General features: G+C 37.1%; 1 protein-coding gene across 5 annotated transcripts; it reads right to left on the bottom strand.

The window, feature by feature from the left end:
* Positions 1–34,248: 34,248 nt before the first annotated feature.
* LOC131036199 (chaperone protein dnaJ 72) lies at positions 34,249–69,035 on the bottom strand. 5 transcript variants are annotated; one of them, XM_057968034.2, is made up of 5 exons: positions 68,779–69,031; positions 68,219–68,619; positions 43,235–43,304; positions 34,830–34,968; positions 34,249–34,608 (listed from the first exon to the last, which is right to left on the bottom strand). In XM_057968034.2, exons 2-4 carry the CDS (start codon positions 68,530–68,532, stop codon positions 34,876–34,878), a joined length of 477 nt encoding a protein of 158 aa, XP_057824017.2. In that variant the 5' UTR covers positions 68,533–68,619; positions 68,779–69,031; the 3' UTR covers positions 34,249–34,608; positions 34,830–34,875. The 5 variants fall into 5 exon arrangements, 4 of the variants coding, with proteins under 4 accessions (XP_057824017.2, XP_057824016.2, XP_057824015.2 ...); XM_057968033.2 differs by having other exon boundaries at positions 68,219–69,012; XR_009359071.1 differs by lacking the exons at positions 34,249–34,608; positions 68,219–68,619; positions 68,779–69,031 and adding exons at positions 44,972–45,083; positions 45,170–50,691 and having other exon boundaries at positions 34,904–34,968.
* Positions 69,036–72,089: the final 3,054 nt, after the last annotated feature.

Below are 72,089 nucleotides of genomic sequence, written 5' to 3'. Positions count from 1 at the left end.
TTCAACACTATTTGCAATGAGATTAAATCTTGATTCATATTTTAAAGACCCTTATAACATTGCAAGTTAAGAAATTGCTCTTTGTTTGCAGTTGTGTATTTTATTTTGGTGAGTTTATCTCCCATCAAATTGCACCAACATTTTTGGCACCATTATCAATAATAACATCACTCACAAGATCATTTTGAAAACCCTAATGATATCGTTAAAGAAGGTTTCCAACTAGGTGTATTCAAAATCAAATCTCTTTTAATAAAAGGAGTGACAACTCTATTATAAATCATACTTAGAAGTAACAAAGGTGTTAATAAAGATCCAAAATAGAAAGAGGTCAAGGGTCTTGAAGTTAGGGTCTAGGAAAGTTTGACTAGAAGTATGGTCCCAAACATTGCACATTCTTCAGTATCTTTGTGTTACGAATATCTATTCATTTTTTGGACCAAAAAATTGGAATTAAGATGGTAGAAAAGATGAACTTCCCTAGTTATGTATGTACTTGCAAGAAAGGGACCTTGGAGGCTCAACTTTGGAATATATTTATTATGTCATCCGATGCTAGAGAAAAGGCCATGTAAGAGATCATCTAGTAGAAATATTTAATGCACACCCAAATACATCATAGCTCATGGTTGGAAAGGTTTCTATATAATATTATGCAAAAGATAGGAAATGTGAGTTGGGGATCAAAGATAATCAATAGTTTCATACTCATAAGGCTAAAAAATGAGGTGGTTGTTGTCCCCATTTTCGCTTTTTTTTTTTTGTGAAAATAGGACAATCCCTACGAATTTTTCATAATTCACCCTCTTTTCTTTCAAAGTCAAGAAAATGAGACATTTTGGTCGTCTCATTCGTCATCGAACATGTGTTGTTCGGTGTTGAAATTCCCTCATTGAGTTAAAATTTCAAAATTTTAACTTAAAGTGAACTTCCCTGTTTTGATGCAAAATTGGGTTTTAACTCCGATTTTGCATTCTTTTTGGTTGTTTAATGTAAACCAAATTCAAACTCCAATTATACACTTAGTAATCAATATGAATGGATTTGCACCTTTTTGGTCGTTTGAATGTAAATCGGATCTATAGGTCTGATTTACATCATTAATATGCACGATTTGCATTTATGATTTTGGAGTTTGTTTTTTATCGGGTTTATTTTCCCCTTTTTATTTCTCTGTATTTGCCCTATTTTTTCTTATTGTTGTTTTGTTTGAGAGGATTTTGGAGCTTATCAGTTGGAGGAGCCCAATTTTAGCAATGCCAATTTTGGCTTATCGTGGTATGTATTATCTAAGCTTTTGATTTGCATTATTGTCGTGCCCTAGTTTTTTTTTTAATTGACAGAAATTGGTTTGTATACTCGACACAAATCAAGGGTTTCCTTGATATATGTCGGATTACAAATACAATTTATATCTTTTAAGTGATGTATCATGGTGGTGACCAAACTCTATGTCCATCACATACCATGGCATGCTTCATGGTTGTGACGGGCACACACCCCCGCCACCATTACCTTTCATTTTGTCCTTGGTGTTTATGCTTGGTTGGGGTTATTACCTCGACCCTAATCACAGTCTATGACTATGGTGGTGATCAGGGCCATATCTCCGATCCCCCCTTTGGTTTCTACCTTTATTGCAATAAGGGTGGTGGTTGGGTTATTAACCTTGACACCCACCTCGTTTGAAGTATTGGTGGTGGTCAGGGTTAAAAAACTGACCATCACTGAGGTTACTACGCTTAACTTTTGCAAAGTGTTGGGCAGGTTTAGAACCTCGCCCAACATTGTTTTAGTTCTTTTGATAGTGTCGGTCAGGGGTATATCCCCGCCCGACACTGTGTTACCTTCTTTTGATAGTGTCGGTCGGGGGTATATCCCCGCCTGACACTGTGTTACCTTCTTTTGATAGTGTCGGTCGAGGTTATATCCCGACCTGACATATCTTTTGCATTTCCTTTTTCGAAGTGTAAATCGCAGTTGTAGCTCCAATACATACTTTGCTTATTTTGGTTTTATAGTGTATATCGGAGTTATAACTCTGATTTGCACTATTATATGAGTTTTTCTATAATGTATTTTAAAGTTATAACTCCAATATACGTTATCTTTTGATATTGATTTTTGTAAAATGCAAATCAGACTTATAAGTCCGATATGCATTTGTTTTGGTTTTTCACTTATGTTTAAGTGCAAATCAGACTTATAAGTTCAATTTGCATCCAAAGTACACACATACAAATTGATGATTTTTAATCAATTTATGATCAATCGATGAACTTTTCCTACTAAATTAAGATTTTTATGAAGGCTAATCATTTCAAATGATACTCTTTTCGTGATGCAGTGCATCCATTGCAAATGTCCAGACCCTCATCAAGTAAGAAATCAATGAAGTTCAAAAGGAAAGAAATACATCTAGTGTTTCCTTCTTCTTCGGTGACATCAAACATCGACAATATCAAGGTCACCGAGATCAATCATGTGGATCTTGATGAATTCTTGAAGAGGGTGAAATCGCCACCAGTGTCCTAAAGGATGGAGCCCACTATTAACAATGAAATTCACCTAGTGGTCGCTTTCCCTGCGTGGGTTCCAAATCCAGAGTTTGTATTAGCTCTTGCCAATGGATATGATTCTACCACCAGATTAGTGAAGGATACAAATGAGAAGACACTCATCAAACTTGATGAGGGTTTCTTTGATACAATTTTAAAATGTTCTCCTATTGATCAATATGCAAATATTGATATGCAATCAATGGTGGCATATTTTGACAAAATTTAGAGAAATGCAAGAAGAATATGAATGAGAATTGGCTAAAAACACCTAGGACTACAATTTCTAGATGGCCAGAAACTCTTCCCCACAACGACTTCATTGAAGAAGTTAATGATCTCATTACTCTTCTCAACAGAGTAAAGGATTTTTCAACTTCAAAGACATATCATAAATGGATGTACCAGTACATTCATATCATTAGGCAAAATAAGAAGAAGATCTTTTGGGGCGAACAAATTGCAGATGCCCTATGTGAACAACTGACCAAGGTGCCTACCACCTTGAAATTCTATATGACTTCTTATCTTGTCTATATAGCTACCGCGATGAGGCATTTTCCAGGTCTATCAACTACAGGTGACAAGACTCAAATTCATGTTTACGAGTACTTCTCTCAGTTAACTCTCTCAGAGAGTTTACATCATTTTAGGAGGGTAAATGATGTTTTCTTTTCTCTCTACGTGTGTTTACTTGACAAGGAGCTCTAGAATAAAAGATTGTTAGATGAAGCATGGAAGGTGGTGAGCGAGTATGGTTGCATTTTCCTTCAATTTTCCACCTTCACATATATCAGAATTGGATGTTTTGATAGAGAACCATTCATGCTCCCGAGATATCCATCTGATAAGATTATCCTTATGGAGATGGCTCTCCAAATGATTTCTATCCATGAGCATCAATTTGGAGCTCATAAGACAGGTCTTAAGTTCTCCATTGTCATAGGCAAATAATCTACCAATTTCATCTACAAGGTCCGCACCATGGAGGAGGAGATGAGAAGAGTGACTATGAGATTCTTCAAACCTAGAAAGTTCTTCGATTATAGGGGTATGAAGAATAAGATTGAAAATAACTATACTCGTATCCATCGAATTGAGGATGTGTGGGTAGATTGCAGGACTGAAGAAGACATGCGGAAAATGGACAACTGTCATTCAACAGTAGAATAGATTGAAAACTTGTATCTTGTTGATGTTCCTGAAGATCTTGAAGAAGATGGTGACATTCTTGATCATGAATATGAAAGAAACAAAGTTGTTGGATTACCTCTGCTTCTCATACAATGGTCCCAAAAGGAGAACACTTCTATAAGGGCCAGGTTCCAAAAAAAATTTGATAATACTACTATTTGGTTAAACCTACATGGCGTACAAATGAAACATTTCCAAACTGAATCATTTGAAGAGGAAGCTATAGGCCCCAAAGGGAAAACTTTTGAGTTAAGAACCAAAAACAGACAAGAGCCCATAACTCCTAAGGGTCCTAAATTCAAGTTCACTGTTGTAAAAGGTAAAGTTCAAGGTGAGTCTTTGACACAAGAGACTCAAGTTCATGATGAAGTTGAGGAGGAAGAAGAAGCAAATGAAGATGAACAACTTCAAGAAGAAGATGAACCAGAGAATGAACAAGAACAAGAGGAAGGAGAATTTGATGAGGAGGGATTTCCTGAAATCCCAAGTACTTCTCATTCTCAAGAAATACATGAAGGAGTTCTTTCTACATCATGTGATATCACAGGTACTACCTTAGTCTCTATTAGTAATGTTGTTCTTTTGGATTCTACTATGTCATTTTCATCCCAAGCTCCAAAAGTACCTATCATTCCTTCCACCTCCACAAGTGAATTAGCCCTAGACACACCTCATGACAATCTTGATACTATGTTCCTTCCTAATATGTCTAAGGTTACTTCTTCCATGTTGGAAGATTTCGAGAATTTCATGTTAGAAACCCAGGTTCCTCCTTAGGTTAGGTTTCTAATATTTCAAACACACCTACCATTGTTACTTTCTCTTCACCCATTGTTACTACTAGTATTCAGACACATGCATTGGCTACACAAGTTCTTACTTTCGGAGTGGATAGGGATGCTTCTTTACCACCATGGTTGGTATCTAACATTCCTAAGAGGAAGAATCAAGCCATATCTCCAGATGATTTTGATTTTAATCAATTGGTGCCTATTAAACCCAAGGGTAAGAAGAAGGCTAAAACTCTATCTAGGGTAAAAGTAGATGAATCAAAGAACAAATATGTGGAGATGGCTATTCCTCCTCCAGATACAGATCTTGAAAGAGTGCAACCTACTGATTACATCATCAAGAGGATTGATTTGGGAAAACAAACACATGAAGGTACAGTAGAAGATTCTCATACTTCTTTCCAACACCTTGTGACAATGTTCAATGAAGAGAAAGTGAAGAAGGATAAGTTGAAGAAACAAGTCGATCAACTCATAGAGGTCTTGATCAACATTACCAAATCTTCAAAGGTAGTCAAACCAGTCACTTCTTTAGTGGATGAACAAATTGTTAGACAAGCTGAACAAGTGAATTCTCATGGTAGAACAATTGGTGAATGGATGGATAGATTGTTGAGTCAGGGAACACATCTCTTATGTTTAGTAGTTACTCTTGTCAACAATCTGGAGGAGGTAAAAATTGAAATTGAAAAAAATTTGAATTTGTTTTCTAATGAATTAGAAGCACATGAGAAGGACTTCAACTCTTGTTTGAAGTTAGAAGATTTCCAGCTTGATTTTCTGGTTGATAATGAAGTGATTCCTTCAAGGGAAATGTGCATTGAGCAATGGGAGATACTGGAAAATCAAATGAATGTTCTTGAGGTGCTTATCAAAGATTTGAGGAAAGTGCAGAAAGAATGTAATGAGAAAGGGAAATATATCATTGAAAATATTTCATCTCTTCCTTGCACTTTCCTTGATGAGAATCAAAAGCCCCTCTATGAAGACGCTATTGTTAAAGAATTCAATTTGCTGATTGGTGAAGAGGTTGATAAAAAAACTTTCTCAATGTCCTCAATAGACAAGCTGGTGGATATCCAAGTTAATCTGGATGATCTAGCCTCACTTTTGAAGAAGTGCAAGAAATGCTACGTGAACCTTGAAGATTCAATCACCTGAGTCACAGCCATTACAAGTCACACAAAAGGACTAGATCGGGAACCAATGAAAGTAGCTTTGCGAAAGTGCAAGGAATTCATGAAGCATGATCAGAATGGAGTGTCTGCTGACACTTAGTTGTCTTCATAGTAGATGCATTTTTTAATAAGACGTTGACACCTTCAGTGTCAATTTTGTATGTAGTTTTTGCACTTAGGCAATGCATGAGTCCCAAGTCAATTAGGACTCTTATTTGAATTAGTCATACTTATTTCCTAGTTTCATGTTGCACCTCTCTTTTATAAATATGAGGTTTCTCTTTGTAATAAGTATCCATTATCTTTAATCTATATGTTGAAACTCTGCCAAAGTGAAGAGCAAAAGTGAAACTTTGTGTTCCTCTTGTGATTTTGCAAATTTGATGAAATAAGAAGAAAGATTTTGGCATCTAGACTTTGTGTTGGATTCATTTGTCTTTATGGTGAGAGTGTTCTTATGTCATTTTCATTATAAAGTCTTATTTACTCAAGTGAAGGTGTGTTGAGAGAATATTATTAAAGTGTAGAGGCAATTGTTAACTTGTGAACTTTCTATCACATCTTGACTATTTATGTTAAAATTAGGAATTGGTGATCCTATTATTATTTTGAAGACTTTGTGCTTCATTTTGATATTTCAAGTAAAAATAAATGATACATATATATTAAGGTTTCACTTTGAAGACTTTGAGCTTGATTGTGTTACCTTGGAAAAGGAAATAGTAACTTGAAGACTTTTAGCTTCATATTACTACTTCACAAAAGCATTATCAAAGGTGAAGCTAGGAATCATTTTAAAGACTTTGAGATTTATTTTAATTTTCTTAGTTAATTATTTGGGTTACAGAAGAAATTATAAAAAAGGTTGATAAGATAGCAGTGAATTTAACACTTTGAGCTTAAGCACTCTTTCCAATCCCAGAGAAGCAACAAAGAACTTTGCGCCTTTATGGACACTTTGCTTCTTTACTTATATATATATATATATATATATATATATATATATATATATATAAAATTCTTTCTTTCTAGTTAATTTGTAACAAAGAAATTGTAAGAATTTTTGCTGCTCTATATTATAAATTATTTGTTGAAAAGAGAGGAAAAGAATAACATATGTCTTGAAAAAAGAGGATAAGATGATGTACCACCAATGTTCGAATAGGAGTTAGAAATTTGTACCTTATTTTATCAGAATAGAGTAGCGAATCACAGGGGGAGCCTTCCATTAATAATTAGGAGAGATATAATCTCGTGTTGTTGTGGTTAAAACAACAATTTTGTAAACTCTTCTTGAGTCGACAAAATTTTCAACCAACAATGGTAAATGCCATATCTTCTTTAAGTAAACACCATATATTAGTACTCATTAGGAATGCAATCTATATCATTGTTGTTGTATGCCATAAATTGAAACCCTTTTACAATGTCATACTCATTTTGAGCTCACTTTGGTGCTTGTGCATCATGCCCCTGATCCATGCCTAATTGTGCTCAATTCATGGTCATTTTCAAAACCTCAATACAATCCCTTGCTCAAAGACCTTTATTTGGCCTAAAATGTCAAGACTAGGGCGCCTAGCACCCTTGTCCTCCTAGACTAGGTCACTTAGCACACCTCTCCAACCATTTTGGCCCCAAGTTCTAAATTGAAATGATTGACTTTGCAAGTAGTGAGAAAGTGCTCCCCAATTTTGGCCTTATTGAAAAATTAAACCCGAAAAGGTGTACGTTGTGTATAAATACAACTCCCTCTCTCATTTGAACATCTATCTCTCAATCTAAGCAATCAATTATCAATTCTATCAATTACAATTGGGCATTCAATCAAGCACCTTCAAGGAAAATGAGAAGTTTGCAATCAAGCATTCAAGCTTCATCAATTTTGATCAAGTTATCTTTTCCTCCATGGTGAAGGTCTACATTATCATCTATAATTATGTGAGGATTCAAGGCAAGGGGTTTCATGTCAAAGGTATCATTTGTCATTTTAAGCATTTCCTTTTAAGATTTTCAACCTCTACCCTACTAGGGGAAAACTCTCTTTCATCCAACATTGACACCAACATGGGGTTTGACTTAGGCAAGCACCTATATGATGTACACCATTTTTCCCTCTTCTATGTGTATAAGTTACATATCTAATTGTCGAAAGTTGTAGAATTGCACAAACTAGACTAAGACGCACAATCATAGACTAAGTTACATAGGTTAAATAACTCACTTATTTGACACTTTTAGGCTGAATTTTGGAGTAAAATATCTATAGAGCCTCTTGATCTAGAATCCAATGCCTCAACTAACAAAGACACTTGCAAGACTAGGGTGCCTATCTCCATAGTTTGGCACTTTCAATTCCAAATTTCAATTACAGGTTCTTCTTTGTCTCTAGATTCTAGAACTATACTTTTGTGTTTTCTTTTAGTTCTATATTTGCTTGTCTATGTTGAATATTGTCAATTTCACATCATTTTACCTAGATCTTGCATAATCATAATCAAAATCCTATACAGTCATATCAAGTCACAAAAGGGAATAGTTAATTCAAGTGTCCCATCTCTCCTTGAGGACTTAAGTTTGATCTAATTGATTGTTCCCTCAATGAAATGATCACAATTGCAAATGGTGAATGAATAGGTTCCTAGCTTGCATTTCTAGGCTAAGATATTCATTTTCCAACATTTTATTTTGGCGAACTTGACTCTTTGTGCACTATTTTTTATTTGGATGTTCAAAATCTAAGTTTATTTTTATAAAATTTTCAGATTTAAAAAACATTTATTTTTGATATTCATCTTTCATGTGCTTGCATTCATGATTTCATCATCATTTTGTTAACACATATTGCTTCATTAGGTGGTTAAATGATTGTATCATTGTTATACCACATAGTTTAATCATTTTCTTAATCAATTACATCATTGCTATCATTTCATATCATTGGTTAATTGATTACATTATCTTTTTTTACATTTGCAATCAATATTATCAATTCATTAAAGGCATTGCAAGCATAAACCAATTCCCCTACCTTTGTTGTTGGAACTTTTACTTGTTTATGAGCTTCATAGATTGTTGTTTTGAATTTGATATTCCTATGAGAAGAAGTTATAGACTTATGGCTTCCCATGCTTTAAATGATAATGGCGATGAACCTAAGTTGAGTGTTAACTTATTCCCACATAAGAGCTTGGGAGAATCATCCTCTCTTAATCTTGTTGAACACAACCAAATGTCGAGGAGGGTGGTTGAATTAGAATACATCAGATTTTAACCATTCATTGACTTTAGAACCTTTAAACCAAAATTGCAAAATAAAACATAACATGCACAACACAATAACACCAAAATTTTTACATGGAAACCCCAAGGAGAGAAAAACCATCGTGAGGGTCAACACACAATATATGAAACAAGTTGTTACAAAGTTTGTTTTAGGCTCATTGTCAAGGAAGTCCACTGCTCCTTGTATGGACTTGTAGACTAAGGCGCACTGTCCTAGGGAAAGATACAATACATGCAATCTAAAGATCACTTATCCAAAGAAAGGTACAATGAAATTATAATAACATACATAATGTGAATTATTGAAGAAGAAGCATCTAACAAATGTCAATAGTGCAATCCTCTTGTAGACTAAAATATTTTGTCATACAGATTCAACATACTTCATAATCATCTGAGATGTCATTGATATATTTTGTGCATCATAAAACTTCACATCAACTCACACACTTCCACAAATTGTTTGTTCTTCCATACATATCATCTACATTGTCAAAAACATCACTTAGGTCAGCTCAATTAGGACCTAACAAAATGAAATGTGTGACCCAAAATAGGTCAACTCCAAGCATACACATCAACCACAAAATTAGGTTGTGGATCAACCTAGCACATAACTAAACCTTAATCATATCACAACACATCCTTCAACACAAATGAAATAGGTCTGGATCAACCATAATTGAACAAACATACCCAGTCGACCAAATATCACAATCATTGTCAAGATAAATCACTGCTACATTTTTACCATTAGGGAGAAACTAAAAATGTCATGCAGACCAAGATCAATGCACTAAAGACCATCTACTACCTTCCTACAACATCTTCTAAAGAGATAAATCATTAAGTGTTAGTGTAGATGAACATCATTACTAAACTGTTAAGCACCGTGCATACCAAATTGACTCCATGAAGTCATCACAAAGAATACCATGCATCGATGCACCAACAACCCTAAAAATCATAACACTTGTCCAATATACTATCCTCAACATCCTCCCAAAATTGCATAGCCAAAACAATCACTGCAGCAGAATGCAGAGCATTTTGGTGAGCCAACTAAAGCACTTTATACTAACAGACTATGATTTGGAGTTCCAACAATTATAACTTTTCTATAAAAATGGTTGCATTCTAAAAATTGGTAGAATGGTGTCTGACACACTTGATAGCATGATTGTAGAGCTGCACACACCAAACATATAGGGTGGAAGAATGTGAAGCAAAATACTGACACACCACCATATGGAAACAATTTGTTCTCTACTATCTAAATTTCCTTATGCAACCAAATATAAAACTAAACTCAAACACCATAGTACAAACTTTGTAAACATGTGAACTTTGAGTACGATGACTGCAATATATAATAAAGTCAGGAGTCAAGTGAACCAATATCTACCATCTGCTTTGGACTAGTATAATGTCATCAAATGATTCTTCGAATTGTTTTCTACATCTCTTATCAATGGCACAATTGCTCTCAAACATCTTGAGCGCATACACACACTATCAAATGCATCAATGACCTTCACACTCCAATTATCTCCTTAGTGACAATACATATTTTTTAGACATAAGGTTTACATCAATGACAACATATATTGCTAACAAATCCAACACCTATCTTGCCTAATGTTATTGAAAATAATTCTCTTCATGCTTTTGATGATGAGGATGTTGGAATCACCGATGTTGTTACACCAAAAGCTCGAGCAGTCAGTGAACGGGAGAGCGACTAGAGTTAAGGATCCATGGGAGGCGGGAGAAAGCCATGTCGTGAATCCATAGGAGGTGCTGACCGCGGCCAACAATCTCCCCCTCAACACCTAGTGAGGATTCCAGGGGCGCCCCCCCTTCCCACCAACGGAGGATTCTAGGGGCAACTCCTGGGATTCGAACCCATGACCTGGCGCTCTAATACCAATTGTTGGAATCACCGCTGTTGTTACACCAAAAGCTTGAGCTGTCAATGAACGGGAGAGCGGCTAGAGTTAAGGATCCATGAGAGGCAGGAGAAAGCCATGTCACGAATCCACAGGAGGTGCTGACCGCGACCAACAGAGGATGACCCTTTAATACAAGTGTGTAATGAATAATTGACGAGGATTGATAAGGAATCGAAAGGTCTTCAACAACTTGTGGGTTAAGAACACTTGGTTGAAGAGGTAGACCCTTGATTGAGAATCTATGGAAGTTGATACAAGGTGATGAACATGGTGTGGATGTTCTATGTAGCATAGCTTACATAGTGGATGAGAACACTATGAAGATAACTAGTCAAGTATAAAAGTGTTTGGATATTCAGTTCTTAAAACCCAAGTTGAGATACCAATGTCTATGCCTCCAACAATACCCAATGTTCCTATACATACATCTTCTATCATGACTATCACTACACAAAATGGTAACACTATACATGCAAGTGATGGGCCTAATCTGTTGGCATTTTTGATAATAATGTTGTGATTGTCATTGATGGACACACACTTGCTTTGAGATCACTTTTTGTATGTATAAGTTATGCTCAACCAGTATGTGTTCCAAACCGGTATTATGTATTATAGTCTTTAGACTATCGGTGTTTTGCAGAAAGTGTTTACCGATCCCAAGCGGTATGAAGACCTCATGTGGTTCGAGGATCTCAAGCAGTACGAAGGAATTGAAGCGACAATTATCATTTTCCCAGTCTTCATTTTGGACAACTGGTAATCGGTTTAATATTTGAACTGGTATTACTCTGTGATGAATTACCAACCGGTAATCAGTAAAGTTGTATGAACCGGTAATACTCGGTGATGAGTTACCAACCGGTATTTTTGTGATGAGTTAACATCCACCGACACTTTGACGATGATTTTGTGTCGTGTTACCAAATGTGTCTAGATGCAATGAACCTAGGAACTTGCAATGTAATCCTATTGGACCGACATGAAATCAGATTCCTTTTTTAAGGACATCATGTCTAGGGTATTAGATGAGGTAGCTATTAGGGTTTTTGGTGGTTGATGAGTTTTTGTATGTGCGATCTTAGAAGAGGAGATTAAGTCTGTGTACTGTAACAGAGTGTGGATTTTACTGAAGACTAAAGTAATGATGAAATGCATTAGCAATGAGCTATCATGGATCTAACCAAGTAGACTGTGCTATTTGCTAGATCATTCACTTGTTGATTACTCACATCTTCGACAAGTTTGAAACCCTTAACCGGGTAGGCCCAGAAAAGCCTTTGTAAATCCTCTAACAAGGTGGTTCACATATGTGGATCAGAAATCCTCTCACAAGGTAGTCTTTAATCGGACTTATCTCCTAACAAAGATTGAGATTCCTAACAGGATCTGTTTTGGTGAAGAACATTGTATGACCTTAACCGGTCTGGTTACTATTCCGCAGATAGTTACTTGTGAGTTTCATCTCATTGTGGTTTTTCCCATTTGGGTTTCCACGTCAAAATCTCTTGTGTTATGGTGATTGTGCTTTTGTGGGTGAATGCCTTATTTGTTGTTTGGTTTGCATTTGTGTTAACTGGTTTGTTAGTAAAACTGTTATACCGGTTTACTGCTAAACTGTTTAAGTATTTGAGTTCAGTATTTTTTTGTATACTAATTCATCCCCCCCTCCTCTTAGTATTCATCATAATCAAGTATCAATCAATATATCTATGTTCCATCTTCAACCACTTTTCTTTTTGTCGCTCAAAACATACATAAATTATCTCGTCCACCCACTTACAACAATGTTCCACTTACCTACCATAATATCCCTTCAAATACTCCATCACAATCCAACTTTTCACAAGCCAATTCACCTACCAATGCTTCCATAAACCATTTGTTGCAAAATGGTTCATCCTTACAACAACAATTAGCCAACATAACCTAAACCCAATCCATTATCCCTTCATATACCACAAGTAGCCCAGTTTTTGTCTCCATCCTTCAAACCCAAATCCCACAAAACATTGAAATACCTCATTTTGAGAAATATACACGAAATCTAATAGAGAAGGTGACCCCCAAACTTGTGTGAAACATTTATTTCTTTATGCAATGACTTCTTCTTTGAACAAAACGTTCTTGCAAAACTCTTCCTAGATCCTTGAAAGTAGCTCCCTTAGAATAGTTTGCTCTTTGCTTAGCAATTCAATTGACAATTTTCAATAATTGGCAGATACATTTTGCAACATTGTCAAGATAACAATGGGCCACAAGTTACATTGACTAATTTGGTGCATTGCAAAACAAGGTGTTAAAGAGAAAGTGATTGATTTTATTGGTAGATGTCAAAATTTGTATTCAAAAATTTCTTATTTTCTTCTTGATGATATTCAAAAAATATTTATTGGTAATTTACAACCACACATTAGAGAAGAGATTTTGGTTTTGAAATATCTATCATTCATACACTTGTGCACAACACTTCATGAATATCAACTTTAGGTTAGTCAATATGAAGGTTCTTCATATTTGACTCTAGTTGATAATACTGAAGATGCTCATCAAACTTACCAAGGCTTTAGAAAACAAAATAAAAACTTCATAAAGATAAACAACCATTCTTCCAACAATATTGAAAATCACATTGCAACCACAACACCTTTTGTTGTAGCTCACTTTTCTTCTAAACCATTCAAGAATCACAACTTCACACTGCTTACTGAGTCCTTGCATACCATTATGCTTCAATTGATTAACAACAATTTGATGAAGCTTCCCCCTATTCACCCCATAGATCCCTCAAAGCCTTTGTCTCCTTCGTTTAACCCGAAAGCCTTTTGCTAATGACTCAAAGATGAACTTATCCTATATTGAGAAGCCTTTAATGGATTATAAGGTACATTTGACTTGTCAATATAGGTACATAAAGTTGAATGGGTCAACATTGTATATGCACTATGAGCTTGTCTAAGTTGCTATCTATTCCAAATAAACTATTTTACATCCTATTTCAAAAGGAAACACTATCCAAAATATTTTTTTTGGGAAAAGGATGTAAGATCATCCATAATTATATTAAATAAAAGCTTGACACAATAAAAGGAAATTAAAATAGCATATGAGAAGATGAGAGGCCATAGAACCAGTCGACCAAGATAAAACTTAGACAATCTATACGTTAAAGATTCAAAAAATTCAGAAGATTACAAATAGAGGATCAAGCAAAACTATGTGAGACCTTCACACATAGAGAAGCAATTTAATTACTATCATGACTACTATTGGTTAGAAAAAAGGAGGACTGGAGAGGCAACATCAATAGGGATATTGATTTGAACCCCATCCACACTAGTGACAAAGTTATTGGGCTAGATGCAACAACGACAACATTGTTATCAACATTCTGTCGTAAATTTTCTCATATAAGAGGAACACGCACAATGAGTGCATTGTCAACAAACTAGAAATCCATAGTAGCATCAACATTGTTAATATTATTTTGTTGAATGATTTATTCTTTAGGGGGGAAAGGCATAGGGAATTATGGATGGTGTATCAATATTTGACAATGGAGGTTGAGAAGAACAACAATTTGAGGTAGAAAAATAAGAATTAGAGCAACATGGTTAATGAGGAGCCAAAGAGCTACAAACATGGATTTAATTTCAACCCTCATACCTGAATCAAATAGTTGATGATGGGAGTCCATTGCAACGGTGAAGACCAATTTGCAATTGTGCACCAAATAATGACATAGAAAAATGAACACATTCCAATCTTGGAGGAGCATGGAGGGAACAAATAGGCCCCCAAAGGATGAATTCCATCTAAAGGGTCATACATCTCAAGGGTGCAATTAACTTGTTTGTCAGAGTAAAATTCATCCCAAATGTATATATTGCAAAACTATTTTACCAAGCTTTTATTGTTGATGATGTCCATTATGTTGAGAGAAATGCAACCGCTAGGTCCAAACCACAACATAAACAAGTGGGATCAAGAAGGGCATTTGCATTTATCACATGACAAAATGCTCTTTCCACATGACAACAATTGAAGTTGAAGATATGGTGTAATATTGTCATGGTGAAAGGAGGAGACATTATGGGCGCCCAATCACCTTCATCACCCCAGAGATGAAGCTTGGAGTTTAGCATCTTTGAACGTGTCATTGAGCCAAGCAAGCAAAACAAAGAAAGGAGTAGATATTAAGCCAATTGAGAAATATGTAGGAAGGTGCTGGGGTGGAATAATACATAGTTGGAGGAATTATTAATATGGATCATAATGACTCGTTCTCAATAATTAATTCTTTCCATTAATTGGTAGATTTATCACTGTCATGTCACCATGGAGAGCATGTAAGTATAGTGGAAAGTATAGAAGACTCAAGTGGAATTTATATGGAAATGCCACGTTGATGAAAAATTGCCCAAAACCTACACAAGATAATAAATATGGTAGAGAAAAAAGATCTCTTGAGATAAGTAGATCAATGATTGTACTTGGCAAGCTAGTCAACATCAATTTGGCAATGTGAGGATGCCATGTGTAAAAGTGGTACATGGTCTATAGTCCAATGGAGTATGAACCTTTATCATTGGGCCAATGAAACACATGGCATGAGGATTAGTTCTGAAAAGGTATTGGGAGAGGGACATGTGTCAAGACATGGCATAATATCTAAACAATAGGAGGTTAGCTATCCTGCGCAAAACATATGAAGGACACATGGCAAGTTGGCACATACTCGAGTAAAAAGAAAATGACTAATAGAGAAGGGAGGGATGTTGTTGGTAGGGAAAAGAGCATAGACAAAGATCTAGAGATCTTGCTTCACATTACTACATGAAGTCCACAAAATGTGAGCTTTGGAAGATAGGATTCAGGATAAGGATACTATATAAGGGTCACATCCCATATAGTAGGTATAAGTACAACAAGAGATCCATTCACCAATGGTAATGGTAAATAGTAAGGTGCCTAGAAAGGAGATTAGTGAATGAAATATAAAGGAATTCATATATGATATAAGGAGTTGTAATGATATGTTTTAATTACCAATTGATATAAATGAATACAAATATTTATGAAGTCATAATGCATATGTTATTATGATTCTGGTCAACAACTAATCTCCAACCTAGATCTAATTCCATGTTTCCTTAATAAGACTAAGTCAAGGGATAAAGACTACAACACTAAAAATCACTAGGGTTCAAAACTCTGGTTTATGTCCCTAAAATTTCTTGCTAACATTGGTTCCATTGCCATGACCTTGGTTAGGTCTTGTTGAGGTTTATCGAGAATTTTTTAGAATACAAAATCTTATTCCAAATAAACAAGGCAAATAGATGATGTAGAGAATGTGATAAACTGCAAAACTGATGCAGAGGTAGGGGGTTCACCTAAACTCTCCTTAATACATTAGTCTTTTTTTCCTTCACTTTTCAAGGCTTAACATTTGGCAACTTTCCAAATCCTTTGTCAAACATATGGACACACCTTAAAGTATGTGTAAATGACATGAATAAACCATTCAAGGACCCCAACAACTTTAGATTTCACAAATTACACACTTTCTGTAGGTTCTTCTACACAAACTACTTTCAATCCTTGTAGCCTTCCAACAAGGAATAGTCATTAATATATTTTGATGCAGACCTCAACTCAAGACTGTGAGAGGGTTTTTAGATACCCTTTATTGATTTCTCAAACATATCTCAAAGTTGGTATGGGTTACTTTGAACCAAACTCTTCAAAACTTGACGGTTATGATGTGCCCAAGGGCTAATTAGGCTAGGTAGCTGTAGCGTCCTAAAATTGCGACACTTGCAATTTCGACTGCATTTCGGTCTTCACGATGGCGACGCAACACACAACCTGAATGGAGACCCCGAAACTTGCTCATGACACCAAAAACTGCATTTTTCAAGTACCCTGACCTGAACCTCCTTGCACCCTGATGTCCCGGGAGGTGGGACCAGAGCGCCCAGCGCCCTGGTCCCTGGGTCCTATTTTGGGCCCGGTCTCCTAAGGGGTCTCGGGTCTTTTTGTTTGCAATTTGGAAATTAACTTTCCTGGTCGGCCTAAGGTCGGGAAAATCAGTCTATCAGCCCTAATTGACAAGTATATAAACTACATTTTTCTCTCTCATTTGGAGATAACACATACATGACGGAAAAAGCATGGAAACTATACTCAAGCATTCAAGCATTCAAGCATTCCTTCAAGCAATTGATCATTTCAAGTCTCCATTCAAGGCTAAGTGTTGCATTCAAGACAAGGATTCAACCATTGAAGAGGAGATCACATACTACATGCTACATACAACATACAAACATACAACAAACAACAACATCTAAACCTTCGCACATAAGGATACAAACATCCTTAGAACAAGGTATTAGTACTTGTTTTACAGTCATTTACATTTACAGCTCTTGCTCATTTCTTGGTTAATTCCAAAACCGGGGTTTGACCTAAAGGCAAACCCCTAATCCCTAACCCCCCAATCGTCTTCGCTTTTCTGTGTGTAGGTTGCAGGTACGCGGCTGAGATTGAAGATCTGGAATCCTTGTGCAGAGACGAACAGATCCCCCTTCGTTTCGCGGATTTTTTGGAGGACCGTGGCGCCGGGCGCCATCGTCCCGACAACTTTTGCTCAAATTTGCAGGACAGCGCCGTATCGACATTTTACTGCTAATTCCAGGTCCGCAGCTTCATACTGTATTCCTATCTCAGTTTATAAGCGAGTCTTTGTCACTTTCTATGCATTCCTAGCTTAATTCTCCTATGCACATTCTTTACAAAAGAGGGTAGCCTTGCTGTCTTAACCCTTGAAACACATTTAGCATCCAATCTTGCATTGCATGGGATTGGATCTTGTGGGTTTCAACCCCTCTTTTGAATGTAAAGTCTCCCCCCTAAGTGAAAACCATCGAATCCTAGCGAACCTCCCTTCTCTCTCCTTGGAGTTGGAAGAGGGGAGAGCAACTAGGGTTCGATCGCGATTTTTTTTCCGCTTTACAGTAGCAAGAGGGTTTATTGGTTCTATATGTTCCAAGACCCAAATCACTTTATAAACCCTTCAAAAATATCATATTTGACCTGATCATGCTTACTAAACCATCTCCCATTCATTCCCATGATTATTTTATCCAATCCTCATCCTTATGGGTCTCAAATGACTCAAACCAATCTAAAAACAACCTAGGGCATCAAGGAAACCATAGCAAACTTAATCATTAAACCTTGCAACCTTGGAATATGAAAGAATACATAAAAACAAACCATACTACATATTCTTAGACCTTTCCACTAAAGGAATCAAGAAATATATAATTTTATTTACTCACTATTACCCCAAACTTTTGAACAGGGTTGTTAGGAAGATTGACTTGTTAGACCCATCAAATAACATTTTCTTTAGGATTGGTAAGAATGAAAAAGTTATGTAATCCAATTATCTTTCCAATCATATAAGTTTCAGACCCTCATTGTGTTCGTATATGCCATACTGAACAAAAGAGCAGCAAATTTGCAGGAAAACAAACTCAGAAAAATGGACCTGCAGTCATTAAAATGGCCATATCTTTTGCAAATAAAAACGAAAATTACTCAAGCAAAAAAAAACATAAACTAAATTCATCCCATTATCATCTCCAATTGGATTCAAGCCTTTATCAGTTTGTATAATAACGTACCATTTAGAGGAACAGTCAAGAAAACATAAAAAATACAAAAATTAAGGGTTTCATTGCTCCAAACTTCCTCCAAATCATTCATCCTCCTTTACAATGATGGAAACAGGATTTTATATGCCTTTAAAAACTTATTCCAACCATTAAAAACCAACTAACCAACTTATAAACCACCTTGACTCATCAACTTCCCATTCTTGTTTGCAACTTTGCAATATGACAACTTTTTTTGACAACATTACAAAATATGACAATATGAACTAAAATGACTCCTATTTCATTATAAATGGTCTATTATGACCTTATTACATCCCCTAACAAGACTCAACATGAAAACTCAACTAAACCCCACTTAGATCAAATTTTGACAACTTCCTAACAACTTTGCACCATGGACCCAGAAGGGCTTTCTATTACATTGATTGACTACAAATCATTACAAAATGGTCCATAGAACCTTAATTGACACAAAACAAAACATAATTTGAAAATTTGCCTCATGGAGGCATGAAGTCCATCAGGTACTCCCGCACCAAAAACTAACCTCTTGACATCTACCCTGTGAGGGGGGCTAGATACCAAGGGGATGAGAAATGAAAAGGGGGAAGAGATCAAGAAGAGACCCATTAAGAGATGTCACTACTATGAAAACTTACCAAATAACTACCATGGGAGATAACAAAGGAGTAATGAAATCCCAAAATAAAAACTCTCATTGCAAGAGGAGACAAAAGAAACACAAGAGAGATTAAGGAGCAAAATGCATTGGCAAGAAAAGTGACAATGGCCAACCCAAATGGTGAGGAAATGAGACAAAGAAAGATAGTTATAAGAGAAGAAAGACATTGCATAAGAAGGGAAATTGCAAAGAAAATGAGAGTGGAACACACCAATGAGGGTGTTGTTGAGTGCACTAAGGTGGGTGTTGCCTAAGAGACGAAGAAAAAAAACAGAGAAGATGATATAAAGACCCCTACAAAATTAAATTCATGTTCAGATAAAGTAGGACAAGTGTTTTATAGTTTAAGGAAGAACATTGATGACTATGGAAGATCTAAAACATTATTGTTAGGGGAAAGTAGTAGCAAAAAGGCTCCTACCCTACCACAAATTTCCAAATATCCTAGTATTGCACCGTACCTATCAAACATAGCAATCAAACTATATGACAAATTTATTGATTTTTTGAAAACTCTGGAGAAGGTACTATCTCTACATGAAAAATATTTAGAAGAGTTAGTTAATGAAATCATAAGAAAATTAAGATTGAAAGAAATGGAAAAGGAAGGAAAAATTATATTAAATTTGGGAGAAGAATTAAGATTGATAACTAATGAAATTTTGCTAACAAACAAAAAGATGGAAATACGTTTTGAAGAGTCACACCCTTGAACTAGGACCCATCCCCATTGCCATATAAAAGTACAAGGATTTTGGTAGAAGAATTACCACAACAAAATAAGAGAGAAGAGAGAATAAAGAAAGCTATCTTGTGGATTGAAATATTGGGAGAAGAGTTCTTTGATATTAAGTTAAAGCAGGACAAGGGTAGAGAAGAAAAACCCTGGATACCCACAGTGTTAAAAAGGAGACAAAAACAAGTACACCATACTAGAAACCTAAACTAGAGCAAAAACTCAAACCAAAATAGAAACCAAGCAAAATGGAGGCTTTAATTGAGATCCCTATATTTGGCTAAAACACCATTGAGGCAACCAAACATGTATTCCTACTAGATTTGTTTTGGGAAAAAAATGGTAAATAAGATGACCGACCAAGGTTGTTAGATTTTGTAGGATCCCTAATAAAGGAGAAGTCAGATTGTTATATGAAAAACTACCCATGTTGATAGCCTAATAGCACTTGGGGATGAAGTAAAACAATTCTTGACAAAATTTGCTACCTCGAATATCCCTACAAAAAGTGTGAGTAGAATTGGGGATTTGGTTCAAAAGGAGAATGAATCTGTGAAAGATTAAGACAAGAGATTTAGGGAAGTTTTTCATAACTTGGAGGATCCATTGAAAAATAAATAAAAGATAGAATGGTTTACCTCTAGATCGTAGAAAGACTTAGAGTATGACTAAATGGTAGAGTTTTTGACAAATATACTAATCTGATCACCATGGAATACTAGATCGAGACCCAACCTTGGAGGAGATCGAAAAAAGATGAAACTAAACAAGCCTTGACGAAACTTCAATTCACAGTCTAAAAACTAGCAATTCAAATTGAGATTCTAGCTAAAGAGCTACAAAAATCTAAAGAAATATGGTGCACATATTGTAATAGGGAAGGCCATTTCTGAAACAACTGCCCTAAGGCTCAAGGAGAAAGAACACTTGTTGTGGTTAAAATACTCAAACCAAACTCATTATATTGTGAATGTTTTAAAGAATCAGATATCAATCTAATGGAAGACTATAAAAACTCTAAACCTCCAGTCCATAATGGAGAGAACCAATGCAACCAAGGTTGCCCCAATCATAATTGAAGTGTTGATGAAATGATGATGTTGGTTACCACCTACCACTATGGAAAGATAATAGGAACACTTGTGCTATGAATAACAATCAACAATAGGAATATCTTGAAGATCATAAACAATCTAACTATAGAGGAGAGAGAGGAAGATGGAGAAATAATAGAATAAGAATTATGCTAATTTCTTTATTTGAGGAAAAGTTGGCCATTATGACACAAAATGTTGGGGAGAGAAGAAAAATCAGTGTGCATTTTGTAGAGAAGAATCACATGACATATATAAGTGTGAGAATGCAAGATAGTTTTTCCAAAATGCCATTGCACCATCTTGGAGTGATGATTTACAATGTGGAGTGTGAGTAATTCAGAGAGTACCCCCACAAGGGATAAGAGGTCGTTAGAGAATGGACATCTAGTCATCAAACACATCTACTGAAGAACATTTCAGAGGAGAGATAATGATGTAAATAAAGAAAAAGAAGAAAACTAGAGCAAATAAGAAGGCTAATGTTCTAACTCAACAAGGAACAAACATTGATAAAAATAAGAAAAATGAGGCTGTGGAAGAGTATGAAGATTCTATACCAGAAGAGGAAGAAGAACAAGAATACTTGTAACTCACTAAAACTCAACATGAAAATATTGTATAGAAAATTAAGTAGCATATAACACAACAACAACAATAAGATGAAGTGGTCTATTTCATAGAGGACAAAGTTAGAATGTTGAAAGATTTAGCCACTCTAGCACAACAAAAGGACATAGCAGTAAAGCTAAAATAGTTGGGGAAATATTGGAACAAACAAAAACAACAATAGGTTAATAAAAAAATGGTCCCTTGATGATTAATGTACACCTTAATGATCAAAAGGTGAAGTGTGTTATGGTTGATATAGGAGAAGACATGAATATTGTTGTTTGTAACTAGGGCTATATAGGGTTCGGATTGCCTTAAGGCAACATCCGAACCCTTTTAGGTCTGGGCCCTAAAGGGTAATGTGCCCCAAGTCTAGGCCTTGCCCTATTCCTCACGTTATCCTAAATACACACGCCATAATAATATTGGCGCCAAAACTTAAAGGAGGCCGAATTACAAATAAGGGTTAAAGGTGCATATAAATAAAAGACATTTCACAAGTCAAATACATTCAGTTTTGCTTATGCTCTCAGTTATGCGAAATAACTCCAGCAAGGTGCGAATTCAGTCTATGTGAAATACTTCAGTCAAGGTGCAAATTCAGTCTAATCTAAGTGCAACCTTGATACCTAGAAGTGCAAACATTATTGTGCAAAGTTGAAGACTCTGCTGATAACACAAGATTCAACTTTGTGTGAAGATCTCTATGCCCTAATTGCAAACTGAAAGTGTAGATTCAGTTGCCAAGAAAGTGCAGACCTGGTGCATGTGAATGTCCAGATTCAGCCGTTAAAAGGAGCAGACCCGGTGCATGTCAAGGTACAAATCTGGTTAATGTTAAAGTGCAAACCTGGTGTTTAAAAGGGGTAGATCTGATTCATGCAAGTGTGCAGTTTGAAGATCTCACTTTTGAGCTAAGTATTGTATTATTACAATTCAGAATTGAATACATAATCTGACCTGTGGGTCTTTAGTGTTGGGTTTTTCCTCCTTGGAGGTTTTCCCAGGGTAATTGAGTTGGTCTCTTGTGCACTCATTTATTTCTTTCATTTACTAGTCTTATTCACTTAATCCTAATATGAAATTACATATTGAAAGTCTGATTGCTGGTCTAATACTCAAAATCCAACAAATATTTTACTGGAAACCACATGGGACAAACTGGAAAGACCTAAAATTGTGAAGACACCAATGAATATTAGTTTAGCAGATGGTTTTGGAATGGAAAACTTAGGCACTTGGAAGAATATGGAAGTTAGCATTAAAGACATAAATCAGTTGATTGATTTTGAGGTCGTGGAAATGAAGGAACCTTTCAACACTTTTAGACCACTATTAGGACTAATATGGTTCGTAAAATCTAATGGTGCTATAGATTCTAGAAAGGAAGAGATATCTTTTTCTAATGAAAAATAGATAGTGCATATACCACTCAACATTGAAGATAAATCCTACATAGAACCGATGCAAAATAATCAAACTGAACCCTTATGTACTATGTCTAAAACTTCCAGCCCTACCTCGGTTCCACAACATACACTGTTTGGATTCCAACGAGTATTCATGATGTAGAGCTATTCTATGAAATCCCCAAAAAGAAAAGAATAAGTACCAAAGACAAAATGCATTAAATGGGGAATCTTGCTCCTAAAACTACCAAGATTCTATGGAGTAGGAGATGTTACCAAAAACATTTCTGACATGAAAAATGCATTTAAGGAGGAACCCTTAAGCATGGTTGCACTATAATATACCCTAATCTGCAATGTTGCTTGCTAGTGAAACACTCATAAACATGCTATCTTGGATTGGCCCACTTTCATGATTCTCATCAAAGCTTGATACATGCAAAAAGGAGAATATCTCATAATACCTAAATATGTAGGGACAATCCCTCCAAAGGATCATATTCAAATTTGTGTAACCACGTGGATGAAAGGGAATATAATCATTATATCTACATCCATATTTTCTACTGGACATTAATAATAGTCCTCCAAACTTAGCACATCAACCAAGAGTGAAGAGCCACAACAAAGGAATGGGAAGATCTCCTAAAGGATTTATCCATACATTTTTCTTCTAGATGATAACATAAAAATTCATAGCACACTAAGCAAAATCAAGGAAAACTAGTACCAAAAAATATATACCTAGAACTAAATCCCACACCTCAAAGCCAAGGATATTGAAACTAGTTGAATGGTTGGTTAATAAAGCAAACCCAATAGAAACCAAGTGCTATAAGTTACACAAAGATGAGGAATTGGACCCAAAAATAGAAATCAGCATGGAAGAAGGAGAACGGGAGTTCAAATTGCATAAGGATTCCCACATACCATTACTACAACTAGCCTCTCAAAATCTAGGAAGATAATAGCTATAGTGTAGATAGCCCAAAAATGACAAAAATAGGAGATTACTAGGAGGAACTGGTTGTTGCATCTGTGATTGAATTATTTACAAAGTATGAAGAGATATTCCCTCGGACCTTCAAAAAAATGAATCGTATTGGAGGAAGTAGAGTGATGAAAATACAATTAAAACAAGGCACAAAACCACACCAAAAGAGACCATACAACCTCAATCCTAACATGAAGAAAAGAGTGAAAACAAAACTATATAAAATGTTGGCGACAAGCATCATCAAACCAATTGAATATTCAGAACGGATCATCCTTATGATAATCCAAAATAATAAAATAGGAGAAATTTGGATATGTGTGGACTTTTGGGAACTAAACAAAGCATACATACACGATCCATTCCTCACTCCCTTTAAACAAAAATAGAGTCATATTAGGATTGCATAATTAGCCATGGTGAAACTTGAATATCCATAACACAAAATACAATAAAGACTTAATGAGAGTCATTATAATGATGGTATCCTGTGTGCTAAAGAGGTATACTATTGATAGGAGTCCTTCCGATGATTGTTGGATGGACACCTCAGTTTTGAGCATTTAATTTGCATTTTGTCCCCTTTTGCATGAACCGACTCTAGCTCTATTGTCAACAATTGTAGGAAGCCCACAAGAAATGTGTTTGATTTGTTGCATAATAATGATGATCATATAAGTTCAGCATAATTCCACACATAATTATGTATGTGTATATCATATATCATTCATAGGCAAACATACTATAATGCTTAAAATATAGTCTCATAAGTAGAAAAGTGTTAAGGTTTTAAGATAAAAATTCTATAGCAACTAAAGCTTAACACTCTATAAAAGAGATAAAATAAGCTCATTAAGGAATATATAATTCTCTTTTTGTATACATTCAAGAATATTATAAGCTTTCGAGATAGAGACCCTGCCTGGTCTATGTTTACTTTTTTGGTAGTGACCCTACTATTGCAAACTTGGAGAATGTTTGGCCGGAATGTTATCAGTGATATGTTGTGTTGTCATTGATGTCAAACTTGTATGGTTGCTTGTCACAGTTAGGTGTATGTGGGAATGAAGAAGTTGTTGCAGATGTTTAGTAGTGCACATTGGTTGGAAACTTGGAATTGTTGGCAATATATGAATTGTTATTGATGTCAACCTAATGTCTGACAATGTGTGTTGTCTCTAATTAATGTTGTTGATGAGCTTATATCAATGTTGTATTGTCTTGATCAATATTATGCAATATTGTAGATGTTTAGATGAAGTAATTTTTAAAGGGTGGTATAGTAGAAGTTTCAATATGCAGGTTTCTTTGTCTGGTGTTGCTACCAAGTTTGATGTAAGTTTCTATATCTGGTGTTGTTGTTGAGTTTGTGTTGAACTATTGATTTTGATAGCATGAATTGGTATTTAGTAGTGTATACATTTAAATGTTTGATACTTGGTGAATATGTATGAAGTGTCTCTGAAAAGTTACAGTTGTGGCAGTTTCAATATCCAGGAAAAAATATTTAATGTCCCAATGGAAGAATGTTTTATATTCCTCTGAATTGTGAAAAGTATGGTGTGTGGATTTGGACATAATGTTAATATTTTGTGAGCAGTGCATTATCAAGTTTACAGGTCCTTTGATTGCTTAGATGATGAGATTATTTGTTGTTGCTTTTTGTCAGTAAGAGTATTTGTGAGACCGGTCCAAAATATGCTTGGTGGCTTCCGGATATGTGAATTCAAGTGTCGTGGTTTCGAGGACATGTTTATTTGGTTCGTGCGGTATTCCAATTCAATTCTCTGATGGTATTTCTATTTCGTCAGTGAGTTATGTTGGTTTGTGCTTGGTATGTTCAGTTGTGTTATATTTTTAGTATATTCAATTGGGTTATCTTGTTTGGATCATAGTTTTTGGTCCAGTTATGCATTGGAGGTTGAGTTAGAATATCGTTATGGGTCTCACTATGGTGCGTGTAGATCCATGTTTAGATTGGAAGGTGTTTGAGTTGACTAGTTGCTGAGTTTTATTGTTTATCTACACATTACATTCGGTGTCAACTTTGGAGGATGTGTTAGCATGTGCAATTCATTGGATTCAACTTAGAAGGATGTGTTGTGATGGATTTGGGTCCCCTCTATCTCTTGGAGTGGACCGCATTGAGTGTTTTTGGTCCGACTAGTCTATTTTATGTAATATTGTATACTCTACTTGTGGTCGACTCTCAAATAGGTTTTTTGATGATCTAACTTGTATTTAAGAAGTGCCAATGTATGAGTTGATATACAAAATGTGTGAAAATTGATGTAAAGTGAATGTGGATGTTGAGCAAGAAAATTTGGTACTGCAGATGTGCAAAAGTTAGTTTGTGAAGAGCCTTGATGATGATATATTCAGTGTGATAGTGTTTCAAGACAATGGTTGATATCATATGGGTTTGCCTTGATATTGCTTGCTTGACATAGTGGTTCAAGGACAATTTCATGATCAGGAGATTCTTTTCAAATTCAGTTCTCCTATTCTTTCTATTGTCGGAAGACAATGAATCTCTTGGCAACTGTTTGTTCTTGCCCTGAAGCAATGAGTTTCAAGTGTGCAAGTTATTGTATCTTGCCCCAAGGTTGTGCACCTTAGCCTTGCAAGTCCATCAGGTGCATGTTTCTCCTTACTGATGAGCCTAAAACATTGTAATCAATTTTATTTATAAATTGTGAGTGTGATTCTCATCATGGTTTTTCCCTATTTTGGTGGTTGGTAGGTGGGGTTATATGCTAGGTGGAAATGACAATGACATGTGGGCTAAGTGGTAATAATAGTGGTGGCCTACTTATGATACTCTCCTAAGTCCTTGATGTGCTAAGTGAGACCTTGGTCTTGACAACCACTATCTTCACATTGGTCACCCACTGAACCAAGAGCTCCCAAAGCAAGATTCGCAACCAAAAACTTTAGGTTGTAATTGCTAACGTGACCAATGCTTATGAATCCAACCCTTTTTTGTCTCGATGCTGACATCATGACTAGAATAATCTATATCTTACATTGATAAAATCAAAAATATTTTTTAAAATCAAATTTATACTTAACAAGTTAAGATAGGTAGTGAATTTTCTATAGGCTAACTATGACATGTGACTACAATGATTGCAAACAACCTATATGAATTGTATGGTACAAAATGTATAATATTTAATTACCAAACCGCACAAAATGGCTATTTTTTTTCAAACTCCAAACCCTATCAAGTTTTATATGTATATGTAGGTTTTTGGCCCATCTAGATCTAATGATGAGGTCTATTTTGGTCCAATATGCCATTTTTAAAATTTAACCTCGATATTCTTGTAAAATGAAAAACAACATAACCCCATTTTCTAAATAAACATAAAACACTATCTAAAATACCCCAAATTTACAAACACATCTAAAACGATTAAATGTCTTTAAACTATTCTTACAAGGGCATGGATTCAACTAGCATAGCTTCCACTAAAACAATGGGTTAAAAATACCAAGAAGATGTCTCCTATAACCTAAAAACCAAGCTTTGATAGCAAATGAAAGGAATTGCAACAAAAGCATATTGATTCCCCATAACCCTTATGAGAGAAAAAATACAAAATAAGTATTAAGAATCTACTATGTGAAATAATAATAATGTATACCCATAAATAACACCATGTGTACGTTGGATTTTTTTATTTTTAAAAAAACCAACCTCCAAAAGCACCCACATAAACCAATGTATTATCTCTAGAATAAGATTACACAACACTTGCAGAGTCTAAGGCCTCTTAAGCTTCAACAACCTAGTTGCAATCCTCCATGTGAACAAACAAATAAAAACTATATCGCCACACATCTCAATCCATGCTTCTTATCATCACATATGCAACTTGTAGGAGATACTCAATCCAACCAACCCAAACAACTTCTCATGTTCTTGATTTTTAACATAAATTTGCACAAAACACTAAGTGGTATTAGATAAACCATGTGCCCTTAAACCATTAGTTTGTTAAATCTTGACACCAATATTAAATATTTTATTCTAAGTGCTTCCCACATTGAATATTTAACTAATATCTATACGACATAAAAGTTTCCCCAAAAATGTCTTTATCTCACATTTTGTATGCATCTCCAAATGTACCACAATTGAATATTTATTTTATGTTATTAGCATTATTAATATGTAAGGTGTACAATACCCCTTTCTCAAAACCGTATACTCATTATATGGATATATTTACAGCTTTGCATGTTCCACATGATCATATTCTTTTCTCCCTACCTCCAGTTTTTTGCATCCTCTGAGTGCAAGTAATTGGAGGGGGCATATATGTCACTAACATTCTTTTTTTGAGCTATATTTTGTAGTGAATAGCTCATAATCACTTTCATCTAAGATGGAAGGATCAACATAACCTTTTTTCTTAGTCAAGATCCTTTTTTGCTTGGTTGGATAGTTTTGGTAATTGTGATTACACTCGTTATTAAATGCTAAATAGATGCTACTTATTAAATAATTTTTTCTACGCCTATAAGTTCTCAAGATGGAGCATTTATGGCAAAGAAAGTGCACAGTTGACATCCATATTAGTATCATTTATGAGTGTCTAGAATGTTTATTTTCCATTTTGATAGGTAGATTTATTTTGACATGTATCCTTATTGTACTTCATATGCATCCTCATTGTACTTCTGATGCAAGTCAAAATGGGAGAAAAAATAATGGTGAAAATTACACACCTATGTGATGCTCCCTTTTGTTTTAGACTTATGGCGAGTAGGTTGTTCCTTTTACATTGACTAGTGTATAAGACATATTTTTAAATAAAATTTGGTTAATAGATTTATCATAACTGTATTCCATCTCCACACACCTTAAGAATCTAGACTCACTAAATCCACCATTCACCACTATTATTTAGATTTGTGGATGAAATTGATTTGAGTCGCTTCTATACACAAATATGAATTGTAAACTTTTAAATTTGAATTTCTTTAATTGGGTCCTTGTACTACTCTCTTACTAGTGATGGTGAGTTGACTAAAGTATAAATTATTTCAAATTGCATGTTAGGGCAATGCATTTAACTTATTCCATCATCTAGCAATGAAAAGAAAGTAGGACACATGCACCTATGGGCATCAACGTGACATAATGACATCTTCATTGCATCAAAATACTAAGGGCATACTAAATGACCATTTATTGCCCTAAATCTTTGTTCGGTTGTTAACTTGGTAACAAGGGTTTGACCAAGGGAGAATCACCTTTCCTAGCAAGATCCTTAGAGTTGTCTATCAACACCACTGAATCCACACAAGTCAGTGCATCTGTAATTGTAAGAATAGATAAATCTTAATGAACGAGTTCTATAAGCCAAGTTCAAATCCATGTAATGAGTTTATATTTTTGGTTTTTTTTTAGCTCACATCTACACACATGAACTAGATCCAATTCATTCCCACACACAAAAATTTGACCTAGACAAATGTTATAAACAACCAAATTCAAATTGTCATTTTACTTTTTAAGCATCCATAATGGTTTGATTCTAAATCATGGTTCTAAGTAATGAGGAAAACAATAGACTAATACTTATTGATCATCAAAATTAATGAACAATTTTACATATTTTAATTTTTAGTTTTCTATTTCTTTTAAATGATATATCATAATTCTATATGAAATTAATTAAATTATTTGATTCTCATATCTATTAAACTTAAAAAACTATATGAAAAATATTAAACTAAATTAAACTCATTAGATTTCCACAACTCATGTTGGTTGTTGTGAGTGATTTCTAGATTCAATCGTGTTAAAAAAAATTGCAGCTACTGTTTTTTAGTGATTTCTAGATATCGCGTTAAAAAAATTGCAACTACTTTTTTTTTTTTCATCTTGATGATGGATCATAGGGTGTGATCTAAAACATTGATGCAATTTTTTTTTCATAGTTGAATCTAGAAATCACTCACAACAAATAATGAATGACTCATCAATTATCAAAATCAACTAAATAATTTCACTTTAAGTTTCATTTTCTACTTATATTATATTTAATCTATCATAATTCCAAATGAAATTAATCGAATTATATTAATTAGACCTAATTTTAAATAGAACATTATTTATTTATAAAAGATTTTCTTTTTCAAACATTTGAATTAAAAACACCTTTTAAATGTAGTACACCTCATCATTATTTTTGAATAAGAAAATTGAGATATTTTTAAAGCAATTACTATTAGAAAAATAATCGAGTGAACTTTGATTTTTAAATTCTTTTTGCATAGATTGTATACCTTCAATGGATAAGCTTTCGTGACCTACTTCCCAACCCCTTTTGGGCATCTTCTACCAAGATGAGGATTCTTCTAATTGTTAATGCATTGATTTTGTATATAGGAAGGAATAAGAAGTCTACATATAATGTGGATTTTGGATTGTAATTAGGTGTATTATGAATAAGTTAACATAATAATTTTTTCACTATTGTGTCTTTTAATTTTTGGTTTCAGCCAAAGCTCTTCCATTTCTATAATCTTCTCTCAATTAATATGATACATTGGAAAACTTAGACCTTAATGTTTGAGAAACCATTCAACTCTAATTTTAATACAATTGGAGTAGGCTTTGTTAATTTAAACGAACGGAGAAAAACATATAGTATAACCTAAAACAACTAAACTATAACAAAAACAAATACACAACAATGCATAACATGAGTTTAACGTGGTTCACCATTATTGGCTACATCCACTAGAAAGCAGGGAACACTTCTATTAATCTATATCCACTACATGATTGTACAATTATTTATACATTTATATTCCGGTATGAAATGAAGAGTTTGGAGAAGGCGAATGGTCATATGACCGTTGGGATTCACAATCCCAACAATCTCCCCCGTGAAGGTCAACCGGTACAGCCATGCACTGTGCAATCCCTTGCGTTTCCATTTCTTCACATTACAACCAAGCCCATCAAAGATTTTCATTTCGCTAGATTTTGTTCACAAAGACTTCGAATTAATCTTCTCCAAATTAAATCGGAGTCAAAAATATCATCTCATATTACTTTACCGAACACAAACTTCTTGATGTATTCAACACAAAGAGAGTGCCCTCGCAACATGTCAAACACACGACCTAGGATCCCAACAACAATATGAACACCACTCATGAGAATTTGTTGATCCTCCCTTGTTCCACCCACGCGGGCATGAACTTTGACCTGCAAATACTCGCCAAAAGGTCATATAACCTTTTCTATCTCTCTAGACATCCTCTGGTATTCCATCACTGGGTCCTCATTCCAAAATTGTGGAAGTCCATTAACACAAATTGATTTGACCTGTACCATAACCTCAACATTCACTATCCAGGAATCATCTCTGCAAACTCCACAAAAAAGTCCATCCTCAATATGAAAAGCCAAAATTATTACAGTGGGTAGTGTCTCTACCATTTCTTTCGACTTTCTCCCATTCTCTATTATCTTCACAAACCCTTCCAGAACCAAATAGAAAGTACAAAAGGCCTCACGTATCCACAAAATTTCGTTAGGGAATTCGTCCTCATGAAGTTCAATACAACGAAATTCAGAAAGTAAAGAATTGTGACGAAGGATATGTTGTTGCAGAAGAGAAGGCAAAGAGCTTCACAGTTCATCAAACAATTTGCTTGCATAAATATGTTAGTGGCTTCATTACCTAATTCTCCCACACCATGTTTCAATCTTTTGCACCAGTAGGTATCAACAGAAATGCCTTTATCCTTTATGCGACTAAACTCAAACTCACATTCAACATCAAATAGACATTGACAGTTACCATTAAACCAGGGGGAGTAGCCCTTATCCCAAATCCTCTTCTCTATAATTACGACTTCTTCTGTCGTCGGGTTTACTTCGATCGAAGAGATTTATCCCTCTGTCATCGCCAAAGCTAGGTTGTCTGTAGAGCCCTCTGAAGCCTCAATTATGCCTAGGCTCCGTTGCCCTGCTAGCTGATTCGAATTTGAATCCTCCTCATCTCAAAGACAAACTCGACAACAAATTCTACTTGGGTCTTTGATGGCACCCACTCTTCCTCCCACAATCTTTTGAGTTCCTCCTTTGTTTGATGCTTCTCTTAAACAACGACTTCTTTTTTAGCATCTTTCTCCCAAGAAATTCCAAACCCCACATAGGGACCATCGTCAATCCCAACTGAGGCATCATGTTGTTCAACCTTCACCACATAGACGACATCAATTTTTTGACCAGTAAAAGTTTGGCCAATACATGTCGTAGTTGCATCAAGAGTGGAGTAAGAAACAAACCCAACATCCTCCTCCTCTTCAGTTGAATTCTCCTCTTTCTTCCAACCATCCCACCAATGTACACGACGCTTAAATATGAAGAAACATGGAACGTAAAACTATCATATAACTTCCAAATTTTACCTCCTCTTTCCATCTTTGCTCAATCCAACCACAACTCTGATACGAATTGTTAATTATAAATGAGCATAGAAAACATTTAAATAACACAAAACAAAATAGCAGAAAGTAAATTAAACAAACAAGGACACAAGACAACAAGATTTATAGTGGTTCACCATTACTGGCTACATCCACTAGAAAGAAGGGAACACTTCTATTAATTGATATCCAATACATGACCGTACACATCTATTTATACATTTATATTCAGGTATGAAACAAAGAGTCTGGAAAAGCGAATGGTCATGTGATCGTTGGGCTTCACATTCCCAACAGGGTTAATAGTGAAGGTGTGTATCTTATGTTGGATGTCAATGTTGAAATCTAGAAAAAGGTTGGTACATGTTAATAAACAATGTATAAGTTAGTAAAGACATTAATGGTAGAATACGATGCTACAAGCGGACATCCGCACAATGCGCTAGCATCTAACAAATTTTTGAGATTTGAAATCTAATTTTCTACTTGAGATTTTTACAACACATGTAATAATGCCTGGACCAAAGCGTAACAACCTCTCCCACCCATTTGACCAAACAAAACTCTCTTTTTCCTCATTCTTGAAAAAGATTTTTCATTCTATGCTTTCAAACTGTCTATCTTAGCAAAGCTCTGCAGAAATTACTCCAGCTATCTACAACTTTCTATAGCAAGCAGTCATGTTCTTGTGTTTTCCCTTTATTGGCAACAGCTCAAACTTTCTCTACAAGCTGCACATTGCAAATCCACTACAAATCTCAAGAGAGGAAGGCCAAAGCTGTTGGTAATATTCTTTTTATTTTACTTAATGTTTATTTTGCAACTGTAGAGTAAAATCTCTAAATCTTTGAATTGTTTATCTTATTTTATCTATTATCAACTTTATCAAATCTCATGGAGCTCTTCCCTGTAGACAGGGTTCATGTCGTGAGTTAATCTTTTATATCTCTGCTTTTAAATTCCTCATAACATTGGGATTAAAAGTAGTCATTTATCAATTTATCAATCTTTATTTCTGACTGTCCGTGGATATCAAAAGAGAAAAACGGGGGTTTGTCTAAAGCAAGTCCCTAAACAGCCCCCAACTTTTTCCAATCCTTGCGTTCAAATTCAACAAGTTGTATAAAAAACGAGTGTAGTCTGCACCACGTACTACCATCCGAGGCTAAGAGATCCTCTACCTAGTGCCAGGTTCCTCTTTATTGGAACTTTCATCTTCAATAGTAATTAGCTTTTTATTTGCTCTGTAATTAAAGAAATTTCAGTTTTATCTCCTCTCAACCTCTAGTATTTAATGATTCAATTATTTCTGTAATATAACTCAATTCTGTTTTATTTTCTAGTTAGTTCTTTTCAATCTTAAATGAAGCATTTCAGTTGGATTTGCATCATTTAAAGGTAAGATTAAGATTTGTTATTTATACTTATATGAATAAGTATCAAATTTTATATCTTACATAAATATATATGAGGCAGCAACCATTACCATTGAACTGCTTTTTGAAGTACATACTGCTGAATTTTTTACCATTCCAAGATATTACAACCTTGGTGAATAGTTGATGGCCATGTTCATCCAAAACTTTTACACAACAGTACCTTCTAAACTGAATAAAAAAAAATTCAGAATACCAAGGATTTTATTGAAAATTCAATATATGCTTTGTACAAACAACGATCAAGACTTTCCTTATACACAAGGCCTTTCCCAATTTAAACAATTTTGAAAGGAATTGATTTCTATATTAAGTTCATCTTTACTAATACATAATTTAAAAAAAATGGATACACGAATTGATATGGTAAGAGGAGAAGCTCTCTTTATTCAACATAGATCAGGTGGCAATTTATAAGTGTTTTCTATCCTCCTAAAGCTTCCTCCAATAGCCTGTATGAATAATATGTACTTCACTGGTCATTATATTTCAATGTTTCATCAATGAAACATTAAATATTTGAGCAAGTTGAAAACCTGGGCCAAATCATTGTACATGGTATACAATAAGTCAGATTTTATAGTTGAAATTAGAAAAACAATATATTTCTTTATGGTATTCTGCAGTTGAATTACTATATTAAGGTATTTTAGGGGGACAACGATGGACACTTGGGACTCCAGTTTATATTTGTATGACTTACAGAAGCACAAGAGATTCACATGTTTTATATCATAATAAATTTTGGGAAACCTACCCTGTTCATATGTCAACATATTCACCAAGTTGCCAGTTTTGGAACACTACATTTCTTTTTTATCCTCCTCCTTTTGTGTACTATCTAACCTCTCAGCTTTCTTCCGATTTATAGCATCCATAGTCTCTTCAAAGGACTTCTGCATTAAGAAGACAAATAACAAACATGTGACCAATTTTCAGCTCTTAATATTAAGAAAGGTTTCTTTCAAAAGCCACGTAAACATTATTTTACTTCAAACAAAACAAAAAGAAAAAAACAGCAGATATATTTTGTTTGATCAAGTAAACAGATGCATATAAAGATTATCCCGAGTGAGGATTTTTCCCTGTAGGATAAGCCAATGGAAATTCGCCATTGTGGCCTGCTCACAATGGTGCAAAGTTGATTCCATGATTTTGCTGTAGAGTTATTTTTGTGTACTGAGTGTAGGCTGAGGTAATTGTGCAAGTCCTATTATTTCTTGAATCCCAAACTGATCAGTTCTTTAATTTCACAAGGATTATTGGTTGGTTGTGCAGTTCCTGAACTAGCTGTTGCCCTTGCTCCAGGTGAGCAACCAAATGTTAAGTAGTAAAATCTTTATTCTGGCCGTTGATACCTTTTGCCCTCCCCATCCCCCCACCCACCTTCAAAATTGGTCTATTCCAAGAAAACTAAATTGCTGGAGAGATTTTTGTAAGCTGGGGAGACAAGTTTGTTGGTGACAGAACCAGCTGTCTTCTAAGTTGTACACTAAATTCGGTGCATGAATCACTTTAGATCTAAGTTGCCAGTCCCGGTTCGGGATTGGATTCTGGTTAGAGATTCAGGTTTGCAAATTCATTCATTTTTTTTTTAAATGTGTTGTGACCATTTCACACATCGCCCCATCAAGATGGGGACCCCCCCCCACCCCTTTTTTTAGGTCCTAGCCCCTTAGTCTAGTCTCTCCCTCTCGCAGGTGAAATGAGTGAGTTCATAGGGTCTATATTTCATGTGACTCAGTCGTAAGCTCAACCAAGGAGTCTAAGGAGCTGCTAGTTAGTGACACCCCAAGTGCTCGAGGTTAAAGGCGAAAGCTTCAAATGAAAAGCAAAATTCACTTCAAATACCCTTGACCGAGAGCAAAGTTGTTCCAAGAACTTTATCTTGTAAGTTTGACTGGAGAGAAGTGAACAAGGTGAGTGAGCAAACACATAGTATTCAATTTCAATCTACTTCATCTCCAAGCCCCCAGGAGCGAACTTCATGTTCAAGCTTAGGAGAGCGAACTTCAGGAATTGAGCTATAGGAGCGAACTTCATTTTTGGAGATATGAGAGCGAATTTCCCCTAAGAGCCTTGTTTAAGTATGTGTGTGAGTGTGAGTTTGAGCATTTGAAACCTAAGGATTAAATCAATAAAGCACCTAAGAGCGAATTTCATGTTTGAAAGTGGAAGAGCGAAGGATGTGAGAACATTTACTCCGAGCTGATCCGATTTGGAATTGAAAGATAACTCCATGAACTCAAGGAGGAGAACGAACTTCATGTAGGAGAGCAAACTTCATGATTTGAGGTAGTGGAGCGAATTCCTTTCATATGCCTTGAAGCAGATTCGATTTTGAGATCAAAGCAAACTTCGTCTTCAAGACTAGATGAGCAAACTTCACAAATCAGGGCACTTGAGCGAACTTCACGAACTCAAGCATATCAGTGAACTTCACAAACTAATAGGATGAGCGAACTTCATGATTTGAAGGAGGAGAGCAAAATTCATGTTGGAAGTAGAGGAGCGAAGGAGATTTGAGAGCATTGGCCTTGAGTTGATTCAATTTGGAGCAAACTTCATGTGAACTTCACAAATTGGAGGAGATGAGCGAATTTCATGTTCAAGCACCTAAGAGCAAACTTCATGAACTCAACAAGATAAGCGAACTTCATGTTTTCACGAGGATGAGCGAACTTCAAGAATCAAGATAGATGAGTGAACTTCATGAACTCAACAAGATAAGCGAACTTCACAAATCAAGGTATATGAGTGAAATTTCCTAATGTTCTAGTGCACCTTAAAGATTAATCAAACATAAATTTGGCGCCTAAAAAGAGAGAAATATAAATTTGTTTCAATTATATCAAGTCGGTCAGCTTCTAAAGGTAATTTGTGATTTTAATTTTATCAAGCCAAGTCGGCCTTTATTAAAAAAGACATCTTTTCCTTAATCACCTATAAGGAGTTCAAACATTCATTTCAAACATAAATCAAATCAAATTCCTCTCTCTGACCAGCGAATTTCAGAGCAGATTAGCAAATTCCATCAACAAGATAGCGAATTCAATAATCATCAAGAGCGAATTTACCCCAAGGAGCAGCAAATTCATCATTACAAGGGCGAATTTTAGCATCAAGGTTGCAGATTGAAGAGCGAATTTCATCTTTTAACAGCAACATCAGGGCGAATTTAAGAAGACAGCAAACTCTTGGACAATTAACAGTCACATTATTGATCAGATTTTAAGGTCGAATATCAGAAGTTAAGAGGTAGAAACATCATATTGACTGATAAAATCAGGTACAGGTCTGATTAAGCTCAGAAATTGATTTTGTTTAGCAAATTAGACCTCCTTAATTCATCTAAAGGTGCAAATCAGTCTTATCTAGCATTCAAATTTTGCATTCATTAAGATGTAAGATTGGTTTATATTACAGCTAACTTACTAAATGAAGAGGCTTCATTACATCAGCATTTCGCATATTTTCCACCATTACCCTAACTTATATATCTCTTATAGGTGAAAGATGGCGGCTCCTAAACCAAATAAAACCATGACCCGTCATGCACTCATCAAGGAAGACTCGAAGAACGGCGCATTCAAAAGCAGGATCATGGCTCATTGGAGCAAAATAGGAGACACCAATCTCAGGAAGTTCGACACCAAGAAGTTCCGACACTTGTTACAAAAGTGAACCTACTGCTACGACCAAGAAGATGATTGATAGTGGGATCATAAATGGAGCTGGCTTCCCTCCCGCGGTGCGATGTTACGAGATAATTGTGGAGTGTGCCCAACACTATGACTCTCCCTCAAGAAGAATAGTGGCGAAGGATGGAACAGTGCTCGCATATCTCTAGGAAAAGGCAATTAGTGAGGCATTTCATCTACCTGAGCCTAAGGACATGGTCTACATAAGCATGGAAGGAGCTAAGTCCGCCTATGATGATGATCCAGATGCGTGTTCAAAGATCATCGACAAGTTTTGCTTGAAGAAGAGTAGAGGTGGTAGAAGCACATTACATAGGGTGGACTTCAAAGATGAATTCAGAGACTTCATCAATCTACTTCATTGAATGGTTGGTGCACCCAAAGCTTCTTATTTCGAAGACTAGATGTTTTACATCATAGAGACTGTCCCTCATGGCAAGGATGCAATCAATTGGGCAAGGCTCATCAGCAACAACATTGATCTACAGTTAAGAAGGTTGATGCGCACTAGAACATTCTATATGAGCTCCTATGTTGTATACTCTCTTGCAAGAAATTACGAGTATCTAGGACTGATGTATATGGGTGTAGTTGGAAAAAGACCCAGAGAGATAAAGGTGCATGAGTGTTATACACAGCCTCATCATCCACCTAAACAGCACTATAGGAAAGTGAATGATGCATTCACTATGCATATCACGAGGATGCTTCAAGGAGGACTTCGGCAAAGACTCTCTCCAAAGGCACAAGCATCGGTAGAACAACATGGTGCATGGTTCATCCAGTTCCCGAAGTTCACCTATATCAGAGTTCAAGGATGTCCTTCTCCTCCCCTACATGTTGCCGCACTACCCGACAAATAGAGTGGTGCTACTTGAGGTGGTGAGACAATTGGTGGCATATGTTAAGGCATATAGGCATAAGCATGGAACCAGCATTTCTTTTCCTATCATGCTTGGAGACTCTATCGAAGTGTGCCCTTCCGTTCATGTAGCTGAGGATGCCAAGAAAGAGTTAGCACTCCACTCACTCAAGCCATTCACTCCCAGAGATTGCTTCGATCCATATGATAATGCAAAAGGAATTTTGGGAAAGAAGTACAGACACCAGTGGCAGTTAGAGAACTACTGGATGAGCATTCAAGATGATGTAGAAGTGAAGAAGAAGATGTATTCTAGGCTACCTCTCAATTTCATCAGGAAATGTAAGTTGTTTCATGTTGCTGATCAAGTTCAAGATAGCGGCAAATATCTTCAATCAGCCTACACCAAAGAAAACAAGGAGATCCACATCAAGTGGGTTGACATGGAGATCGTGGATTTGAAGGAGTTGATGAAACAAGTCTTGGAATACACTCGCATACGGATAGACGTACAACACCAGAAGTTGAAAGAACAGAACATAACAATGACATTCCACTTAGAAGAAAGAGTAGATGATGAAAATGAAGCAAGCGCAAGTGGGAGTGCTCCTCAACCATCTCACTCAAGAGGTTCGAAGAGAAAGGATGATCGTGGAGAAAAGGAGCCATCAAGGAAGAACCATAAATCAAGTTCCAGTCATCCTTCCTCCGGGCATGAAGAAGAGTTGAATCAGGAAGGAAGACATGAAGAACAAAGAGTGGAGAAGGAACTAAGTCAAGGAGCAAATGAATCAATGGAATCCACAATTCACAATGACAAAGGCAAAGAGAAATCATCACAAGGACAAGAAGATCTCACCTATCATACCCAAGAGATCGAAGGAGATGAAGACGAAGACAATGATGAGACTACTCCACCACCAAGAGATGGGCAAATGCTTGAAGAAACACAGATTCAAGAAGGAAGATCCTCCATTCCTGAATGGCTTAAGGAAAGATTACCCCAAGAAGTCATAATAGTTGATGAAGAACCAACATACGACATAGCGAGCCTTCTAAGCCAGACTAGAGAAGTCACCGAGAAAAGGAAAGCTACGAAGATGTCCAAGGTGATTAGAGATGATTCGGGATCAAGAAAGTTGCAAATAGCTACTCCAACAGTTGATAGATATGAAGGAGAGATCACATCAGATGAGTATGATATGGAGACTATCGATTTGGGTCCACTCACCTCCGAGCAAGCCATAGGCTATGCAAATAATTCATTGAAGGCGGTTAATGATATGTTAAGAGCTGAAGTAGAAAAGAATAAAAGGCTAGAGAAAGAGATAAGTGCGTGGAGTAATTACTTCCAACAAATTTCAGGATCCATTGAGACATCAGAGTCCAGTAGCTACACTGCCACCCTTGCTTCTTGTGGAATCAGTTGATCATATGGAGAAGATGAGGAATTTGGCACAATTGATGGACACATGGATAGAAGATTCATATACCAGAGTTAGCGAGTTCGTGAAGGGTATAATGAAGACACTCGACACAGTCATAAGAGTCCTTGGAAGAACTCATGTTCTCATAGAGGCCTTCGAAGCATTTGCTCATGCTAGAGATGTCATCATTCTAGTATTGCAAGTAATAAGGAAAACACCCAGGGAAGTCTTATCTAGAAAGAAGATACAAAGAGAAGGATCTACACCTAGCTTTCTACAATGGAGTAGTCTACTTCGCACAAAGAAGATTGTTTTTTAGGAGATTGGAAACGGATGCAGTCAAGTTCAAGATGATATGCATCGAATTCATGATAAAATAGTAGAAGTAGCACAGATCGTTTTGGAGAGGAAGATGGATCCAGGGACGATTATAGAAGCTAGAGAGTTGGAAGAGAGAATAAGGGTTATCTTTCATGGGACTGATGGAATGATCAACAAAGGACAGTTGGATGATATGCTTGAACTCGTGGTACTAGCCAGCAAGACTCAAGAACTTGAACCTGAATGGGAGAATGTCATTGTCAAAGCTTTCGATGAAGTCATGCACATGGAGGAATAGTTGAAGTCTCTACCTGAGATCCCAATGACTAAGATAGAAGGCATAGTATCCAGATTCAATGAATATGCCAGAAGGGAAGGAGAGAAAGGAAAGAAGGTTCTAGAAGACAGTTTGTTATGATCCTACTTGGCAATTCATTTTCTCATTGGAGGATGCTTCCTCAATTCCTGTGCCTGCACATGTTGTTTTCTCATTGGTTGATTCCATGATGATGCTTATCTAGATAGGGTTTCATTTGTATCAAACCCTAATTAGGGTTTATGTGGCAAAATCTCGGCCCTTGATCTTCATTCGATCTTGGCCCTTCATTGTATTTGGAGTCCTATATAAACTCTACTCATTTCATTTGTAAAGCGTTAGTTAGTCAGTGATCAAGCTAGAGAGACTAGACATTAGAGATAGAATTCAAGAGTGATAAGAGGACTTGAAGAATTGTTGTTGTTTGGCTTTTTGGATTAATAAAACATTGAAGTCATGGTGTTTCTATTCAATCTTTGAAGCTTATTGCATGGTTTTTCATCTTCTCAAGTCAATCTTTGATATTACTTTAAGTACTTAGATTGAATGATGGAATGTTGTACATGATGCATAGTGAAGCTCGTAATCCATACCCCTAGCCTCTTATTGATTGTAAGTGTGCCTTGTGTGGTCAACTAGAATCAGTGAAAGTATTTAAGTTCAATTGTTGCTCAATCGTGGATATGCATTCAAGTGATGGTGTCTTTGCTTAGCAATGATTTGAAAATATCTAAACTTCCTTAGAAGATTGCACTAGTTTTGGTAAAGTTGTTCTTGTATGGCGATACTAAGACTAGTATAGCTTCACTCATCTCATCTTTTATCCATTCATTCTTAGGATAGTTAGAACCTCTCAACCCTCATCTTTTGCTATTTTTTGACAAACATCTTGTAGTATTAGGAAAGAACTTCACTGCATATCATCCGCAAAGTACTTCAAGAGTCTCCTCTCAAGTTAAAAAGGCCCCTTGATGAAACAGCAATCACAACGACCACTCGTGCTTATCCACACGTCAAGACCTGACACTTATAAACCTTGGAGTTGTCGCAAGTGATCCTTAAGACAATCTTTAGCATTTGAAAAGCTTTGTTAAAGAGAGGATAAGATATGTTTGAGTATTTTATTCTGTGTTTGCATGTGCGTAAAAAACACATCAACAGGATGATCGGGTTCGCTTTGGGTTCATCCGTACAAAAACATATAAAAATAAAAAAATAAAAATATATACATATATGCAGCAGCAAACATATACAAATGGGATTTGACATCTAACATCTAGATCAAGTTTTGAATATAAATCTATGCAAGCATTGAAATCATTTTCTATTGGATTCAACTCTTCGTCTTCTTGTGTCAACTCAACTCTAGGAAAGAATATAGGCTATGTAGGTCCACAATTTTATTTGAGTTACTACCTTCTACTCCCTTATTTTGTGTAGATTTGGTGGAATTGTTAGAATTGTTTATGTTTTACAACATTTGAAGAAGTATTTGTGTTGTTTGCTCTTGTTGTTTTGCCATTTGCTCCTAGCTATGTGCTATTTGTTATTTGCATGAAGACTCTCCAATCCTCATCCCAATCCAACATCTTCTTACCCCTACCTTCAATTCCAAACCTTAACTGTCATGACTCATCTTCTAGATTCTTTCCAAAGCCCATGCTTAGCTGCATACACAAAACACACTCAAAAGGCTAGCAGGTTTGTTGTCTCTAATAGCAATGTAATAACCCTAGGCTTTCTTTTAATTGCCCTAACCCATTAGAGCTTACATAGCCACACACCCAGTTTGAAGAGAAAATGACATGACAGTGAATAGCTGTTTGTAATGAATTAAACACACAAGAAAGACAACTATAATAGATTTAAATTATAAACAGTTCAAAATCTGAAACAAATTTGTTATCCATGCATCTAGCATAGGAAGAGTGATATAACTATTCTTTTCCCTTTGAAAAATACACTCTTTTGAATTCTCAAGACAGAAGAATCAAAAAGAAAACTTATAAAAAAAAAAAAATGTGTCAAATCGCCCAAATTCTCCTCGGGTTCTGCTGCTGGGGTCAAAATTCTCTGGAAAAGCGTCAAAATTCTCCCTGGGTCCTGCTGATCAAACCCACAGGGCAAAATACAAACCCTGGGCGAATTTCCAACGAACCAGAATTTTGGGCGAATCGAACCCGGACACAGCAGTTGCACAGAAGAATCTGGTAACTTAGCTTTAGATATGAGTTTAATGGTGGCATTGCACAATAAGATTTATTACAGTTGAACATTTGGTTTTTGTTTAATCAATAAGTTTTACTATATTTCTTTTAACTTGCACTTGCTTTATAGTTTAAAAGAAGATTAGAATGGATGTCCTTACAATTTTCGCACAAAGGCTTTACATGGAGATATAAATAATAGCATAAGCAAGCACAATCTATTTCACTGAAACATTACAAAAAAATCTGACTGCATGGATGATTATAGAATACTTTTTTTTAAAACGGCATTTCACAAAAGGATGCATAAGATGGTTCAGGTACATACCCCTCTATTCTGCTTCTGCCATATTGCTTTACCAGTTGCATCAGCGACATAAAGACTCCCCATAAGAAATCTACAATATAAATGTGATTAGAAATATTATGGTTTTTCTTTTTTCAAAAATAAGAATTCAGTCATTCTATACAGATGCCTACACATCAATGTGTTCAGCCAGAAAGTATACACAAAGAATAGTACAGTTCTAAAACCAATAAAATATTCTTGGTCTGAGGATATATTATTAAGATGAATAAAAGTGTTCAGACGTTTGCAGGTTGTTGATAGATATAGTTCAATACGTGAACGCAAAACATTACCAGCTATATATATCATTGAGAATCATGATTAGGAAAATTGGGCTTGATTTGATTTCCACAAATCATAAAACTTCTGTTTAAATACAGATATTTTTTATTTTATAAGTACAAAAATACAGGCATACAGACCACTTCTCATCTGTAACATGTGGAAACACTAAACTCAGTATTATAACCCCAATTGAATTGTGCAGAGAGCTGAACATTTGACAACTAGTGCCATTTAATCATCAATTTCACCAAGATTTCCGTGGAAAATATTTAGGTGAAAAGTTTAGTGGTTGTGAGGTAATCCAAAGGCGTGACACTTAACTAAATTGTCATTTCCATACTAAAGAGTGGTCAGTTGTGTGCATACTGAGTAAGACAGTTGTTATGCCCATGTCTACTGTACATAAATTTGGCATTTATTTAAGTTATAGTAGGTAGAAAGATAAAGATAGACAGTAAAAAAATATATATAGATTTGGCAGTCTAAGGGTGAACCGCTTGTGCAACAGATGATGTAAGATATTTCTTAGTTTGAATTATGGTCTTTGAGATCTGTTTTCAATTATTTACTTCTTTTTAGAAATGTTTGCTGAAAATTATTAGGTAAATATTATTATTTGCATTTTCAGTTTCTTTATAAGATTAAATGAATGTTTATGTATGAGTTAGCAGGTACTGCAGAGGTTTAACTGTGTTAGGCTCGTATCCATCTTTCTATTTCAGTATGTAATGTACCAGCTATGAATTTAAGAGAAAAATCAGATCTGAAAATATTACTTAACAAAATCTAAAGTTGAATTAAACTAAACCATTGATTTCCACTGCTAATGCACTGGAAAACCCAAAAATTTCATAACTTCTGGAAAATATAACAAACTGATTACTACATGAAACTAGGTTGTTATTATGACAGCCAAAAACACCACAGCAACAGCCAAATGAATCTGGAACAGATATTAATCTTCTACACAAATCGAGTGAGTTTTACACAATGAAATCTCACAGTACACTGTCCCATTTTTAGATAAACATTACAGAGAAATACTACAGCAAAGGTACTGATATATATTGCTGGAAAACAACAAAATCTAGCTCACACAGCAGCAAACACACAGACAAAAAACCTAGAAAATAAACTGCAAAGCTTACACCTGCAAACAATCACTTCTATAACTCTAGCTGAACTGCACTACTGTTGGAGCTCTAATGCACTCCCGAAGCGAGAATGCCCACAAGAATCACAGAGAATTTGTCCTGTGACCCTCACAACTCATGGGGTTTCGTCCACTAGTTGTAATTCTTAATGGGTTTTTGTCCATAGAAGATAATTGCAAAACAAAGTGTTCATACAATGTAAACAGTAAAAAGATAGAATGAACTGGCAAAAGATCCCAATGAAAAATTCAGCCATGAATATAAAGAAAGGTCTCACCAATTTGGGTGCTCAAAACCCCCACGCCACATTTGGAAGGAATTAAAATTTGAATTTGCACGGAAAACTCCACCATCACTTGTTGCCAAATGGCACCTGATTTCTTGCACAGCTGAACATGCAAAGTTGCCATTACTCTATAGCTCACCGGAATTACAAACAATGAACTAAAGTACAATTACTGGAAAAGTACTGTACCATTTGCACAATAATTAGGTTTAACAAAGCCTTTCTGTGTGAATGAACTTGCAAGTACTGCAAAGATTGAATAAAGTTGGGCTTGTTAGTTTTAACACTTTCAGATTAACTAAAACTCAGAAAATCAGAATTTGTTTACTGATTAATTAGATTAGAGATTTATTGTTTCAGATTTTAAACATAGCAAAGAAGAGAATGAAATAGAAACAAGCACAGTTACCCTGGGAAAACCTCCTAGAAGGAAAAACCCAACCAGAAAAGATCCTCAGATCTGATTATGGATTATAGTTATGCAAACATTACAACACTTATCTCATGTGTTTGTAGGTTCAGATGTTGCTGTTACAGGAGGTATGACAGATCGAGGTGGCTGCCTTCAACATTCACTTGCTGTCATATGAGAGATGGATGCTGCTGTTCCCTTAACCTAGATTGCAGACCTTCAAGGAATTCACTGACTCCTTATGATGGATTTCGCACCTCCTCCTAATGGCAGATTGCTGTAAGTGCACATGTCATGTATTTCGCACCTCCTAACGGCAGATTGCTGTAAGTGCACATATCATGTGTCTCCCTGAAGTTCGCATTTAGGCAGGCATGTAGGTTTCGCATGAATGAAAGAGTAGACTGAATTGAGTAAATAATAATGAGTTCTTACCTTTACTTATATGAGGAGCGAAACCCTTTTGGATAGGTCGGCTTCCTTTATAATTAACTTTAATTATATTTGTTTTCTTAAATGCCTTATGAATAGGGTCGGCCCTATTAGCAGCACGTTGAGTGTTTTAGGTTTGTGAGGCGAAGTTTAAGGTTGCCGTGAGGATAGGGCTCTGCCCTACACGTTTGAGGAAAGGGCCCAGCCCTTTTGGGAGGATTCCAATGTTGCCCAAGGCAATTGGAATCCACCATTCCCTAATTAATATCGACACTCCCTCTTAATTAGGGAGGAGAACATAACTATAATCTTCCATCTTGCACACAAGCAAAGAATGGAATTACATAATATAATCTTCCAGCTTGCACACAAGCATAGACTGGATCCACCTTACATTGCCCGCAGAGGGTGGAGAGGATCTTTTCTACCATCTTACATTGCCCGCAGAGGATGGTCAACAATTACACTTCTCCCTGAGAAGATTACAATACCATCTTACATTGCCCACAGAGGATGGTTAATAATTACACTTCTCCCTGAGAAGATTACAATACCATCTTACATTGCCCGCAGAGGATGGTTAATAATTACACTTCTCCATGAGAAGATTACAATACCATCTTACATTGCCCGCAGAGGATGGTTAATAATTACACTTCTCCCTGAGAAGATTACAATACCACCTTACATTGCCCGCAGAGGGTGGTTTGATACAACACAATGTATCACTGAGATTGAGACTCCCTCTCAATTAGGGTTTCATTTTCCACAATACCAAGTCTGTCCCTGAAGTACACAAACTTCACTTTGGATAGAGGCTTGGTGAGAATATCTGCAACCTGCTCATCAGTGCTGACGTACTTCAGCTGAATAGCACCTCTTTGCACCATATCCTGAATGAAATGATAATGGGTTTCCACATGTTTTGACCTGTCATGAAACACTGGATTGATAGACATTTTGATACAACTCTGATTATCACAATGAATAACTGTAGGATCCCAAGGCTGACCAAATAGCCCAGCAAGAAGCTTACGAAGCCACACAGCTTCTCTAGAAGCTACACTTGCTGCAATATACTCAGCTTCAGCAGTACTCAATGCCACTGAGGATTGTTTTATGCAAGCCCAAGAGATCACTGCGGATCCCAAGCTAAAGGAAATACCAGAGGTACTTTTCCTGTCTTTGACGCTTCCAGCCCAGTCTGCATCTGAATAACCTTCCAAGGTTATTGAAGTGTTAAGTGGATACTTCAGCCCAAAACCAATTGTGCCTCGCAAGTACCTTAGGATGTGCTTGGCTGCAACAAGATGAACATGTTTGGGCATGCTCATAAACTGGTTGAGAGCATTCACAGCAAAACATATGTTTGGTCTAGTGTTAACTAGATACATTAGTGATCCAATCAACTGCCGATACTCTGATGGATCTGCAAAATCAAAGTTAACTGCAGAGACACTTAACTTCTTTAAGTTAGATTCCATAGGAGTAGACATAGGTTTACAATCCATCATTCTAAATCTTTTCAAAATGTCAATAGTATACTTTCCTTGACTTAGAAAAATTTCGTTAGATCTTTGCCATACTTCTAGACCTAGAAAATAATGCATTAGACCTAAGTCTTTCATTTCAAATTCTGAAGCTAGTTCTTCCTTGCATCTAACAATAAGTTCATCTTTACCAAAAAATAAGTCATCCACATATAGAACAAGAATTAGCATTTCATCATTGGCTAACTTAAAGTATACGTTAGAGTCAACATCATTTTTATAAAAACCTAGACTTAACAAGTATTTATCAATTCTTTCATACCAAGCACGATGAGCTTGTTTAAGACCATACAGAGCTTTCTTCAACCTGCACACATGAGTTAATCTATCCTAAATCTCATAACCCCAAGGTTGTTCAATATAGACCTCTTCCTCAATGACACCATTAAGGAAGGCAGTCTTAACATCCATCTGATGTAGTTTCCAACCTCTAGCAGCAGCAATAGCTATTATCGTTCTAATAGAAGTATATCTAGCAACAGGAGCAAAAGTTTCTTCATAGTCTATGCCTTCCTTTTGAGAAAAAACACGAGCTACAAATCTAGCCTTATATTTTTCAATACTACCATCAGCATTATGTTTAATTTTAAATAACTATTTAGAGGAAACAACAGATTTACCTTTGGGTCTGGGCACAATATCCCAAACATCATTCTTGATGATTGACTGATACTCTTCATCCATAGCAAGCTTCCAAGCATGATGATTAAAGGCTTCTTCAACATTGCAAGGTTCAGTTTCGATGAAATTGCACATCAATGCAACGTAGTTGGAGAATACTTGAGGTCTCTTAGTTTCACAGAAGGTGCTACTGGGAGTAGCAAATCTTTCGGCTTCTTGAATGGTGTTTCTTACCCAAAGAGGCCTCTTTTTGGTAATGGCAATGTCACTAGGAATATCAGTGGGATTCATGGGCTCTGGTGGATCATGATGTTCATCTTGAGGTGGAGGTTCAACCAGCTCCCTCTGAATCTCAGGGTTAGTATCGACATTCATATCTTGATTGTCATTAGCTTCATCAATAACACAAGAACCTTTTGATTTCTTAAAAGCAATATCTTCTTCAAATGTAACATCCCTACTTACCTCAACATACCTTTGACCCGGGATGTATATCTTGAATGCCTTGGAGGATTCACTGTAGCCAACTAGCATGCCTTTCTTTCCGGAGGGTTCCAACTTGGATCGCTTTTCCTTGGGCACATGAACATAAACGGGACTTCCAAAAATTCTGAGGTGACTGATGTCTGGTTTGGATCCTGTGAAGGCTTCTTCAGGGGTCATGTTCTTTAGAACACGGTGAGGACATCTATTCTGGATATACACTCCTGATCTAGAAGCCTCAGCCCATAGGAAGGTCTGCAAATCTTGATCGTGAATCATAGCCTTCGCAGCCTCAACAATAGTCCTATTCTTCCTTTCAACAACTCCATTTTGTTGAGGATTGTATGGAACACAAAACTCCCTCTTAATTCCTAACTCAACACAAAAGTCATGAAAGCTACCGGAGGTGTACTCACCTCCATTGTCAGATCTTAGACATTTAATTCTTTTACCAAAGGAGTTTTCAGTTAATGCCTTAAACTCTTTAAATTTACTTAAGACTTCATTAGATTCTTTAGATTTCAAGAAGTAGATCCAAGTTTTCCTAGAGAAATCATCTATGAAGATTACGTAATAAAGAAATCCACTAGGAGATGCTATAGACACAAGACCACATAAATCAGAGTGAACAAGTTCTAGTTTGTCTTTAGCTCTATTTTCACTTTTATAAAAAGGACTTTTAACATTTTTACCTATAGCACAACCTTTGCAAGTATTATCATGAATTTGACTGAGTTTGGGCATACCTTTGACTAACTTTTCAAGAGAGGGAAGAGCTTGATAATGCAAGTGTCCAAGTCTTCTATGCCATAGCTCACAAGATTCAAGAGCCTCATTAATGAGGGCTTGAATAGGGTTAGTAGAGAGCTTATAAAGACTATCATATCTATGACTGATTATACGAGCAGATTTAAAACTAGATTTCTTAGGCCAAGCAAGAACTTTTCCCTCAAAAAATGCAATTTGATAACCTTTATCTTCTAGAGCAGAAATGGAAATTAGGTTTCTTTTAATTCTAGGAACAAACAAGATATCACTAAGGTGCAGATTAATACCAGAGTCTAAATTTAAAGTAGAGCCAGAACCTCTTACCGAATAACGAGCGTCATCACCGATTACCACGTGAAGGCTGGTATCCTTTTCTACTAAGTCTGAAAGATGATCACAGTAGCCTATGATGTGTCTGGAAGCACCACTGTCAATCAACCATGTATTACTATCTGTAGGAATACTGCTAGACAGAGCGGAGATGAATAAGAAGTCATCATTTTGTTCTCAGACTTCATTTAGGTTGGCTTCTCTTTGGGTAGGGTTATTCTGACATTCTTTAGCATAGTGACCAAATTTGTCACATCTAAAGCATCGGACACGCGAGGTATCTCTTGGTTTCTTCCAGAGGTGCTGAGAACTAAATGGTCTGAATGCCTTATTTCTTTTTGGATAAGGCTTCTTCCAATTTCCCTCTTTCTTGCATTGGGCTACAAGCATGTGTTGATCATCTACATGGGACTTTTGGTTTGCCCTCTTGTGATGAGGCGAGACTCTTCTTGGATGCAATCATTCTTAAGGCGATCAAGGGTAGGTAACTCAGTTATGCCACTTATGGTTTGGATAAATGACTCCCATGAGTGAGGTAGACCATTTAGGGCGATCATGACAAGGTCTTTGTCTTCCATGTTATGACCAATTAAACCTAGTTGATTCTTTAGTTCTGAAATTCTCATAAAGTAGGTAATAATAGAATCTTCTTTTGCCATTTTGATATTAAGTAGTTGTTGTCTTAAAGTAATTGCCCTACTGAGATTGTTAACTTCATATGTACCTTGTAGATGGCTGAACATTTCCCTTGCAGTAGTAAATGAGGCAATAGAGGTGACTAGATGGTCTTTGACTGAATCAATGAGAATCTTCCTGGCCTTGACAACATCCTTTTTGAATTGTTTTAGCTCAGCTGCATCCGTAGGTTCAGTTAGCTCTTTCGCTTCTATGAATTGGAGAAGATCTTCTTCCTCTAGAGCCAACTTGATTCGAACCTTCCATGCAGTAAAATTGAGATTCCCATCAAGCCTATCTTCAACTTTCAGCCCCATTGACCCGACCTGTAAATGTGACAACAATCTGGAAATAAAGGAGTACTAAATTCTAAAATCTGAAAGTTGATCTAGCCTATAGCTCTGATACCATGTTAGTTTTAACACTTTCAGATTAACTAAAACTCAGAAAATCAGAATTTATTTACTAATTAGATTAATTAGATTATAGATTTATAGTTTCAAATTTTAAACATAGCAAAGAAAGAGAATGAAATAGAGACAAGCACAATTACCTTGGGAAAACCTCCTAGAAGGAAAAACCCAACCAGAAAAGATCCTCAGATTTGATTATGGATTATAGTTATGCAAACATTACAACACTTATCTCATGTGTTTGTAGGTTTAGATGTTGCTGTTACAGGAGGTATGACAGATCGAGGTGGCTGCCTTCAACATTCACTTGCTGTCATATGAGAGATGGATGCTGCTGTTCCCTTAACCTAGATTGCAGACCTTCAAGGAATTCGCTGACTCCTTATGATGGATTTCGCACCTCCTCCTAATGGCAGATGTATATTGCTGTAAGTGCAGATGTCATGTATTTCGCAACTCCTAATGGCAGATTGCTGTAAGTGCAGATATCATGTGTCTCCCTGAAGTTTGTATTTAGGCAGGCATGTAGGTTTCGCATGAATGAAAGAGCAGACTGAATTGAGTAAATAATAATGAGTTCTTACCTTTACTTATATGAGGAGCGAAACCCTTTTGGATAGGTCGGCTTCCTTTATAATTAACTTTAATTATATTTGTTTTCTTAAATGCCTTATGAATAGGGTCGGCCCTATTAGCAACACGTTGAGTGTTTTAGGTTTGTGAGGCGAAGTTTAAGGTTGTCGTGAGGATAGGGCTCTGCCCTACACGTTTGAGGAAAGGGCCCAGCCCTTTTGGGTGGATTCCAATGTTGCCCAAGGCAATTGGAATCCGCCATTCCCTAATTCATATCAACAGGGCTGACATCCATCTTCCCATTTCAGTACTAGTTACAGTGTTGTCCTTCATTGCTGCACCACTTGTGCAATAATTAAGTTTTCTCTTAGCAATACTTTTTTCTGCAATACAATCCTTCTTAAGTTTGGAAGCCAACCCTTCCAATAAGAACTATATTCCAACGTCAGTGGATATTATTTATTAATGATAACCCCTATATGCAAATGATTGTTCCATAGTTTCTCTATCCAAACACCACATATCTACAAATTCAAAGCAACCAACCTTATAAAGCAAAGATCAAGAGCCTGTGATAACAGGAATAATTCCTCTACATCCTCATTGAAATTTTCACATTACACTTACCATTAAACTTTTCTTCATTGATAACCTTCATCATGTGTGGTCCTTCTTCAAAAGGCCATATACATCCTCGGACCTCAATCAAACACTTCAATGATTATGTTAATATCCATTTGACTTAACATATCCTTTGTTAGATTTTAGTAATCAGATTTGCCTAGAATCGACACACATCACCACACGCAGACAGAATCAAGGTGCTCACCTCTCCCTTATGGTCTTGCAATCTGCAATCGCTTAACATATAGGTGCAGAAGTAGATACTATACAGTAACAGAAACAAAGCACATAAATAGAGATGCACACAACACAAGACTATCCTGGGAAAGCCTCCCCCTTGGAGGAAAAACCCAGCAACAACAGATCTGATTAGACAAACAATCAGAAAATGTCTTTACAGATTAGCTTCAACTCTTGAAGCTAAATGAACAGCCGAACATGTATCAAACTAGGGCATCAACCTGATATACACATAAGCATAATTAACTTATCTATAATATGCTTGTGTAGAGATAATTCGCTGACCAAGGAGACCATTTGCAGATCAAGTAGACCATTCGCTGATCAAGTAGACTGTTCGCAGATCAAGTACATGATTCGTTGCCCAGAATTTGGTTTGATGTCCTTTGAAGATAGTTCACTGTCTTAAGGAGATAAGTAGCTGCTCTTGGAGATAACTCGCTGACTGAAGTTTGCTTTGCTCAAGAGAAGTTTGCTGAATGCTGATTATACAATTCGCTGCTCTTGCTGAAGGTAGTTTGTTCGCTACATCGGTTTCCTTCCAAAATGAATCTGTATTTATACAAGGTAGAGGGAATGCATATAGGGTCAGCCCAATACATTTTGGCGCCTAAACTCACTTTAATTCACACACCACATAATGAGGATGGGTCCACACGTTAGCCCACACGTTTGGTAAATAGGTCCATGCGTTTAGAACATTGTATGTTAGGAATATAAGGGAAGTAGGGCCCAGCCCTATAATGATCCGAACAACATTGGAATAGGGCCCAGCCCTATTTGTTTTACATATTAGATTGAGATAGGGCCCAACCCTATTTAATCCTAATGGATTTGAATGTTGCCTTTAGCAATTCGAATCCACTATAAATATTTTCCAAACTAGTTACAAAACAACGTCCTTATTTATACTCTGCATTTTATACATTCTCACTTTCAAAAACATTACCATGGCACTACAAATACTTAAAGATATGGCATTAAAATTTCAAATTAACATTCCAATGTCCATTTCTCTTAAATAACAACAAATTTTGAAATGCTCCTAATGTCAGCCTTCTTCAAAATTTTCAACATGTTTCATGAGGTTGAGTATAAAAGCAAGTCTTATCCCCTCATTTGAAACATCTCTCATCAAGGAATTCAATTCACATCAAGCAATTCAATTGAGCAAGCAATCAAGCATCTTCAAGATAGTGAAGTAGAGGTCAAGTGATCAGATTTTCAAGCATTTGAGATGGCATCCATGATCAAGTTTATGTGAAGGCTGTTGATGATATAGCGTCAGTAGAAATCCTACAGGCCGACTCAGCAAGATCAAATGTGTGAATGGCCTATTGGCCTTACACATTTGATGAATCTATCAACTTATATTAATCCTTTAATATCTTTATTAAGTCTCACATGCATTATCAGGTTTAATGATTAAACATACATTATTGAGTTTGACTTATCGGATTTGTTTCAAAGGGGCTGACTTTTGGTTAAAGTCTGCCACCCCTCATTTGAAGGCATGCGATGCTTCATGAAGGTCGTGCCTCCTTGATGAGAGCCGACTCTTGGATATCTCCTTTCGACGGATATATATAGGACATGTTCTTCCCTCTATGAAACTGAGATCAGGCAACAAGTTTGATCATAATCAGGCAGATTGAATTCATGTACAAGCAGATCAATTGATGGTGAGAAATTTATGTAGCGTGCTCGGGGGTGACGATAAGAGCTTATCGTCTATGGTTGGGAAGGCAACAGATCTGATGTTTGCCTGTGGTTAATGAGCACTACCTTAAAATCAACAAAGGCATGCATGATCTTCCACCTAGCAATATCAACCTTTCATGAAGACTTCAAGGCAAGGAGATTCATAAGCAAAGGTATAAGATTGTCAACTTTGCATTTCCTTTAAGGTTTCAGCGTCTACCCTGCAAAGGTAAGCTCTCTTCCATCTATCATTGTTGCAGCGTTTAGTCCAACCCAGGGATTGATTTAGGCAAACCCCTATATAACCCAAGACCATTTTTCCTCTCTTGTGTGTGCAATTTTCAACTTTGACAGAGAAGGATTACAAATTCAAAAAGTGCAAAATAAGATAAAGAGATCTAGACTTTGAAGAACCAGAAAACCCTAGTCAATGGCAATTGTTGTCAATGTCTAACACTTTTTCGACTAAAATTCAGGGAGATAACTGTGTGATATCCTAAACCAGAATCTATTCATGATTTTTGCAGCCAACACCTTCAGGTCAGTGGCGCCTATTGACATAGATTGACATTTTCAAGCTCAAATTGCAGACACGGATTCCTTTATGATTCTCATTTCCAGATCTATTCTCAGAGTTTGCGTATATGTTCCGTAGCTTGTTGTTTATGCTGATTATTGCCAAATTTATCTCTTTAGGCCTAATTCTTACATTTCATCATTCTATCTTATCCAATCATTTCAGAACACACAACAAAGGAAGTAATCAATCATTGTGCTAAGCTCTCCCAAGGGTTTGTATTTGGGCCTATTGCTCTCCCAAGGGTTTGTATTTGGGCCTATTGATTATTTCCCCAATGCATGTTGATGTGAATGAGTTTGATTCCTAGTTTGTATGTTTAAAGTAGCGAACCCCATTTCCCTCATCTATAGTTAGGTTTTGGTCTAGTAACAACTTTTGGGACTAAGTGTACATTGGATACTACTGCAAAGTGTTTAGTTTGTTAATCTTTATCTATGATCAATCCTATTAAGGTGTTGATGGTGTTTTGATGCACTATTGAACACAGAATAAAGTATTGAATACTCTATCCTCTCGAGTAAAGACTCTCAAATGCTGAAGATTCGCATAAGGATCACTTGAGATGACTTCAAGGTTCTTTTATGTCAGATCTTGACTTGTTGGATAGCTTCAATGGTATTGATGCGATTTGTTGTACCTGCAAGGGGACTTACGTTGAATACTTGAATGCTCGAATGATGCTGGAACGTGGGATTCCACTTGATTAAAAAAAAGGGAAAAAGGATAAGGGTTTAGGAAGCTAATCTACTCTAAGAATGTAAGAGCAATGAACAATCTTTGATGAAACTCTACTAGGTCTTGCTTCGACATGCATTGAACATCTCCAAAAGGCTAGTGCGATCTTCTAAGGGTAGCCAAGGCTAGTGCGATCTTCTAAGGGTAGCTTTATGATTTTCAAAGCATCACCACAAGCATGGATACCATCAAGCTGATACATATCAATGAAGAAGCGATAATTGAAGTTAAGCTTTAGCTAAATGATTCCAAGTGACCACGCAAGGCACTTTACCATCGGCAAGGTGTTAGTAGTGTGGATATACAAATTTCACCATTGATCATACACAAAGTTTTCCATTCATCTAATTATCAATGTCTAACATGAAGATCCAACGAGAAATCATGCAATTGTAGAAGAAACAACACATTCCACAATAACTTCAATGAAAAGGAAGTTTATTTACAACTTTGGCAACAATTTTTGCCTTCTCTTCGTATTCTACTCTAGCTACTAACTGTTCTTGAACTACTAACTATCCCCTATTCACTATTAACTATTAACTTTACAAAATGAAGAAGTGGAGCCTTTTATAGTGCTCTCATTTACAATTCAGTGGCTCAAATCAATTCACAATCAATGGCCAAGATCGAAAGATAGAAACCCTAATCGGGGTTTGTTACACCCATTGCAAAGCATTTAATGCTTGACCAATGACAAAATTACAATTGATGTGGATAGTGTCATTGCCTTAGACAAATTGTATCATTGTCTAGGATGCCTTGTTTGAGCTTGTGACGTGACATGATGCAATATCTTCCTTCTTGATGAGAGCTCATCTTGCTCTTTGATAACCGATACTTGTTGACTATGCCAATGCATTTATTTGGAACATTGTCGTAGACGGCCTTCGCGTTGTCTCGGCTTTTGTATATCATGTTCATGAATTAAGGTATGCGAAATGCTTCGCTGATTGCTTCCTCGGAGAGATAAGCTATCTCTCTCCCATCCGGTGCGATAATCACTCTTTGTCGGGATCATAATGCCTTGCGCACTCAATGATGAGTTTGTTGCATTGCACTGCTAAAGGGAAGCCAGCTGCCTTGACGATGCCAATTTCAATCATTGCTCTTGTGCATCCTGTTGGTCTGGTGGTGTAAAACGGGGTTTGAAATTTCTTCATGTCAATGCGTCCAAGGTTGATGTCACCTACATTGCCCCAATATGACGTGATCCTTGACTTGACAATGACGTTCTTCGAGTCTTCCTTGATGAGTGCTTGTCGTGATCCCACCATTATGCACCTGTGAAAATTTGGCTAAGTTAGTGTCACATAATGGCATTCGCTTGCGAATATGTAATCAATTATCTAGGCATGAAAACCTTAATAAAAATCTTGTAATTCTAAGTCACCCCTTCAACCATTGATTGAGCATAATTGCTCACAAAGCTCCTACGATAATGAAAATATAATAAAGGCCCTCCTAATCCATATCACACAAATTTGATGAACAGAGCTAGATTAGTTTTGAACACAGTATTTTATAAGGAAAAACTCCACTCAAACCTGCGAAATGCCTTATGACAAACTAAAATTCACTGTGCAGATACGAATTTGGTCAGAATCGCTGCCAAGATAATAATATGACTCGTTGGGATGTCAGAATTGCCACTTTACAAATCAGAATTTAAAAAATATTTGCTTGAATGATGTGACTTGTTTTGAAAATGAAAATTGCCCAAACCTTGGAAAGGATTCGCCATATCAACGCCGATTTTGATACAACTTCTGATCGAATTTTGAAATTATCATCAATAATAATGTCTGCTGATGCAAGAATCAGAATCACATGTCACATATTGATCATTATTTTTAGATCAAATTCAACTCAAAAATACTCCACACACAAATTGATCTCTATCAAAAACTCAGATTAATAACCAGATCGATGGATCAAGTAGAATCACTGATAATGTTGTTCACTGTGTTCAGAGATGAGTTTGCTGTCAAACTTTGATGTCAAAATCGCCAGTTCATGAGGACAAATCAAAATTGCTGTTGAAATGAGGTTTTCAAAATTGTTGGTTTATACAAAGTTTGAATAGCATCGTTACCTTCCAAGCTCGCAATGTCATCAATTCACAAATGATGTGAATCGCAGATCAGAGGTTTGCGGGTCACATCTCAAGATGCAATCGCTGTGGATGAAGATATTTTTCGCAGTCAATGTAATCCCAATATTTGCTGATATTGAAGGTAGCCTGTAGTCACAGTATGAAGAACACTTGCTGTGCCTTGACTACAATTGCTATTATGAATCGCTGATCGCCAAAATGCAATTCAAAGTCCAACTTGGGGAATTCACTGATATCAATCTGCCAATTGAAATCGCTGATGTCAAAGAGCCACAGCATGTATAAGGGATTCAATGTCATGATTATAACCACCAAAAAATGAAATCGCTGTGCTCTGGGGTGGATTCTCTATGTGACAGCAATGCTGATAAAAAACGAAGTCCTAAATAGATGATTTTGCTGAACCTGGTGATATAGATGACCTGGAAAGAGTTGAACAGCATATACAAGGCAATATCATTTTGAAATTGATCAAATGTAATGATCGATTTCAAAGTTAGAATCGTTTGAGATCACTTCACCAATCGCTGCCACCTTCATTCAATTGCAATTAACATTTTGGGTGCCTTGATCACAATCATTTAATGTTTGCCTTATTGAAATGGTAACACCATATTGCAAAATGGCTGTCTTTATAAGCTATTATCCATATCGCATACATTGGGTAGATACATGGCACCACTCCCTTTAATATTCGTAATCGATTTCCATAGGCATTTAAAATGAGCATTGCCTGAGCTCCTTGTTGCATCAAACTTGTTCAAGCTGAATTCACCTTTCCTTGTTTGGCGGTCCCATATTAAATGCAATGCCACTAAGGTTAACAAATACTTTGAACTTTGTATTATGAATGACATCACTATTTCATCTTTTAAATGAAAATGCCTCATTGTCAGCCGTGGGTGCCTTTCAAATTTCGATTCATGTCTTTCATTAAATGCATATAAGGCAAAATAATTGAATGTAGCATCACGTAAGCTCGAAGGTTAGAATGGTGTAGTTGAATGCTTGCGTGTCACCTCATGAAGGTCATTGTTGTCTCTATGTGACTCGCATTGCGTAATGCTCAAGGTCATCGTGTAATGTTCAAGCGTAGGAACAACATCGTTGAATTCCCATACCTTGTATACTCCTTCGTTCTACATTCTTTGCATGAGTTGTTTCTAAAGCGTGACTTCCTCTTTGTTGCAATTGATATTGATCAAAGCTTTAATGTGTGATGCATGTGCAAATAAGACATGACAAGCGCAAAGCAAATGCGTAGGCGCGAAGGCTTCGCATGACGAGTGTAAAAATTGATGAATATGTGCGAGAGCTATGCACGACGTATGAGAAAGCTTTGCGCGATAAGTGTAAAATCAATGATATGCGTGAGAGATTCGCACGACGAGCGCGAAAGCAACGCGTGAAAGCAATGTGAGATGAGCACGAAAGCAATGCGTGACGAGTGCAAAGGCTAAGCGTGACATGTGCCTCTTCATGCCTTAGTCAAATTTTTTGAATTTTTGATTTTTTTTTTATTTTTTTGTACTTTTTAATTTTTTAATTTTTTTGTATTTTTGAAATTTTTTTTTTTTTGTATTTTTTAATTTTAAAGACTCTAACTCTATACTATGCTAAACTAAGACACCTAGACACCTATTCTACCGCTAGACTTAAATGAGGGGTCCCCATTTGCAATGGGGCGATGTGTGAAAACGTCACAACATAAGGATACCTCTATAGATACCCTCCTAGGTCTAGTTGAGCTTGAAGTCAAGAAAAGAATATTCACGCTTAAGGATTGGCCTTTACTCACTCACATTTTGTTGATGAGTTGATCAATCTCCCCTTCAAAAGGACATTTCCTTGACTTGAAGCGGATTAATTCATCTAGGAATGTAAGCAACAATTTTGAGACCCAACAAGTATAAGAAAAGATATTTGAGGAAAAAAGATAAAAAGGAAGCAAAATGTTGGAAATAGGGAATGGATTATATCCTAGAATTGTACCAATCATAAATTCATTACCTACTATCATCTACATTCCATTTTTCAATCAAGAAGGGATGCACTTAAGGTGCATCTCTGGCAAGAAAACATATGGGAATGCTGTTGTGAAATTACAATTTGGCAAAGATTTTTGGAGGTTTATTAGGGTGATAAAAAATTAAAGCTATTCATTAAGGTTCTTCATAGGGTGGATGTAAATAAAGCCAACATAGGATATATGTTTGTCCATGAATGGGCCAAAGAGATCATCCAAGCAGTACAAATGGAAAACAAAAAGAAATGCATGCCTCTACAAGATGCTATCGGTACCCTTGCTTTGGTTCAACATTACATTAACATTACCTTTGTCTTGTTCTAGGTACTTCATTATTGATTTGACCATGACGAGAGAATTATATTTACACTAAAATAAAATATTCTGAAAACAAGTTATCTAAGTAAAAAATCACCTTAAACTAAGGGCTCATGAAATAAGCTTGTCTTCCTGAGTTCCTTTAAGATTTCAAGTCTCTTATGATCATTGACTCATCATCTAAATCTGTATATTTTTCTTTTCAATGATCAATCTTGCTCTAACCTTTTTTATTATTTTTGTATTATGCATATTATCTAAGAATATTGTTGAAAGTTTTTGGTTGCTAGACTCCTGAGCTCCAAGATTTACTATGAGAATTTTGAGTCACACAAGGAATATTTCCAGATGTCAGTATAAGTGGAATATATTTGCAAATATCCACCAAGAAATGTAGCAAATTAGCACAAAAATAAAAATTAATAAAGATTAAGTGCTCGTGGCCAGGCCCAGGAATGAAATGAAATGTATGAGACTTAGACAGGCAGAAAGATGTTCAATGCAAGTTCATTCCATTCAATTAAAATGTACATGTTTAAAAATATAAAAATGACTACTCAACAATATATGGCAAACAACAGTGGATTTCTTTATTTAATTACTGAATTTATCCATTACATTATATAGGTTCTGAGATGAAGCAATAAGAAATGATCAAAAAGTCATATAGTGCCTTTGCAAACCAAATAGAAGATTGTAGATGTTAGATTCTAGGGAAAGAAAGATGTGTAGATTCCTAAGAGAGTGAAAAGCTTTAAAAAGATACATTTATGTTCAAGCGATTAAAACTGTGGTAAGCAAATTGGCTCAGTTGAAAGTTATTCAGGACATGGAAGTTTGCATTGTACTCTAGAACTCGTGCAGCAAATGGAGAGAGAGAGAGGTGGCTGAAAAGTCATGTAAGCCAACCCTGGCAGGAGGCTAGAGAGGCTGGATCCTTGGGGGAAATATATAAAGTACCAGAAGAGGGAAATGGTTTTAAATTTATAATAATATCAATATGTTATACCATATGATCTCCACTCAATTAAGACTGTCAGATAACCAGATTACTTCAGTTACTAGTCTTGTTCCATGAGATGAAGTTTCTATTTTAAAATGGATCTTGTAAGGAAAGCAAGTGCAGAATACGCTTCCCTAATGTCAATTCGCAGAGGAGAAAACAGACTAGTGTAGACTAAATTTCAACATTTACTGAATATGGCACACGTGACACATATACAAAACTAACAGAGAGAGATAACACATAGAGTTAACGTGGGAAAACCCTTTCGGGAGAAAAACCCACCACTAGCAAATGATCGACTTTATTATCAGTATGTAAAAAACAATACAATACAGTCTCATCTGCAGATATCCATTACTCTGTTATACAGTCATTCCAGATTGACATACAAACGTTTGAATTAAACTCTTCACAGAACACACACCAGCTCTCGAGTTTCACCACCATTGTCTGCATTACAATCGGCTGTTAATATCAGGCTAAACGACGGTTCACAAGAGCAACTGTCCCAACGGCCCGAAGTCTAACCATCTGCCTGCGTCGATCTGTATTCATGAGAAAACGATTATCCCACATGCAGCAGAGAACCGGGTCGGTTCGTATTCATTTACACCAACGGTCACAAACGTAGTGTCCGAGAGTCAACCTTTTGGATCTCGGTCCGACCTCGCTCCCAAAGTCGTTGGCTATTGGCATAACATTCAAAAAGTAAAACCGATGGCCCGATGATACCCGAGACTTCCCTCCCGCAGTCGGCCGCTCCATCATCCATCGGCATAACATCTAGAAGGTAAATCTGATGGCCCGATGATACCCGAGACCTCGCTCCCGCAGTCGGCCGCTCCATTGTCCATCGGTATAACATCCAGAAGGTAAATCCGATGGCCCGATGATACCCGATCGTCTAAGGCGACTCCATCGGGTCACCGGTATAGCTTTCCAAAAGCAACGCCGATCTCCGATGGCTAAGAGTGGTCTTCATCGGGACATCAGAACAAGAAACCAACTGCTATCTCGATCGCCGATACCAAGAGCCCAGACTCATCGGCTCATCGGACCACATCAAAACCGGCTATCCCGATATTGCCAGCCCGATAACATACAATGATCCCATCGGGTAATCGAAACACAAGGGAGAATTCTATGCCGATAAGTGAGACAAGAAGAGCGGACCCATCGGGACATCGGCATGACATTCAGAATGTCAACCCGATACCCGATATGCGACCCGAACCACTGAAGAGAACTTCATCGGATCATCGGCACAACGCTGCTGCAGTCTCCCCGAAAACCCGAAATTATCCGATGACCAAAATCGACTCATCGGGTCATCAGGATACCGTTATACCTGCTATTTCGATACTCGATAGAGAGGAACACATCGGCAAGAGTCATGCGGCTCATGCCGATAGAGTTCACAAAGATCCTTCATGCCGTTTCATCGGAAAGACTTAACCCGATCAGTATGGACTATTGTCAAGTGAATTAGAGGCACATATTCCAACAAACTCCCACTTGACGAGGAATTCACTGGACCGAGATACCATTCCAGACGTTACTTACAGGCATGGGTATGAAGACAAACTTTTCGTCAAGGCATCTGCAATATTTTCCAGAGTGTCTACCTTGTTAAGACAAACTTTTCCATCTTCCACCATGTCACGTACGAAATGATACTGAACATCAACATGCTTCGACCTGGCATGGAAAGTAGGATTCTTTGCCAAACATATGGCACTCTAACTGTCACTCCAGACTTCAATCTGCCCTGCATTAAAACCAATGTCAGAACTCAAACGTCTAAACCAGACTGCTTCTTTGCAAGCATGTGTGGTTGCCATGTATTCTGCCTCTATAGTGGACAAAGCGACTACAGCTTGCCGCTTGCTCATCCAACTAACTGCTCCACCATTCAGGACAAAAACATATCCACTGGTAGATCTCCTGCTGTCAATATCCCCTACCCAATCAGAATCCGTGAACCCACAAATGCTGAGAGTTCTTTTTGAATCCCTCAGATTACCATGATAGCATAATGCAAAATCTGAAGTACCCTTCAGGTATCTAAACACTCTCTTTACAACATCCCAGTGTGATCTCCATAGATTCGAAATAAACCTGCTAAGTACTCCCACTGGTTGGGCAATGTCTGGTCTTGTACAGACCATAGCATACATCAGACTGCCTATAGCACTTGCATAAGGTACACCTTTCATGTCTTCAATCTCCTTTGGAGATTTTGGACTGTCCAGCACAGACAACTTAGTTCCCTGCTGTTGTGACCTTTTTCACACATCGCCCCATTGCAAATGGGGACCCTCTCTTTTCCTGCTTTCTAGGGTTTTTGTTAGTGTCCTATGACCTTTTGATGCAGTTTCACCAAGCCTTGTCTAGTTCAGAGCATTTTAGGCCCTGACGATTGAAAGTTAGTTTTTGCAAGTTATGTGATTCCGAAGTGTGAACACCACCAGAGTGCTTAGAGAGGCCAAAGGACGAAGATCGCAATTGATTTGGACGAATTTGGACAGCTTCCTATTTTTAGAAAGTTTGCTTTTTTGCTTTTCGCTATTTTTTAGGAAGTTTCGTTTTTGGCCTTTTTAGCCCAATCCCCGGTATGGCTATTTTTAGAAAGTTTTTCCTATTTTTTAGGGATGTCTGCTTTTTTGCTTTTTCGGAATGGGAACCTAGGGTCTACACTTGCACCACTGACCTGCTTCGACCGGAACTCGAAAATTCCAAGTTTTGATCTAAAAAAGCTAAATCCCTAGATTTTAGGCTTTTTGCTTTTTCGGGATGCAAACCTAGGGTTTACACTTGCACCACTGACCTGCTTCAACCGGAACTCGAAGATTCCAAGTTTTGATCTAAAAAAGCTAAATCCCTAGATTTTAGGCTTTTTTGCTTTTTCGGGTTGCAAACCTAGGGTTTACACTTGTACCACTGACCAGCTTCGACCGGAACTCGAAAATTCCAAGTTTTGACCTAAAAAAGCTAAATCCCTAGATTTTAGGCTTTTTGCTTTTTCGGAATGCAAACCTAGGGTTTATGCTTGTACCACTGACCTGCTTCGACCGTGATCCAAAATTTTCAAGTTTTGACCCAAAAAGGTAAGTTCTATATTTTAGGGGGTCATGGCACCTTGAAAGGATAGTCAGCTCGAAAAATCATCCTGATCCTCAAATGTCCTGAAATTTGGCTAAGTCTGGAATGTCATCCTGATCATGAAATTTGACTAAGTCTGGAAAATTGGAGAATCCTCCAAAAACTAGATTTTGCATTATTAGTCCTAGAGGCCTGAAACCACTCTCAAACATCGTGACAATATATATGAAATATAACTTAAAGTATTTCTTATACTAAAATGTTATATTTCATATATAGTCCGCCCTCTTGAGAGCCTCCAAAAGTCCGCCTTGAAGAGCAAAGGTCTAGAAGTCCACCCATGTTGGAGATGTCTAAAAGTCCGCCATGTTGGGAGGTAGACCAAAACTCCGCCAAGATGGGAGAGATGCTTGAAGTCCGCCCAAGAGGAGGGATGCCTAAAGTCCGCCCTAGGAGGTGTCTCCAAAATCTGCTCAAGGTGGGAGAGATGCCTAAAGTCCGCCCTAGGAGGTGTCTCCAAAGTCCGCTCAAGGTGGGAGAGATGCCTAAAGTCCGCCCTAGGAAGTGTCTCCAAAGTCCGCTCAAGGTGGGAGTGTTGCCTAAAGTCCGCCTTGCATGGAGCAACTCCAAAGTCCGCCATAGGTTGAAGAGGCCATGGTGGCCAACACTCCAAAGTTCGCCATGTATGTGTAGGGTGCATAGGGGTGTAGCCTAAAGTCCGCCCAAGCATGCCAAGTGATGAGAAGCCAAGTCTAAACTCCGCCATAGGTTAGAGAGCCATGAGGAGGTGTCTCCAAAGTCCACCCAAGGTGGGAGAGATGATAGAAGTCCGCCCAAGTTGGGGACACCACCAAAGTCAGCCCAAGATGAGAGACCACCAAAGTCCGCCCAAGATGGGAGCCACCACCAAAGTCCGCCCAAGATGGAGGTCATGGAGGAGCCCTCTCCCAAGTCCCCCAAAGTAAGAGAGCAAGGTAGGAGGTGCCAAGTTTAAAGTCTGCCAACGGTAAAGAGAGCTATGAGGAGGGACCTTCAAAGTCCGCCCCATGCCTTAGCCAAAATTTCGCCTTGATGGAGAGCCATGAGGAGAGACCTTCAAAGTCCGCCCCATGCCTTAGCCAAAATTTCACCATGTAGGAGTCAACACTCAAGTCCACCCCACCTAAGGAGGTCATGTGGGTGCTAAGGCCCAAGTCTGCCAAGGTTGAAGGGGGCCATGAAGGAGGCAATGGAGGAGCTCACTCCCAAGTCCGCCATGTTTGAAGAGACCATGGTGGAGCTAAGCCTAAAGTCCGCCCCACTTTGATGGAGGTCATGTGGGAACAAGGGTCAAAGTCCGCCCCAATGCCTTAGCCAAATTTTCACCATAATGGAGGCCAAGGAGGAGCTCTAGCTAAAGTCCGCCATACCTTGGAAAATATCCAAAAGTGCGCCAAAATTCAAGAAAATTGGAAATTCAAAATTTTAAAATTTCACCAAGGCATTGAAAAGTCAAACACAATCAATATGATGTCATAAAAAACTTATCTAAAATTTTGAATTCGAAGACCAAAATAGTCAACTGTCCCAACGGCCTGAAGTCTAACCGTCTGCCTACGTCGGTCTGTATTCATGAGAAAACGATTATCCCACATGCAGCAGAGAACCGGGTCGGTTCGTATTCATTTACACCGACGGTCACAAACATAGTGTCCGAGAGTCAACCTTTTGGATCTCGGTCCAACCTCGCTCCCAAAGTCGTTGGCTATCGGCATAACATTCAAAAAGTAAAACCGATGGCCCGATGATACTCTAGACTTCGCTCCCGCAGTCGGCCGCTCCATCGTCCATCGGCATAACATGCAGAAGGTAAATCCGATGGCCCGATGATACCTGAGACCTCGCTCCCGCAGTCGGCCGCTCCATCGTCCATCGGTATAACATCCAAAAGGTAAATCCAATGGCCCGATGATACCCGATCGCCTAAGGCGACTCCATCGGGTCACCAGTATAGCTTTCCAAAAGCAACGCCGATCTTCGATGGCTAAGAGTGGTCTTCAACGGGACATCGGAACAAGAAACCAACTGCTATCTCGATCGCCGATACCAAGAGCCTGGACTCATCGGCTCATCGGACCACATCAAAACCGGCTATCTCGATATTGCCAGCCCGATAACATACAATGATCCCATCGGGTCATCGGAACACAAGGGAGAATTCTATGCCGATAAGTGAGACAAGAAGAGCGGACCCATCGGGACATCGACATGACATTCAGAATGTCAACCCGATACCCGATATGCAACCCGAACCACTGAAGAGAACTTCATCGGATCATCGGCACAATGCTGCTGCAGTCTCCCCGAAAACCCGAAGTTATCCAATGACCAAAATCGACTCATCGGGTCATCGGGATACCGTTATACCTGCTATTCCGATACCTGATAGAGAGGAACACATCGGCAAGAGTCATGCCGATAGAGCTCACAAAGGTCCTTCATGCTGTTTCATCGGAAAGACTTAACCCAATCAGTATGGACTATTGTCAAGTGAATTAGAGGCACATATTCCAACAGATCTGGTGCAGCAGAACCTGTGGTATAGGTGTAGGTCATGTTCTGCACCATCATGCAAATGCCAATCCAGTGTATCCAGAAAGCGTTGGGTAACACAATACATGTAAAAGTAAAACTGGTAGCACAGAGAAGATATCTTCATTGATGTTAACTAAGTAAATACTGTGATAGGAAACACTACCAAAGGACCATAACATGGTAACCAATATCTTCTTCCAATCACCTTAATTCCTAAACCACCCTCCAGAATAAAGTTCTAATAACCCATCATTTCCAAGCTGGTATTTGAGAAACAAACACCTTAGCAGTTAAACTGCAGCCAAATGAGACATAGAATCAATCAAAGTCACAAGGTTTGAAAAATTGATTCATTCAGGAGGTCCAAAAATTTTAGATATCCAGAATTAAAAAACAAATGGTATTATTTTAATATCATTTGAAAAATTTGGACGAATCTGGCCAGTGGAAGAATCCAGAATGAACCAGATTTTGTAGTTATGGAATCAATCCCTCTCAAAGCAATCCATGATTTCCTAAACCGGACACTTCTGAACTTAGAAAGCTTCCCATAATGATTTTCAAACCATTTCCCCAAAGGTAATGCACTCATTTAAAACCCCTACACCTTTGCAAATAAAATAATCTGTAATCTACCATGATCTGGATTAAACTACTCATCTTGAATCTGAAACTTTAAGAAACAAATGAAATCAAACAAAATGCATCGGTCATAAAAATAAAAGGTTTAGACATAAATTTCTAACCCAAATCCACATCCAGAAATTGAATGGGTAAGAGTCCTCATCAAAGGTAGCCCTTAAGTTTTTCTAACTTTCTTAAGAAGAGACTTTCCTTGAACACTGTTAAATGAATGTAGTGGCTTCTCTGAAATAACATAAATTACATTTCTCCCAAAATTGGAAAAGAGAATCATACTGACAACACAATAGAGAAACCATGGGATTGAATGATTAAAATTCAGAGAGTCAAAGGGCTTGTGACATAATGGTAATGAGGAGGCACTCTTAAAAGCATGATCCAGTTCAAATCCCTCTCACTTGAATAAGGTTGCTCATAACTCTAGCAGACACGTGGCAAGGTTGGGGTGGAACAATTACTGAATAAATTAAGAATGTTGTCCAATCTTATGCCACACTATATTAGATGAAGCCTATAACATCACCCAAGACTTGCCAAGCAAAAAATAAATATATTTATAGCATCCATACTACTCTGAGCTCATCAGAATGATGACCTAGGTTTTACATATGTTATGATGCATGCCCTCGTCAGATGAGAGACACAACATTACAACCCAGTGGTAAGAGTGGCGTAAGAATTTAATGAATTTCAAGAGAAAAACATAATTAAATTACGTATTCAAATAAATATTATTCCTTCAGGATGAAATTCAGTAACACCACAAATGAAATGCGTTTAATCCAGAGTAGACAGTAAGTATCCTCATCATGGCAACAATGCCTTAGGTTCCAAAACCTGACAACCATAGATTCTAACGCATGGACCAACTTACCTCAACAAACAACCATATAGATTCTAGAAAGCCACTTCAATGATGACTACTCTAGTCTCTTAAAAAACAGTTTGAAAGGCCATTGGAATGACAATTACCCAAACTCAAACCTATTCGTGCATGCTACCCATATGCAGCAGTCTACATTAATGCATGCTCCACCCAAAACCCTCAGAGTGGCTTCCAAGCCAAATGATGATGTAAACTAAATGAAGACAAAAACTTATTAAAAATACCACCAAATTTCTCAAACTTCTACTCATAGAGTTTCAAAACAGAACGCCTATATCTTAAACGCCTTTCAATTATAAAGATCTGTAAAAGTGTTAAATAGCACCACACTTCTCAAGTTCCTACTCTAATTTTGCAAAGAACACCCACATAAATCTTAAACCCCTAACAAATCTCTTATAAATAAAACAAAAATTAAAAACTATGCTTACCCAACAATAACAGCATGTAGCAGAAAATTCATACTGGAGAAATATAGTAGAGATGATCCCACTCTGAAGTCCCACGCACGTGACCAACTAGCCCTTCTCTGATAAGTGCTATCGTACCCTCCACCATAGGTACTGTTATTACTGTATTCCCCTCTCCTGTAGGCACTGCTATTATTATTATGATAAAACCCAGTTGTCGTTCTGGCATACTTATAAGCAGCCCTCTTCTTATCATCGCCGAGAACATCATAGGCCTCAGAAACCTCCTTGAATCTCCGCATTGCATCTTCCTGGACAGCTTTGGAGGACTTCATATGCCGGTCTGGATGAAATTTCAGGGCAAGTTTTCTGAAGGTTTCCTTAATATCTTCCTTGCTTGCATCTCGTCTGAGTCCCAGAACCTTGTAATAGTCCATAATTGATTTTAATTGATGTAAATTAGAACCGATTAAGGTGCACCCACATAAAAACAATTGTTGTTTAAAGTAAATTAGATCAAATTATGATGCATCAATATCACAACATAACCAGGTAATCAGATCAAATAATGGTGCACCTACAAGAGAATGAAATCATTGTATTCCAGGAATTAGATCCAAATTTGCTATCCACGTAAAGCATAAAATGTAAAACATTTGAAATCATAGCAACTGAAAGACTTATTCATGAAAATTTGCTGAGAGTATCAATAGAAGGCTGAAAAGTAGTGGTCACAAGCGCGCATGATGTGGAGGGCTGCCCGGCCATGAGTTTTTAAGAAAGCCATTACAGGGCATAGTGCCTAGTAATATTCTTAATTTTTGTTATGGATTCGAAATAGAGTCAAATGGAACAACCGTGGTAGCATTAATTAGTATAGGGTAATCCAATAAGATGCAATATACATGTTCATAAATCAATTATTTACTAGTGATCGTATTTTGGTGTGTAATGATTACGTGGAAGAGGTGTGGAAGGTCAATTTATAGAGTTAGAAGGATGTAGAGAGAGAGTAGGAGAGATAGAGTTAAAAAAAAAAGATAGAGATAATGAGATATAGATAGAGAGGGAGAGGAAGAGATGGGAAGATAGAGCTACAAGGAGCAAGAGAGAGATAAAGGAGGTAATAGGGAGAAGAAGAGAGAGGGGAAAAGATAGAGATAGAGATAGAGATAGAGATAGAGATTGAGATTGAGATAGGGAGGGAGAAACAAGGAGTGTGTGTGAAAGTGTGAGAGATATTGAGATGGAGATGGGGAGGAGTAACAAGGAGTGTATGAGCAAGATTCAGAGAGATAGATGAAGGATAGAGAAATAAAGAGATACAAAGAGGGAGCAACACAACGAGGGGAGAGAGAGAGGGGGGGGATAGAGAGTGATGGAGAGATAAATTAAATGTATTATTTAAATTAAAATAAAATTTCAAAATATAACTATACTATAGTATATCACAATTTTAATAAGATAAATAATTATAAATAAGATTATTTCTAATAACTTTTAATTATTATTTATAATTTCATTAAAAGACAAATAATTAAAAATAAATTTTAAATCTAAATCTAAAATAAAAATAAAAATAGAATAAAACTGAATACAAAGGCAAAATATATAAAAATCCAAATATTAATAAAAATAATAATTTTTGAATAAGACGGGTGGAAAGATGGTGATGTTGTGCTCGGCGGGTCGAGCTAGGGCGTCTGTACCCTAGCTCGCTTTCTGTTCTCTGCTTGTTGGTGCGACGAGGGGGGAGATGTATGCATTCGAGGCGTTGGTTTTTGCAGTTTTTTTACAATTCCTTACTGGGTCGATTTCCTTGGCGCGCGGGGTTTGGACTGGGGCGTCTGCCTGCAGCGTTTGGGCCAGGGTTAGTGTTGTGGGTGGTGGTCGGGGTAGATTTGAGGGTAGCCTCTCAGGGAGGCTCTGTTTGTTTGCAAGGAATGCTTGGGGTTGGTTCCGTAGGTGGGGTGTTGATGTTTGGTGGAGTGAAGCGGTTGTTTTCCTAGGGTTGAGTATGGTTCGGTTCCGGTGAGGAGCGGTGTTGCTTAAAGTTGGAGAGTTTGATTTTGGTGGGTTGCGAGTGGATTTTGAAGTGTTTTGTGATAATATTCGTGAGAGTATTTTCCTGGATTTTCTTGACCTGGGGGCTTGCATGCCCGCTTAGGGTATCTTTTTGTGCTCATGTCATGAGGGGAACCATTCGGGGATAGCCTAATGATGGATTTCCACTCGACGATTGGATCCAAGGCCCCGACACAGGGTGCAAAAGTTTTTGATAATAATTTGTTTGCATTGGATCAGGAGATGTATGATTCAGGATCGTTTAGAGGATCAAAGGTTACGAAGATCAATGGTTGTTTGGAGAGATGTAAAGAGAGACCAAAATTGATTATCCCAATAGATATGATGCTTGATGATATCGAATATTATTCAAAACACTCCTTTTATTGTAAGTTTATGGGTTTGAGAGCCTCTCCGCGGTTTCTAGAATCTTGGGCTCAGAAGACCTGGATGTCAGAAGGAGAGATGGAGATTCGACTTTTGGCGAATAATTACTTTATGGTTACCTTTGATAGTATGACTGATCGAAACAGGACTTTTGAGGGTGGCCCCTATTTTTATAACCAAGTGGGCTTATTCATAAAGTCGTGGCATGCAGGTTTCAATCCGACTGAGGAGCTTTCGAATAAAGTTCTAGTTTGGGTTTGTTTGTCGTGGTTCCCAGTTGAATGTTAGCGAGAGGATGTTTTGCATCTGGTGGCTTCAATGCTTGGTAAACCTATTGGGTCCTCTCAGTAGACACAGTTTAAAAAGGTAATGACTTTTGCCCGTATCTATGTGGAAATTGATTTAAGCGAGCCATTGTCAGATTCTGTGGAAGTATGTGTAGGATCATATACATGGGTGCAACAGTTAGATTATGAAACTTTACCTTTTCAGTGTTGACTTTGCCATGAGTATGGACACTTGCAGCGTAGGTGCCCTAGAGCTAAGCCTGTGACACCCCAGCCTTCTCAATCCTCTTGAAATCCACCTACGGTGGATAAGCGGAAGGAACCTATTTTGGGAGATGGTAATGGTAGGATGGTTTTGTCTCGGCCAAAGTACGCAATAGGAATCGGGGACAGAAGCAGACCTTTAGGGAGAGGCAGGAGGATGACACTTTTAACAGGTTTGAGGTGTTGGATGATCTTAGCCAACAGGAGGTGAATTCGGGTTTGATGCATTTGGATCATGGAAATTTGGGTTCAAAAAAGGATGGACCTCCTTTGGATGCTATGCAGGTTGTGCATGATTCATGTGTTGGGAAGATGGATACAAAATAGCAGGTGAATGTTCAGGTTGAGTCGGATCCTGTTATTGGGGTTTTGAAGAGTGGGGGAGGTGGTTCTCCTTTTCTCTTGAAGGATGGTGCAGGAGGTGGGAAGAGCTCGTTATCCTCTTCTCACTTGGGTATTCAACAAAAGGAGACAAAGAAAGGGGTTGGTGAGAAGAATCCCAAGGTGGGTAGCAAAAAGGAGATGGAGAAGATTAAATCAACTGGGGAAACTTTGGTGGAGTCAGGGGCAATTAAGACCCTAGATTCACACTTTTCATGTCCCAAAAAATGATGGTTCTATCATGGAATATTAGGGGCTTGAATAGTGACCCTCGACAAAAAAGTTGATAAGGATTTGGTTAGGAATCAATCTCTGGATGTTCTTTTTCTTCAGGAGACTAAATTATCTGTGGAGAATATGTTGAGTATGGTACCTAAGTTGTGGAAGTTTGGGGAGTGTCATTGTGTTGGATCTCATGGTGTGTCTAGAGGGGTGGCTTGCTTGTGGAATCCTATAAGGCTTTGCCCTCTTTGGTGGGTAGTTTCTAGATTTTCTATTTCCCTGGTGGC

The sequence above is a fragment of the Cryptomeria japonica genome, chromosome 10 (assembly GCF_030272615.1).
Source record: "Cryptomeria japonica chromosome 10, Sugi_1.0, whole genome shotgun sequence".
NCBI lineage: Eukaryota > Viridiplantae > Streptophyta > Pinopsida > Cupressales > Cupressaceae > Cryptomeria > Cryptomeria japonica.
The sequence above is the reverse complement of the archived record's forward strand: the minus strand, read 5'-3'. Positions and strand labels throughout refer to the sequence as shown.

Bases quoted from the DNA above. Each gene is read 5' to 3' on its own strand.
- LOC131036199 (XM_057968031.2), bottom strand. From the start codon at position 68,634: ATGGACTATTACAAGGTTCTGGGACTCAGACGAGATGCAAGCAAGGAA. The intron at 56,402-68,218 runs GTAAGCATAGTT...AAATTTTCACAG, and splicing joins CTACATGCTGTTATTGTTGG to GTGCATAATGGTGGGATCAC.